Below are 72,089 nucleotides of genomic sequence, written 5' to 3'. Positions count from 1 at the left end.
ATTTTATTAGATGAATAACATAATTTGTACCAAAGGTACATTCTGAAGAGATTAAATGTATATCATATGAAATTGAAATAATTCAAAACCATAGCAAGATATTGTACTATTCGAAATGGACATTTAAAATTAACAGCACGTACAATGCACATTAAACAGTTTGATTTAATATAATAAAAGCAAGTTCGACTGCTGGTCGGGAAAATTAACGAAGGGATAGAGTTTAAATCTTCTTCTTCACTGTCTTCAACGATAAGGTTTCCTAAGTTAGTTGCAAAATGATATTGAAACAGGTGCAATGCCCTCCTTGTTAATAAATTGTCTGTCAAGTAACAAAGGCACCTTCTCAGAACCACTTCATTGTCCCTGGTAGTCGTCCTAACCCCGAATGAAATGCTAGCTTGTAATCTCCTTTCATATTCATCTGATAAACGGACTGCGTCGTTGTGTAAGATAAACATCCTTGCCCAGCACTTGCATACTACTTCCATGTTAGCTCTGTCAGCCTCATTAAATTTTTCAAAGATTTGTAGCATGTAATGTTCATGCTGTAGTACTGTGTTTTTGGCGTTATTGTCCTGCGCTTCTGTGTTTATCTCATCCTTCTAGTTAAATAACCATCCTAGAATTGTCTTGTTTTGCTCAATATAATGTTCAATAAATTGTTCCTTGTCTTCCTCTTCACAATTTGTTACCCATCCCAAGCAAAATAATGACATGTTTCTGTGTGCATACAGACGAAGAATGGGTTACAATAGAACACACAACTACAATCATTTCTTCAACATTCATACCATAGACTCCAAACAGCATATCAAAACATACAATTATAATCAGTAATTTACAATTGTAAGTAGCATGTATTTATTTTAATCCGACCACATAAACAAATTCACTCCAAATGTTTAGTCAACTTCAAATGAACATACTATTAAATTGAAAACGAAGAAAAACAGAAAAAATAAAGGCGAAGGAATTTAACCTAATTTTGGCATTCAATTAGATTAATAAAATATAAAAACCAAACAACAACTCCAAAATAATGGACAAAATTCAATACAACTTACTAAATGAACGTGATTAGCGAAAAATGTTGTGAGATGGAAGTCGAGAATAATCGAGGTTTCCCCAACAAATTATTGAGCGTGAAAGATAAAAACTAAACAAAAATTCCAAAATAATGGACAAATTTGAGTACAACTTACTAAATGAACGCGATTAGCAGAAAATGTTGTGAGATGGAAGTGGAGAATAATCGAGATTTCCCAGAAAATTATAGAGCGTGAAAGAGATGGTTGAAAGATGTATTTTAACCGACTGTTTGCTTAGTAAAGTTGGAACGAAAGGAGTATTCCTTTTATCTATTTTAGGTCTAATTGTGTATAATAATTAAACATAAAATATTAAGAAGCACATATGATGGGGCAAGTTAGTGGGATAATTGTGGGGAAAATATGAAATGCTAGTGAAATTAAAAAGATTATATATTTGCATGATTCGAATATTAGTATCTGCTTTCTGCCCTCTTCTCACATAATCAGTTTAAATATTACTGTATATATTTTGCGTCATCCACTTGTCATCCGACCAAACACGATTTATATTAATTGAATCGATTGTCAGAGGCTAAAGGGAGAAATTAAAACAGGATGTACATTTGGATTTCTTGAAATGAACATTGTAAAGCACATCATCAGTTACTTTAAATGTAACTACTGAAGTATTGAAGAATACACCGTTGTATGATTTGTATAACATTGTAGATATGTTTTGCAATTAAACACATCTATTGAATCAATTTAAATGGCATGGACAATTTAGAAATGTATAATGAACATTATACCAACTACGGATTTGCTTTTAGTTAACAAGAACGTGTTTTCAATGTACCTTGAAATGATACTACAAAACTAGGGAATTTTTTTACATAATGAAACCAAAATATTAAAAAAATAGGAACTATTTGTAAGTATAAACAATACACTGATGGATGTTTAACAATGCTATTACGATGTTTGTTGTGCTTGAATATTATTAGTGCGCATAGGTACTTAAATCTCAGCATAGACAACGGTCTCATCTGTAAAAAAAGAATAAAAAATTTAACCAGAAAGTCGAGACTAAATTGGTTGGTCTTAATAATTTACAAGTGAAATTTAGAACTCACATCAATATTGGACAGACCACATTCCCAACTGAGTATTCCCTTAAATGTTTCCATGTGCCTCATGGTGTAAACACCACAGTCATAAATGTTTTTGTTAGTTCTCCATGGAAGATTTGCAATTGAAGGATCCATGTCCATGAATATATTACTTTTCTCCATGGTTGATTGGTTTTCACCTAAGAACCATGCAAATGCATCGCCCTGTAACACAACCGCATAAACTAGCTGACATGAACCATAAATTTACCAATTAAAATCAAACAAACAAGTCGTATGTGAGGGGCATTTAAGTTTACCACTTCAAGTGGAGTATCACCATACTCTTCTGAGATGCTTCCCATTTTAACACGATTGTCAAGGATCGTGTAATATTTTCTTGACAGGTCGAAAACGTACAAGACGAAATGATTCTCAAGTGCAATTGGGAAGAAAAACTAGCATCAGGCAAAGAAAGAGTTATAAGAACAATGTTAGGTAAAAGTTCATGCCATGTTACATGATAGCACAATTTTCATAATCTGAAGGTACATTGTACAGAATCGAAGTCTAAGCATTCAGTGACTTCCAAAGTTTCAATCATATAGTAATGCTGAATTTAATTTAAATTACAAAAAGAAGTGAGGGACTGACTAGCTGAATGGATGGTAGATCAATCCACTCAAAGTCATTTAATTCTACTTCCATGCGACGCTTGAAAGATTTGTATGATCTTCATCAGTACAAGCTCATGTTTTCTTTATTAATACCATCTGTACGGTGACAATAAAATATTAGTAAAATAAAATCTTCTCAACATAAATGTCAAATACATGAAACAATGGACAAACTTACATATGTAAGTGTACTGAAGAAAAATCCTGTGAGGTTGTTTGTATTCCCATCCTTTTCTTTGTAGTTTAGATATGTTGACCAAGAATCTATGATAAAGCTTGAGATATAATCTGCTTTAACGACAACAGATGATTCTAGCCTAGAATGTGATTCTTGTACTCAAATAGCGTATTGCTAGACACAACCATTAATGAAATTTAATTAGTACCACATATGTTAAGATAAACTATGAAAATTAATGTAAAATATTCAAACTTTGGTATGTAATTACCAAGCCTTATTGACAGAGCCCCGGTCAGTGAAAACATAATTTAAAATCTGATAATGCATTGATGTCAAAGGCGTCAAGGGATTTGTGTCATCAATGGCAACAAGGAAAGCTGGACAGAAAGTCTCCCACTAAAATTAGATTGATTCCCTATTTTCGGATATACAGGAGGACGATTTCCAAAAGCTGACAATTTCTTTCTTTTGTTAGTCAGTTTTGCTGCTGCATAAAAAGGAGAGTTATCTACTTCATGGGATATACCTAAGTTGTATGACACAGGAGCGTTTGTAGATGCAGCCTTATTCCTCTAAGCCATCAATTTTCTTACTTTACGAAAAGCTTCTATATGTTTGGAAGAACGCGGTCGTCCTTTGTTTAACACCTGGAATGTTTGATATGAAGTTTGATTAGTCCCTTCAGTTGAAAGATCAACAATCCCCTCTACTATAGGGATGTCAGAGACATCAATTATCACACCATAAGAAGATTCCTCGGTGACCCTATGCGGAGTCTGACAAACACTAGGATGATTAACAATCCCCTCTTCTGTAGGGCTAACAGAAACATCAATTAATACAGCATAAGAAGAGTCTTTGTTGAGTCGATGCAAAGTTGGACAAATTATAGGACTATAACCAATTGCCTCTATTGTAGAGCTATCAGAAACATCAATTATCATAGCAGAAGAAGAGACTTTGTCGAATCTCGATGGAGGCGAACAAATAATAGGAGCATCCGAGTTGATTTGGATAACTGTAATGGCATCTGCTATCTACATTTTTCAGGGTAAAAATAACCATATAAGATAGAAAGATAAAGTCATAGAAAGTATAGATAACCGAACATACACGCGGGAGGTCAAATGGGGATGATAGAGCGAGAAAACTACATTAAAATTATTGACCCTAGGTAAATGTATATCTTAAACATGAAGAAAGTACATTAAAATTATGAAGTAGCCATATGAAAAAATTCCGACATATTAATACACCTGAGAACTAATAGAATTGGATCAAGAATTAGTTGTTCTTAATATTTATAACGCACGAAGTACAATATACATCATCAAACATTAATAGTTAAGGAAACTATGTTAAATTCGAATCAGATAAAAATAAAAATAATTGTTGACGGAATAATTGAAACAGAAGAATATTACCTTCATGACGATAGTGAGAGATAAAGTGCAACTGAAGGATGATAGAGCGACAAAAGGTGCAGCGATAACCTAAGTAGTAAGTAGAATCCACAGTAGTAAGATCTTAGAGAGAGAGAGAGAGAGAGAGAGAGAGAGAGAGAGAGAGAGAGAGAGAAAGTACAAAACACGAATGAAGAAAGAGCCGTAAAGTGCTTAAAAGACAAGATAAAATAAAACAGAAAGGGAGGAGGGGGTGGCCGTTTTATATCAGATTTCACATTATAATTTATTTTATTTTGTAATTAGTCTCCGAAAAGACGGAAATAAGACAGATGTAACTGTCTTAAGGTTAAAAATGGGACAACTATCATCCCACCTACAGGTGCATTATATTTTTGCTTATTCAAACGACATAACCTGTCTTAAGCTTAAGTAAGATATATCCGTCTTAAATGAGAATTTGTTATAAAATGACATACGTATTCTCTTTTTTGATTTGTAATTTTTTGACTGCCTTAAGATGATAGTAGAATGTACTTTATCAAGGAAAGTGATATACATTAGATTAATTAAATTGGGTAGTTAGGAGAAGTAATTTTAATAGCAGTTGAAACGTGTTTTTGAAAAGATGGGTTGTCATCTTGTAATACTTCTTATCTAGAATACAATAATTAAACCAGTTCCTTATGTAAATGGACATCGTGGTAACAAAGAACGTACATTAAAATGCCAAATTTTTGACACAAATTCGAATGTACTACATAAATAACATTGATGGACATTAAACGTTATCACTAGCTTTAAAAAAATGACCCTTTTTGCATGGTCAGCAACTGTTTGGCGGTAAATGTTGTGCTTGAACATCAGTAATGTGCATAGATATTTGTATCTCAACACTTTAAGCACACTCTGCTGCAAAACAGAAGCCATCAATTAACAAAATATAAAAAATACAAATATGTGTTTGTAAAAATAAGACCCAACACTCACATCATTTTTCATGAAGCCACATTTCCAAGAGATTAATCCCATAAATGTTTCCATGTGTCCATTGTGTAGATACCACAATCATCAACATTGTATTTATTTCTCCAAGAAAGCTTTGCAACGATGAGATCCATTTCAAGCACAAGATTCCTTAGGTGGGAAGTTCTTCGATTCTCACTCGAAAACATAGCAAAAGCACCAGCCTATGACAGAACAATTTACAGCAGTGTTAAGTCCAACTAATACTGCCAATAAAACAGGACAATAATAATGTGAGAAATACAAGCATACCATAGACAGTGGACATGAGCCATATAGGTCGCCTATCTTTTCATCTGACAGTGAGTTGTCGAGAATAACAAAACGCTTCCTCTCCACGTCAAACACAAATAAGCAGAAGTGTTTTTCGCGTAAAATTGGGAAAAAAACTGGTATAACAAAACAAAGGATTTGTTAGCATAATTACAATCAAACTTTTCAAACCGTATATTTATTCTAATCTGTAGGCACATTTTGTAAATGAAGAAGGTACATTTCAATACAAAGTTACCTCATCTAATAAAAAAGAAAGGAGATTGCTCAAATAATATATAATATATACAAGGGACATTCCATTCAGTTGCCTGATAAAGTTGAGGTGAATGTAAATTATTACAAGCGAACACAAAAAAACTTACAAGCTGGATTGAAGTTATGTCAGTCCCCGGGAAAAGCTACAACTCCATTTCTACGCAACGCATGAACGAACTGTTACGATTTTCATCAGTTCAACTTGGCCTGGTCATCATCAATCCACTCTGCATGGGAAAGCAGCGAAAGAGGAAAGTGCAATATTTCAAAATACATGCTATAAACAAGGTTTAGGATCATATTAAAACACCCTCTTATATACATATACTTATATGGACAAGCGTGGTAAAAAAAGAATCGCTTTGGAGTGTCAGCATTTTTTTCTTCCTCTTTGGAATTCAAATATGATGACCAACAATCAATGACAGTACTTGAAATATGTTGAGAAGGCTTTAACGACCACAAATGTAGTAGCGTTGCTAAATAGGTCTTGTAGGAGTAGAAGTACTCACTAGATAAGAAAATAATATGAAATTACTCTCGGATACAAAATAACATTGACAAAATGTTAATTTTATAAATTTACATTTTCAATTACCTGGACCGACGATTCCTAGTGCCCTGGTCACTAAAAATATATTCAGACACTTGAAGGTGCAACGCAGTAAGAGGTGTTACTGGACTGGTGTCATCTTCAATAGCAGAAAGCAGTAGATGAGAAATAGATGGCAGTTGCTTGACAGTAGATGGAGGTATGTTGTTAGGTTTTTTCATGGAACGAACCCTTTTTGCATGACTAGGAGGTAAAAAGGGGTGAGCCGATGAAAGTGCAATGTTCTTTCCTTTGCCAGCATCATCTGTAGGCACTGCACATTTTTCAGCACCACGGTTGTTTGATGCACCAACCCCTTTAGCTGCAGCTAAACTTGCGTCGATTTCAGCAAAATCCTTTTCTAACCCTAAATCAAACGAGAAATCACCAACGACACGTACAGATGTATTCCTCCATTTAGAACATTGTTCTCTTTTTTGGCACGTTCAAGTTTCAATCGGTAAGCATTCTCTGCTACTGTTGTGACCGCAATCAATTGTTCCTCCTCCTATGAATCAGATAACCATGGCGGTTCGGACAACATATCCCCAGAACCACCCCCATATGTCATGTATACTTATTTAGTTGTTGAACGAGCCTGTTTTACACATTGTTCATCTGGGAAACACTGCGAACCAGCCGAGTATTTCTCATCTAGTAGAACCATATCTTGTATAACTTTCTCTGATGTAGCAACATAGTCTTCTGCAAACTCTTGGACAAGACACAGTATACTTAACATCAAGGGACATATCTGGTTGTAAAGGAGCACAGTTGTAATAAAAATTACAAATTTGGACAAATAGAAAAGTACATCTCTATTGTTAACAAGGGACATTTGTAATAATCCAAAAGTGCATATGTAAATAAGGATATCTAAGAAACAAAAATATGCCACTAATATTTACGACTAATTTAAGTAGTAAGGTAGAACAGTGAATATTTCAAAGGAACAATGAATATAACTGGCAAATAAATTTTAGATAATAGCAAAGGAAAATGTATATACCTCCGGAGACGAGTACGAAATTGGAGATTTATGATCAGGAAGAACACCACGAGGCACGCTTCGTATCTTTTCAACTACTTTTCTTCTTGTAGAACCAAATGTTTCAAACGGTCGAGCTTTTACAAGACCAAGGCCAAACTGACCAGCTTGCATCTCCTGCTTTTCCCTCAAAAACAATCCAGCAGTTGTCCAACTTGTAAGAGTGTAGTAATATCGTTAGACAAATCGTTTTTCATGGACAACACGATCAACATAAACAAGCTGCAAGGTAAACAGAATTATTACTGGAAAATGGCAAGTGAAAAAACCATAAATAAGAATATATAAGTGACAGTAGATTTGCACCATTAGAAACAGGAGAGGTCCGCCAAAGTGATTTTTCTTCCCCTTGTTTAGCCATTCCTTTTTATTGAACCTTAAACTCTCCATTACAAATTGGTACCAATCTAAATTCCTAATGTCAGAGACATTCTTCAACGATTTAAGGACATGGTGATTGACAAATGACTTCTGGTTATTTCGCATCGACAAAGATACAGCAAGAAGCACAAAATTAATCTTAAACTGGTCACCACTACTAATAATGTGATCTACAAGGGTCTTGACAAGCACTTGACCATCTACATCAAATTGAGCTTTCCATTGCGAATAAAAAGCGTCAAATTCCGAATCCTCTTCACCAAAGCATGAAAGTAAAACCGGTTTTGTTCCACTCGGGAGTCCGACAGCATCATGTATGCATGAAGCTGACACACGAAGGTGTTGCTTATCAGGTACAATAATGAAATTAGAGTATGGGTTGTATTTCTCAATTAACCAATAACCAAGGCGTAAAGGAAGCCTTGTTACCCTTAGCCAGAATAATCCCGAGAAGTTAATATCTTCTAAAGCGCGCCATTGATTATAATCAAGGTGTTCAAGGACTTCAAAAAAGGTTTTAGGTGATATACGGGTGGTAATACGAGGGAACTTTGGAGTAGGATGCTGTGGAGTAGGACTAAGGTTGTTCAACCTTGGAGAAGTATGGCGTATAACAGTTGGAGGATTGTCTTTGCGCTTTAAGTGCATATTAAGAAGAATCATTTCCAAAAACAAGATAAGGACACTATATGACTAATATGAGAACTATTTAAAGTGAATTAAATAAGCTTGTATTGAAAGAAGTTCACATGCATCAGGTGTGGACATACTTGAGGGAAAAAGTAATCACATATAATTCAGGATATATGGGCATTCAATACAATGTTAATGTTCAATAACACATAATACAGAGCTAATGACATTAATACAGCAATTGAAGTCAGTACAACCTAAACACATACAGCTTGAGATGAATGAACACCCTATACAGTTTCAATGTACATACTTAACAGATCAAACGTATATTATAAGTAGAGCAAAAGTAATAGACATCAAGTGTTGCTAAATAAGTGATTAGCAGCATGAATTCGACAAAAAAGGACGTAATGCACTTAATCGACAAATTACGTCAAAGTATATGCTGTAGTTAGGAACAAATGAAAAAACGTAATACTACTACAAATTCAACTAAAAATACCAAAAGAATAACAAATTAGGTCAAACTAAACAATTAACGAATGAAAATGCTTAATAAGTTACATAATCAACGAAAAATGCAACAGATACAAATTCTGATAAAATGTAAATGAAAACATTTCGATATAATGCAACAGATACATTAATTTAGGGAAAATCAGAATAAACTAAAACGAATTGGACAAATTTCGGACGAAATCGGGAAAAAAAAGCTAAAGAATATGTATACCTTCATGCTAAAATTAGAGAGATAAAGTGCAAATAGTAACTGCGAGAGTTTAGAGAAACAGAGAGAGACATGAAAAGAAAGTTGTAATCATAAAAAATAGAGAAAGAACGAAAAAAAAAGACATGAAAAGAAAGAGAGAAGCGTATGATCTGTTAGGTTCATATACCTATTATTAGACTCTTCTAATAGTGAACTAATTAACATATTAATATGAGTTCTTTAGATCTAGTGCATGCATAACTAAATAAGAGATAAAATAAGAAAAACAATGTTCCTTACATTCTTATATGGCTCGAAATAATGGACACAAATAAGGTCACCCTCCTTATTTGTTCTTGAGCTTAAATGTAATGGATGATCCTCCAACCTTGGTCTCAAAGTAGAAACCCTCCTCAAGAGATGCACCCAAGACTAGCCTTTATCACTACTAAATTATATTATCTAGATATTTATTTAGTAGTCTACCTTAAAAATGATTACTAATGCTCATATATTACATTAATAATATTAGTAGTGTTCTTGAACAATTTAGATTGAAACTTCTCAAGTTTTTAGAAAGAAAACTATGAATGAGAGAGGTTTTTGCATGTGTTGAAGATGTGAGCATCTTTTTAGAAAAACAAGTAAGTAGAAAAATAAGAACAACAAAGTGTCCTCTTATGCTCAAGTGATCCAGCCACTTTGCTCTTTTAAGAGCATTTTTTGTCTTCTCAAAATCACATGCAAAATAGTGTAGGTAGTAGGCTTTAGTGAAGAATTATCATAAGTTGTTGGAGCATCTTACCAACAACGCTCCAACAACTAAATGACAAAACCAAAACTCTAGCATACTCATATTTTAGAACGGTACATATTGGTGTATATGGGTCCATTTTTGTCTTATAATATTTGTCCCACAAATGTTTATAAGTCTTATGTTTAATTATCTTACATAATTAAATATTAATTTGATCATACAACAATTATGTGACAAATTAATAAACATATATTCACTCAACTTATTGACTAATATTTTACCATTATATCAACATATAATGGGTCCCATAATAGCTAGTTAGTTAAATTTACAACCTCTTGTAAATGTAAATAACTAATTACCTCTACCTCGAAATATTTATAAAACCTCGACATAATTTAGTAAATTAATATATTAATATATTAATCCACTAAATCGAATCTTATTTAATCGAATTACAATAAGATACTTATTTCCTTTCAAAAATATAAATTGTTCTTATTTAAGGAATTAATTAACTTGTATCAAAATACAACTAATTAACTTTACTGATAAGGTCATCATCCTATAGGTGTGACCTTAAGAGATCAACTGACCACCACCGTCCTACGACAGTAACGTCAAACTCTAGCAAGCCAATCATTACCGATTAAAGTTGATCGGTTGACTATTTAATTTATCATCCCTTTCGTATTCTTATAATGAGATTTAATTATGATTTTAAATCATGTGATCGCACTATTGTTGAGGACACATACTCCAACAATCTCCCACTTGTCCGAGACAAGTGTGCGTCACCAATTCTCTTGTCCTATTACAATCTCCCACTCAATGCAAGGTGTCTTGCAGGTCGTACTTGCATTTGATCATATCTTGAGTGGTTTTCTCGATCTGGAGAGTAACTGTCTAACCAGATTTATCTACCGTAGATACCTTCCGAGTGTGGCCACGTATTTTCAGTTCACTACTCCTCGAGTGGCCCTGATATTTCAAACAACCCTGACAAGGGGGTGGACAATTCATATCGCACTATTCCCTTCGTATAGCCACAGATCATCATGACCCAAAATATACTCATTTGACTTCAGTTACGACAGTCGTAGAGTATTAATCAAAGCTAATCAGAAACTTGTGCCAACTTGGACGAATAGTCTCTAGTCAAAAGAATCGACTCATAAGAATACTATAGTAGCTCTCGCCACGACCAGGCTTTATAAAAATTACCAGAACTCTATAAGCGGTCCTTGCCTGACAGAGTGTCTTATACAGTCTGTCTATATGATCGACTAGTCATCCCATATGACCCTATGGCACTTGAACTTGCCATCAATCGCATCACACTCTAGTCACTTCAAGACGTCACCTCCTATAAGTGACCAGTGGCACATACTATGTTAATCCAGTTCACTTCAATAGGGTTCAATATTGTCTCAACAACCCATTTTGATATAACAAAGTAATGAATGGGTTTTAAAGAAACTCAAACGATAAATGCGATTATCATATATGAATAGTCAATACTCTATCACTACTTCATATCTTATAATCTATAGTGTGCCTTTTACACTAGTTAAAATGCAATAAAAGCTTGGTAAGTGGATATACTAGTATCCATACATTCCAACCTTATGAATTGCTATTTCCTTCTATTCAATGTAGTTTCTAACAACATGAATTTATCTAAGTCTATGTCTAGTCTCCTAACTAGACTTGGGCTCTTATACTTGGAATATGCTCCCACTGTTATCATATAACTTGTGATAAAGTCTATGGTAGAGGGATCTAATCTCAATCCCTATGTTTACCATCTTATCACAATGTACTTAGATTCTCTTTGTAGAACTTGCAATGGTAGAAACTAAAACATTTCTCTAGTCTCTTACTCCTAAGTCAATAAAATCGGCCTAGGATTTCGATAAATCCTTATAGGTTTGAAAACTAGAGTTTGTATAACCCTTCAACACACAAGTTAGTTTATCATCCAAACATAAGAACGAATCCCCAATTCTGTTCAAGAATCTCAAAGGATGTTCTTTAAGGCTTTCAAAAGACCATCATTCGAATTAACTTGTTATTGACTTATTATGCTCCAAGCATATGATTCATCACGGCATGTGCATATTATGGAACACATGATCGTTCTAATGGCGGAAACATTAGCAATCGATTTCATGTGATCAACAACTTATTTAGGTTCAGTGAATGACTATGACTCTATCATAGTAATTCCACTTTCATTAATATGAATAACCTACTCAACCTTGTTGATGTAAAACAGATATGAAAGAACTTATCATCATAAGACTCTCAACTCTATGCCAATATTCTCTCAATTTTAACACATAGATTCGGAAATCTAGAATACATTACACCCTTTCCCAGTCTCCCAATCACTCTTTCACAGAGGAGAGCATTGGTATATTATTCTCAATAAGTAATATGTTATCAACATATAAGACATGGAAAAATAATTCTGGCTCCCACTTAACTTCATGTATAAATATGATTCTTCAATAATGTGAATGAAACCATTCTCAATTATCACATGAACGAAAAGTATAATCCTTTGATGCTTGCTTAAGCCTATTCTAGGATTGCTTAAGTAAGTTTTGCATAATATGTTAGGATTCTTATATCTTTATCTAAGGTTTTGTGTTCCATACACATCCTTCTCTAAATTCCCATTTTAGAAAAGCGAATTTTGAATATCATTTGCCATTCTTCATCAAAATGAAATTTGGCAATTCCTAACATGATTTATCTTGATCAACATCTTCATGTCAATCTATGCATTTAGGTACTCTAAAGCTCTATTTACTTTAAAGAGACCATCGCCTTAAAGTAAATCTACTCTTGAGATTGTAATGTTATGGCTATTATGCAACTAAGTCGATTTGGGACTACTCACAATTGATCATTCAATAGGTTATAATTCCATTACTTTCGAAAATTAACAAATTGACAATAAGACATGTGTACTTTACTCCCACTCTATCTTAATAGATTATAGTTCCTTTACTTTCAAAAGTAACACATTAACTATAAAACATGTTTATGATGATCTACTCCCACTCTATCTCTTAGAAATACTTCTATCTTCTTAAGTGATAGCTTTGTGAGTCACAAACATATGTGGTGAAGTAATATAAGTTCGTCTAGAATAACATGTTAGCTCATAAATATACCGGCTCTATTATGGCAGCTTGATTCATGTAATATGCGAGTCTGATCCATGTAATTTGTTAAATAGACTCTCTATTTTAGGTATCTCCAGGTTGACCCTCCAAATTAAAATAACATCCCCAAAAGTGAGTTCAACAACTCAAACCGACTCATATTAGTTTGATCTTATGGGTAGTGACACAAGGTCATAATCCATATTTAATAAATCAAATTCATTACTTAGATCTTTGCCACTACGATCGGATCGTAGTGCTTTAGTACTTTGTTCAATTGGTTCTCTACGTCATTCAGAATTTTTTTAAATTTCTCAAATGATTCACTTTATATTTGATTAAGTAAACATACCCATATCTACTTAAATCATCAGTAAAAGTGATGAAGTAGTCATAATTTTCCCTTGCGGTGATGCTCATTGGAACACATACATCGGCATGTATTAGTTCTAACAAATCACTTGCTTATGTCCCTTTACCACTAAAGGGGATATGAATCAAATTTGAGAATGAGATAAGATTCGCATATTCCATATGATTGAAAATCAAATGGTCCAATAAATCTAATCGACACTAGTCCTTTAATGCGTTTCTCATTTATGTGACCTAATCGAAAAAGGCAAATGTACAAATCATTTGAATCACTTGTTATGAGTCTTTTGGATTGTAGGTTATATATATCTTTAGTTGAGTTGGAAGTGTCTAAAACATGAATACCATTAATATAAGTGGCTTGGCTCATGGCCAAGTCATATTAAACAAAATACAACGATTGTTTTTTATGGCCAAAGGAAAAAATCCTTCCATGTCTAACATAGAAATGGAAATAATGTTTTTAGACAAAGTGGGTACATAACGACAATTATGTAAGTACAACTCAAAGCTATTAGCTTAAACAAGTTCATAATTCCCTTTTGAAGTGGCGGCTACTCTAGCTCCATTTCCTAGTCGGAGATCTACATCACACTTGTTTAGCTTTTCCACATTCCCAAACCCCTGTAAATGATTACAAAGGTGAGAACCACAACCGGTATCCAATACCCACGTTGAGGTGGAATTATAATTTATATCAATAACAAAGAGTTCGGAAGAAATATTAGTAAGTGGAGTGACAAGTCCAACATTGATATCTTCCAAATACTTAGGGCAATTACGCTTCCAATGGCCTATGACATTACAATAATCACATTCATCGTAGGATTGAGCACCTTTCTTGGTTTTGGTTGTGGTAGTCTCACTATCTACTTCCAATTTACTATCGGGTTTGGGTTTCTTACCCTTCTTTGCCTTTCCTTTAATAATACCATTACTCCTTTCAGTTGCAAAGACATTCTTGCTAGAAGTCTCACTCAATTTGATATTTCTCTTTACTTCTACAAACAAGGATGCCTTGGAACTTATGAGATTCTCCTCACAAGATTCTCTTTCTAAGGAGGTGGGCATGAATATGGAAGTCGGAGGTGTGGAAGTGGTAAGGTAGCAAAGATTTCCATCCTCACCTATGCCAAAGCGTAGTTCTCTAATCGGGTCATTGTCATACAAGGAGCATTTTTCACTGAATGATTGGAGCCACGAATTAATAGTGATCAGTGCAAGATTATTAGATGAATCCATTGCGAATAAATAACTACAAAAACTGAGATGAAGGAAACAATTAGCATTTATCGTTATAATACTTGTAAATTTTAATAATACAAGTATTGCATTCATATAGTGACCTTTACCCAACTATAATAAATGATTTCGAGATCCAAATCCATATTAGCTCAATTGTGGGACAACGGTCCCTCTACAACTTTTACTAATACAACTTGGTGGGTTAACCCTCTTAACCGATTCTACAATTAGAACTCTCGGTCGATGAATTTACGTTAAGTTCATCTTTAGCCCGAACCTTTTGCGGCTACGGTCGCAAAATACCTTCGTTGAGATCAACGAAACTTTTGAAGTGTAATAACTATTTATTACCCCACTCACCCAACGTCAAAGCAAGCACCCCGGTATAATATTTCAATACCGTATTGTACCTATATGAAATTTAAATTCATGGGCTCCTACTATTTGGTAAGGCTAAGTCTCAATCTTTTAAAAGTAAAGGTCTTGTCAATTTATTATCTATCAATTTTAAGTGAACTAAAAGTCAAATTATTGATAATTATAATTGACACGGTCGAAGACTCGATGTGATATGCATGTGTTGTTATGGCGATTTGGCAATGCATGCAACATATTAAAAGAAATGCAAAACAAATAATAAATTCCTAGTATGGCCTTCCTAAAATAGAAAATCAAATAATCTATTACATATTCAGAAACCAACTCCTTTGGTCCCTTGAATCTTCAAGTGGCACGCCTCCTAAGAACACCGTCTTTGTCGGAATGCCTTTCCGAATGACATCGTCTTGAAGAAACTCCGAAATTACAAATGATAATAAAATACATAGCTATTCCTATTATACATTTGTAAAATGAAAAACTAGTAAAAATAAAAGTGATACGAGATCACATTAAATTACAACCGAATCAATATTCCCTTTCATTACGGGTAATTTCGATTAAAACTAAGGCCATACTAAAATAAATTACATAATTCAAAATTATATAAATAAAATATGACATTCAACAATGAAATATGAAGCATTATTATGTGTCTATCATGCCAAATTATGTGCCAAATCACCCTATTTAACTTATATCATTATATAACCCGGTTTTATGGAAATGAGTGATAATAACTTATTAAAATCACAAATCAATACTTAAATCAAATTTAAGCTCAAGTTAATTATCCTAACACTCTTAGGTCTCAAAAATTAGCCATCACTCAATTTTTGACGATAATTCAACTTGATTTAATTTTATGCTCATTTTTTACCCTAAAATCATAAAATTTATGAAATAAATCTAAATTAAATTACAATAATTTCAAAACTTGAATTTTAAATTTTTGAAAATTATGGAATATATCCACGACCCTCATAATGTCAAAAAATATGGTTAAAATTTTCGAATTTATTTCGAGAAAAAATATAGTTGCGATTTATCGGTTTTATCAAATAAAATATCTAAAGTATACAAAACTTAATCAAATCAATTTTAAAACTTTAGCTCTGATAAGTGGGATATAAATGCAACTTAAAATAATTTTCTCATGCCATGTAATTTGTTTTAGCTATTTATGCTAAAATAGTCATTATTTATGCCATTTTTACACTAAAAATTCATAAATCATGAAAAATGAATCAACTTCATCTTAAATTTTACACACAGTGAGTAAAATATTCATGTAACAACATATTAAAATTTTATGGCCTATTTCGAAGTTTAACTATATTTAACCATTTTACCTTCATTTAGTTCATTTTTATCTCATAAAAATCATAAATCATGCAATATTAATCACATTAATACGAAATTTTACATATAATAAGTAAAATATGCATGTGAGGTCATATAAAAAATTTAAGGTTAGAGACTTAGTTTAACTATTTTTAGCATTTTAATTTCCATTTTAGTCATAAAAATGTAATAAAATAACTAAAAATCATTAAAATGAGCAATAAAATACCATAAATCATAAAAATGACCTAAAAATATTTTAGGACCAGAATGTATAACATGCATCAATATTTTATGGCTTTATCTAATAAATCACAAATTTTTAGTTTTAATTAAGTTATTAATAACTCGAAAAAACTATAAATCGATTATGCATGCAATATCCTATGGTCTGATACCAATTGTTAGGTTCATATACCTATTATTAGACTCTTCTAATATCAAACTAATTAACATATTAATATGAGTTCTTTAGATCTAGTGCATGCATAACTAAATAAGAGATAAAATAAGAAAAACAATGTTCCTTACATTCTTATATGGCTCGAAATAATGGGCACAAATAAGGTCACCCTCCTTATTTGTTCTTGAGCTTAAAGGTAATGGATGATCCTCCAACCTTGGTCTCAAAGTAGAAACCCTCCTCAAGAGATGCACCCAAGACTAGCCCTTATCACTACTAAATAATATTAGCTAGATATTTATTTAGTAGTCTACCTTAAAAATGACTACTAATACTCATATATTACATTAATAATATTAGTAGTGTTCTTGAACAATTTAGATTGAAACTTCTCAAATTTTTAGAAAGAAAACTATGAATGAGAGAGGTTTTTTCATGTGTTGAAGATCTGAGCATCTTTTTAGAAAAACAAGTAGAAAAATAAGAACAACAAAGTGTCCTCTTATGCTCAAGTGATCCGGCCACTTTGCTCTTTTAAGAGCATTTTTGGTGGGGGGGCTAAGCATCTCTCTTATGCTGGTAGACTTACCCTAGTCACCTCTGTTTTTCATACTTTGCACTCTTATTGGGCCTCCATTTTCCTTATTCCCAATTGCTTCATGAACAGAATAGATAGTATCTGCAGAAACTATCTATGGGGGGGGGGGGTACTGACTCGTATATGCATCCTCCTACTGTCAATTGGGACAAGTGTTGTACTCCTAAAGAAGAGGGTGGCTTAGGCCTTAAAAATGCTAAAAGTTGGAACACTGCTATGCTTGGAAAATATGTCTGGTGGGTTGCTTCTAAGAAAGATCACTTCTGGGTGCGATGGATAAATCATGTCTACTTGAAGGGATCTCACTGGACCAACTACACTCCTCCACAAGACTGCCGTTGGTCTTGGAAAAAAATTGCCCATGTTATGGCTAAGTTTAGGACTGCTTACAACTCTGATATGTGGTTGGGCATTTCTGCAGAGTATACTATCAAGGCAGGGTATAACTGGTTGAGACAGAGACTTCCTTCCATTTCCTGGTGGGGGATCTGTTGGAATTCTATGAATGTGCCTAGGACCTCTTTCATTTTCTGGGCAGCACAGCTTGGCAGATTGCTTACTAGGGACAGATTAGCCCGCATGGGTGGAGGTCCTGATATGGTCTGCTACCTTTGTCACAATGCGACTGAAACTCACAAGCACTTATTTTTTGAATGTTCTCTTAGCAGCAGATGTGTCTCTTTGTTGCAGGCAAAATTTCAGGTGAACTTTAATCCCAATAACATTATGCAATGGAATAGCAGAGGGAGAAGGAGTAGCATTCTCAGACGAAGAATTGTTTGTGCCTTCCATGTTCATTTGTTCTATCTGATCTGGCAAGTACGTAATAAAGCTAGACTTACGTAGCAGGTGGCTCACCCTAAGGTGATTGTCCATCGGGATATTCAAGGAATTTTAACCAGATTTTGGGCAAGGAATACGTCAGCCATCACTACATCTGATGAAACATGGATTAGGAATTTGCACTGAGTTATTTGTCCTTATTCCTAGATAGTGCTATGGATCTGTTTTTATACTTCTTTTGTACTGAACTTGGATGATGTATAATTTTTTTTTATATAATATACTTACACTTTCCCAAAAAAAAAGAGCATTTTTTATCTTCTCAAAATCACATGCAAAATAGTGTAGGTAGTGGCCTTTAGTAAAGTATTGTCATAAGTTGTTGGAGCATCTTTCCAACAACTAAATGACAAAACAAAAACTCTAGCATGCTCATGTTTTTGAACGGTACACTTGGTGTATATGGATCAATTTTTGTCTTATAATATTTGTCCCACAAATGTTTATAAGTCTTATGTTTAATTATCTTACATAATTAAATATTAATTTGATCATACAATAATTATGTGACAAATTAATAAACATATATTCACTCAACTTATTGAGTAATATTATATCATTATATCAACATATAATGGGTTCCATAATAGCTAGTTAGTTACATTTACAACCTCTTGTAAATGTAAATAACTAATTACCTCTACCTCAAAATATTTATAAAACCTCGACATAATTTAGTAAATTAATATATTAATATATTAATCCACTAAATCGAATCTTAATTAATCGAATTACAATAAGATACATATTTCCTTTCAAAAATATAAATTGTTATTATTTCAGAAATTAATTAACTTGTATCAAAATACAACTAATTAACTTTACTGATAAGGGAATAATCCTATAGGTGTGACCTTAAGGGATCAACTGATCACCACCGTCCTACGACAGTAACGTCAAACTCTAGCAAGCCAATCGTTACCGATTAATGTTAATCAGTTGACTATTTAATTTATCATCCCTTTCGTATTCTTATAATGAGATTTAATTATGATTTTAAATCATGTGATCGCACTATTGTTGAGGACACATACTCCAACATGATCTAGGCCGTTAGATTAGAATCCGTCAAACTAGATCGAACGGTTGACAGCCGTTCTCACGCTTATGCCATTCTCATATGATCCAAATTCTTTTTCTTTTTCTTCTTCTTCTTCTTCTTCTTCTTCGAAAAGTATCTCCATTTTATTCTTCCATAAAGGGAATATAAAAAGGAGTAATCTTGCAAGATCTATCCTCTAATAGCCTTTAAGAAGGCTAAAACAACTCAACTATTCATATTCTCTAGTACATCATTAGAATCTATGCCTTTACTGTGAGCAATGAGACGAATGCCAACAATATACTTGATGTGCCGAATTAAGAGATCAGCTTGCCTTTCCCGCCCCTTAAAAATTCGAAGTTTTCTCTCCTGCCATATGTGATTAATAGCAACTGTCAGACTGGATAGGAACCAAGCATGCTTTCAATGCCTACAATGCTTTCGACTTTGCCCCCATCTAAACTCCCTTATCAGATTCATACTTGGACGATGAATCTTCATCCAGCTAAGTAAGCTCTACCAAATCAGCTTAGTGTAAGAATAGTTAAAAAATAAATAATGATGATGAGATTCAGCACTTGCCTTACACAGATTACATCTATTAACCAAGATGATCCCTTTCCTGGTAATATTATCAGTAGTGGCCAATTTCTGATCAGCAGCGAGAGCAGCAGTCACTCTATGTGCAGGAATTATAATTGAATTTGCTAGAGCTTTAGACCAGACTGTAACATTACCAATGGGTCTAAGAGCTCTATAAGCTGTCACAATATGGAAATCCTCTCCCTTAATACATATCTGTAAAAAGAGCTGAACTGCATCAATGGTGCCAAACCTCTGAATGCAATGATCTCGAACAGTTATGATGCCTTTAAAACTATCAGAGAACCTGTCTGCAGTTTGAACAGTCTAAAAACTGCTACCATTTAAAGCATAAGTCTTATGCCAGCAAGCCCAGAGACCAGTAGAATGCTCAATCCTCCAAAGCCATTTCATTAACATGGTTCTATTACAAGACAGCATTTCTTTTACCCCAAAACCTCCCTCCAACCAGAGAAGGCAAATGGCTTTCCAACTCTTGAGAGTAAGGTGTCTCTTACCAGTATCAGTTTGCCAAAAGAAGTCCTTTGCAAGTTTGTTTAGAAGCTTAATAACTCCTTTTGGTAGCAGGATACTTGCACACCAATAAGTTTGTAAGCCAAAAAGAACAGATGTAATAAGCTGCAATCTCCTTGCATAGCTCAAAAACTTGGAGGACCAGTGATGAATAGCTCCTTGCATTTTTGCAATAAGGGCTCCAAAATGCTCAAGACAAAGCCTGGAAACATTCAGGGGGAATCCTAAGTACCTAAATGGGAAAGTACTGGGAGTGAATTTAGTAAAATGCACAATTTCAGCTTGAACAGCTGGGCTAACACCTCCAAAGTAAATGGAAGTTTTATCAGGATTAGCTTTGAGACCTGAGAGCCTACCAAACTTATCCAAGACTTGCACAACTGCAGCAATAGAAGGTAAATCTCCTCTAGTAAAAACCATTAAATCATCAGCAAATATAAGGTGAGTGAGATTAAGCCTTGTGCATTTGGGATGGTAAGAAACATGAGGTTGCTTGCAGATAACTCTTAGATACCTTGAAAGCACCTCCATACTGAGGACAAAAAGATATGGTGAGAGGGGATCCCCCTGCCTCACACCACTTCTCCCCTTAAAAAAACCATGACTTGAACCATTGACTTTAACAGAAAACCAGGACCCAGTCACACAGCTCATAATCCAGTTGACAAAACCAGGAGGGAATTTAAAAGTAAGGAGCATGCTCTCAATAAAATTCCATTGCAAAGTGTCAAATGCTTTTCGAATATCTATTTTCATCAAACATCTAGGGTTTATGTATTTCCTACCATAGCCCTTAACCAAGGCTTGAGAAAGCATTACATTCTCAAAAATGTCTCTGCCCTTAATGAAAGCAGCCTGTTCTCCACCAATAATATCAGGCAAGATGCTTTGCATTCTGCTTGCCAAAATTTTGCTGATAACCTTATAAACAGTTGAGCAGCAAGAAATTGGCATGTAATCAAGCACACTCTCAGTTACACTCTTCTTAGGAGTCAGAGAAAATATAGTGGAATTGGCTTGTTTAGCAAGCTTCCCAGTCCTAAAAAAGTGATCAATAGCATGACAGAAATCCTTTTCAATAATAGACCAAGAGTGTTTAAAGAATTCAGAGGAAAATCCATCTGGACCAGGGCTTTTGTCTGAACCAATACTAAATAGGGCAATTTTAATTTCAGACTGAGACACTGCACTTTGCAATTTATTCCAATCCTCCAAGTTAACAGTACTCCCTCTGGCAATATAGGCATTATCCAGTACCTCAATAGGAGTGGCCTCACCTAGAAGACTAGCATAGTAGCCTACAAAAGCAGATGCCACCCCATCCAAACCAGCCCTTAAAATACCATCTTTGTCTTTAATTGCTCCTATCATTTGTTGGGCTTTCATTTCAGCGATTCTGGCAAAGAAGAATTTAGAACTGCAGTGATCATTATTAACAGACTGAACCTTTGATTTCTGTTTAAGCATGCTTAATTCTGCTCGCTTCAAATTACTAAAGTTTTCCAAAAGAGCTTGCTCAGTCAGGAGATGGGATTCAGATAATGGAGCAGCTTGAAGAGCAGTCTGACGTTGAGTAAGTTCAGTTCTAGCATCCTTAACCTTCTGAGAAAGATGGGAAAAGTGCTCCTTATGCAGAGTTAGAAAAGCAGGCTTTAGACTTTTCAGTTTACTAAAAAGAATGTGCATAGGAGTACCATAGAAGGTTTTCTTCCAATTACTGCAAAGAATACTATCAAAAAGAGGAGATTCAGTCCAACAGTTAAGAAAACAAAACCTCTTAACAAAGACAGCATGGAAAGCAATAATAACTACTAGAGAATGATCAGAGATCCATGCAAGAGGGAAATAAGCAGTAGAAGTAGGATAGTGGGATTGCCAAATATGATTAGCTAAAGCTCTGTCCAGTTTGGACCAGACTCTGGTAGCAGAACCTTGCTTGTTGGTCCAGGTAAACTCACACCCAAAGCCTACAATATCATCTAGCCCAGCCTGCAAAAGACTCTAATTGAAATCCAGAATATCATTCATATCAGGAGATGTATTGCTAATTCGTTCAGCAGTGTTTCTGACCACATTAAAATCACCTAATAAAATCCAATCCCCATTCAGTTTAGAAGCTGCAACCAAATGAGCCCATAAATCCTTCTTCATATCCCCATCATTAAATCCATACACCAGGGTCAACAAAAAAGAATTACCAGAAGCATAGTGGTGTACTTTACAGTGAATATATTGGGCCTCAATAACAAAGTGATCAAGGTGAGTGGTCCTGGGATCCCAAAGACACCAAATTCGACCATTATAGTGAGCACTATAGTTGGTAACACTTCTATAATCAGAAAAACTAGCATTGATGATCCTGTTAGCATAACTTTCCTTAACTCTAGTTTCCAGAATACCCATGATATCTAACCCATTGCTATGGATAAATTCTTTAACCTCTTCCTGCTTAAGTGGGTCATTGAAACCTCTAATATTCCAAGTAGCAATCTTCATTGATGAGATTTATCAGGTGGGTCAACTTCCTCTATTGCTACTCCTGAGCTACTCAAAGTATCAGTGTTGCTCAGGTTTTCATATCTATTTGAGATAACAGTCTAGGTTAGAGTTTGATTAACTCTGATTATCTGAGACCTTGAACCAAGGGGTCCATAGTGCATTACAACCTTCTCCACCATGCTACTTCTCCCTTTCCTGAAAGGAGTCAAGCCTAGCCTATGGCATCCTGAGCACTTCCTATGAGGTAAGGAATTAGTCAGCACAGTGGGAGAAAGTGAGGTACCACCTATCCCTTGTCCTCCTGACAGCCCAACAGCTGGGCTCAGGGCAGTCCTCTGCAGAAGAGAAACAGTATGAGAGCAAAGAGAGTTCTAGCCTAGTATTAGGGGTCCACAATGCCTTACAGAAGAAGGAATAGAGACTGCCAATTGCCTCAAGGGAGTGAGGATGGTAGTGCTCTAGCCTTATCTGAGATACCACCTCTCCCTATGCATTCAGAGCCAGTAGTCTTTGCACCATCTGTAACCTTAACAGCAGGAGGATTGACAGGTCTGTAAACTTTGGTCTTGGCAACCACAGTCTTCTTGTGAGGAGCAGAGGCAGGAGCCCTTTGGCCCTTGCAGGTTTTAATCTCATGCCCAAGCTTCCCACATCCTTTACAGTAAAAAGGCAACCATTCATAAGTCACCCTTTGATTGGAAGAACCATAGGGGGTCTTGACATCAATGACATTAGGTAAGGACTTAGCAATGTCCACTTCTATCAAAACTCTTGCAAAGAAGAGTCTTGTCTTCTTGGTAGTGGGATCATCAGCAAAGAGAGGCTTCCCAATTTTACTAGCCATCTTACTCAACATCCCATCAGTCCAAAGAAAAGGGTCTAAATCTGGAAATAGAACCCATACAGGGAGACAGGAAACCCTTTCCATTTCCTGGGAGAAACCTGGACTCCATTGTTTCAAGATTAAAGATTTGTTACCAATGGTCCAGGGACCCTCTCTGAGAATATGGTTCATGTCCTCCTCTGAAGCAAACTTAAAACTGAACCACCCTTTCTTAAAATACTGAACATTTGGAAGGGTGACATGATTCAAAGATTTCTTAACAAAATCCTGAATATTCTTCAATGATGGCCTTGCTCCAAGAAGGTTACCCAAGAGAGTATTGTCCCAGAATGCTAATTCCTCTTTAATTTTATCTAATTCTATCTCAATTGCATCAGAATTAGCACTAGCAGCACAATAATACAAGGGCATACCTAATTTCTTCTGATCAGACACAATATTACTCCAATTCTTTGGATTTGAGGTCACTTTTGGGGGAATTGGGGGATCATCAGAAATTGCAGAAATAACAGCAGGAGTATATGTAGAAGAATCAAGACTAGAAGTCAAAACTGGATTCTCAACATTTTTCGCCGTTAAAACAGAGGTTTCAACATGATCATAAGTAACCCCGGAATTAACCCCAATAGCTGTATGACTCTTGACTATAGAGTGAGAAACTTTAGATGCAGATTTATCTAGAGCTTGAATTATCAACTCTCGACCGTAGGAGGTTTTTCTAGAGTTTAAATTACCTGGATTTCGTCTATTAAAGGCAATTCTACATCAGAATTCAAGATTCCTATACCATTAGCTTCCCCATCATCAGCTGGCTGCAATGGTGGTCAAACTTTGGGTGGTCGTCCTCTTCCTCTTGCCATAGCGTGAAAAAATGGCAAAGCAATTCGTCGTTCTTCGAGAGAATTTTATCTTTCTAGGACAAGAGAGAGAATTTGTTGTTATTATTATTATTATTATTGTTGTTGTTGTTGTTGTTGTTGTTGTTGTTGTTGCTGTTGTTATTATTATTATTATTAGTTGTATTAGTAGTATTATTAAGCTAGTATATTAGGACACACTCTCATTATTATTAGACTAGCTTAGTTTATATTATTCTCCTCTCTTATTTTTGTAGGGGAAGAATCCTAGCTAGAACGTTTCTCTCTCTAATTTTCCTTCAATAAAAGTTGTAATCTCTCTCATTTAATAGTTTAATTCTCCTCTAGTTTAGTTTAGATCTACAATTTCTCATTAGTTTACATTTAGTATTGGGTTGTAATTGGAAGACAAGAAGCGATTCATCTTTCTTATTTCAACCCAAGTTTACTCCTTTAATTATTGTTGTTATAATCCTTCTCCTAATTTCATCTTACTTTCATTTATTTACATGTTTAGTTGTTGAATTTACTTGCTTTCATATTATGTTTCCTCTTACTATTTTCATGTTGAGTTGTTCATCCTTTCTCCCATTATTATAGTCATGCTTGAGTAGTGTTCTACTAGGGTGAAGGAGACCCTTGTGTGGATAATAAGGGTAGATTATTGGCTTAAAACTACAAGTAATCTATGGGTAGTTTCTCTTTTAATTGTCATGCATATAAAGTTTTTGTGGAATTGCTTGAATGAGAATTTGAGTCCTTCTACTATCTTATTGCTTGTTGGGTGAGAGTTTAACTCGTGTTTAGATATTGCATGACAATTAGTGGGTTTTGGGTAATTTAAGTAAGGGCTTAATTATGCTTAACCTTGGGTTAGTCTCACATCAAGGGGTGGGGATTTACCTTTGAATTTGCCTTAATTACTTGTTAATCTATGCCAAGATTCGATCTTCTATCAACACAAGTGAACCCGACCACTCTAGTCTCTTTAATTGATATTTTAATCGTTTTAGCATCATCTAGTTCATTTACTTGCTCTTAGTTGTAGTCTTATTACCAACTAGTTTATCAATCTTTCAAAGCTCTTGGTAGAACTAAACTAAAAATTAAATTAACAAGTAATTTAAGAGCCATAATCTCGTCCTTTGGGTTCGACCCTCACATATACAACGATCACTCGTTATACTTGCGAGGTTACAAATATAAAGCATATCAACCACCACCACCACCTTTGACACCTCTGCCCCTACCCTTATGTCCTGTCTAGTGTCCATCGCTGACCACCAAGGCCCACCCAAGCCACCACCGGTCACCCAAGCCCACCGTCGAACTCTAACACCTCCTTGCCCTTTGCTCACCCTCCCTCATGCCTCTCCCTTCTCACCCCCCCCCCCATTTTACCGCCATTTTAGCTCTTAGCAAATGCAACATTCAGTTCTTCACTCCATTCCATACATTTTTAACCAAAATATCAGGCCTAGTTATATAATCATCCATTTTGCTCTGATTTCTGGTATGCCAAATGATATAGACAAATGCAGTAATACAAGCTCTAGGGGATTTTTTTCCTCTAAACTGCCTCTAAATTTGGTAATTTGTCACCAAATCTAATTAAGATTATACACTATTTACAGGAGTGTTGGTTTGTGTGATTGGGGTTTTATCTACGGTCTTATAGTTTTTATGTGTTTAATTTACATGCGTGAGCCGTAATTAATCATCTTAGCAAGAACTAGTTGTAGTCTCACTTGAATAACAATTAAGTAATCGAATCCTTATTTGTAAGCTTGTCAAACTAGTAGTTAGCAATGATATGAACCCTAAACCTTTTTTTATGAGTTCGTCTTTAAAGTTTTATTATTGTTTTAGTTAGCATAGTTTGTTTAGTTTAATTAACTACATCCCGTTAATTGATCAACGTAGCTAACTCATATTTTGAGACTGGCTGGTACTTAGTCCTTGACCTCCATGAAATTGACCCGTAAGCACTACAACTAACTCGTTTGGTTGCGGTAAATTTTAATAGGACAAACCTAAGTATGAAATGAATAGCATAATTTATTCTAATTATATAGCTAGTGTAAGTCTGTGTTAAATGGAAACGAATATTATCACAATTTACGTAAGTAGGTAAACGTTTCGATGATTGCATCACTAGTTGACTAGCGAAGACAAATATGTAAGCAGCAAGAAAGAAAGAATTGGGCTTTGGTTCACCGCTTTATCAACATGCTCTTTACGGTCAATTAATAGAAAAGATGCACAATGGTAATTAGTTAGATGATGTGTAATCTCAGATCAATATCTACTGTAAGACCATTAACGGCTCTCGCAACCTTTTAGCTATTCTAGTGGATCACATGTAAGTCGAATCTATATACTTAGACCATGTTCTTTTGGACTGATATTGTCTGAATTGAACTGAACTAAATTTAATGGAGCTAAACTGAACTTAATTTAACTTAATAGAGTTGAACTGAACTGATCTGAACTGAACTGAATTGAACTGAACTGAAACAAAAATAAAAAGATAATAATAATAATAATAATAATAATAATAATAATAATAATAATAATAATAATAACAATAACAATAATACCAATAATAATAAATATTATAATAATATTATTCATTATTATTATTAATAATATTTTAATATAATATGATAATAGTCTAATAAGTAATATAAAAAATAAAATAATAATATAATAATAAATATAGTAATAATAATAATATATTAGTAATATAAATGATAATATTAATAGTAATATTATAATATATTAAATAATATAATATATTAATAATAATAATAATAACTAAAAAACAAATAGGATAAGTATAATATAAATATTATAAATATTAATAATTAATAATAATAATAATAACTTATTAATATAATAATAATAATAATAATAATAATAATAATAATAATGTAATTAATAAAATGAATATAATAATAATAATAATAATAATAATAATAATAGTAATAGTAATATTAATATTAATAATAATAATAATATTAATATTAATATTAATAATAATAAATAAATAATAAATAAATATAACTAAAATAATAATAATAATAATATAATAAATATTAAAAATAAATTTTAATGTAATAATAAAAATAGTAAATAAATTAATATAATAATAATGATAACAATAAGTATATATTATAAAATAAGAATAATAATATTAATGTTGAAATAAACTAATCTGAACTGAATGAAGCTAAACTTAACTGAACTGAACTTAATAGAGCTGAACTTAACTGAACTGAACTTATTAGAACTGAAATTAAGTCCAAAAGAACAGGACCTTAGACAAAAGTAGAGTTGAAATAATAATTTCAAGATGAGAACCCCAAATCATTATCATTCGAGACCAAATTAACTATATAAGGAGATTATCTACTCATTAGGTAGTATCCCGCGCTTCGCGCGGCCTGTTTTAATATTTTATGATTATAATTGAAGAAAAATTATATAATTCATATATGACCTTCAATATTTTCGCTTATAAATAATTTTTTCTTAAATTTAATATTTTCAGGTTTAACTTCAATGTTTTAAAATAAAATACATAAGAGTTTTAATTAATACAAAATAAGTGATAATTAATTATGCATGATCAACGTTTTATAAATAAATTCGTGACTGGTGAAATATCATATTAATCAAAATAAAATTTATTCGAATAATACAACAATCAACAATAAGTTCTCAAATTATTCCATTTCACGATACTTTATGTCTCAAATCATCAATTAATATTTATTCAAAATAATGTGAACATAATTTTATGTAATTTTTAATTTTGTATGTATAACATGTGACATTTATCTATCAAACATATGGGGTTCAAACTCAACTTATTCAAATATTTTGATTGTGTCTTGCATGTGATGTGTCAAACATATCTATGAGAAATTTTCACCTTTTATTTTTTAAAACAATTATATATAATGATGTTTAAGAGTTTATTACCTGTAAATATAATAGGTTGAACTTTCTCAAATATTATTTTTTGATGTTTAACTTCAAAGTATTTAAAAGATAACATAAAATATTTAACTAAAAGTAATACGGAGTATTTGGTTAGTCATAATTAATATTTTATATTTAACTTATACATATTTAATTAAAGATATTAAAGAAAAATGTAACGTATTTTCTACTTTTTCATGTCGTTTATAATACTATATTACTTAATAATCATTACTTTTGTTTTGGTTATTCAAATGCACTCGCGATCACTATTTACATATACACACTCGTATACATGTTATCACGCTATTGAAACCTATCAAAATCTCATATGTATTCAATTTGTCCAATATAATTTTTTTCATTCCCAGACTATAAAAACTTATCTCGTAGTAGTTTTTTTTTTTTGTTTTTTTTGGGAGGAAATGTAAACTTATCTCTTATTAGTTTTTTTAAAGTTGTGTTTTTAATATATATAATGACTCTTCCAAATATATTTTTCTTAATGGATTTAATAGTCTAAGTTTTATAACTTTCTCAAAATATTTTTTTACGTAAATGTAAAACACTATGAGACACTCACTTTAATCATCTCTACATATCAAAATAAATATTTCAATAAATATCATAAATATTATACTCAATTGAAAGTCTTTTTCACAATGAACGTAATTATTTACATTTTAGAATTTTTATCAAAATAACATTTTTAGTAAATTTAGAATCAAATTATCGCAATTATTTAATATAATTTTATAATAAAATTTATTAAACTATAATTAATATTTTTCTGAGATTTATACAGCATTTGTTATGTTTTTATTTAATTTCAGTTGTAATTAATACGTGTATGTAAAGCTGAGTTGACACGTGGCGCATCCACAGCGTTTCAACCCATATATATATATATATATATATATATATATATATATATATATATATATATATAGGGTCGGGGTCAGGTGCGAACTAAAGTACGGTGCGAACCGTACGAACTACCAAATTAAAGTCACGCTCAAATCTCAAACGCGCTTTCCTATTTCTCCGCCCAACTAAAAACAATTCAATACCCTCCCACCACAAATCCACCACAAACACTCTAATGCCTCTCACACTTCCACCGTGGCCACCATTTCCACCGCCGATTCTACCACCCGTCCCAAGAACCGATTTCAGTCTATTATAGAAGAAAGGTTAGCTTCAATTCTTATTTTAATCTCTGAAGATTTGTTTCGTATTTTGAATCTATTCCATTGTAAAGTTTGAGTATGAGAAAACATAAGATTATGATTAAAAAAATTAATCTTTAGGTATGAATTCTAATTAAAAATTTGGGTTTATAAAAATTAGTGATTACAAATTTCATTTTTTTAATTTTTTTTGGGTTATAATATGGTGTAGTCTTACACCAAATTATTCTAGCAAGCCAATCAATAGTACCATCTAATAATAACGGGGACGGGGCTGGTTTTGGGGTTAGTTCAGGGGTGGTGGTGGTGATGTAGGTGTGGTGGTGGCAGTGTTGGTTGTGGTGGTGGCAGTGTTGGTTGTGGTGGTGGCCAGTTTGGTGGTCGTAGTTTATTTTTAGATCGTGGATACACGAAATACCAGTCCGGATACACATGGTATTACTACTGGATACACAAATCGATTTGTGTATCTGGTAGTAATACCATATGTATCTATTGTATTTGGTATTTTAGTACCTTTTTTTCCACTTCATATTGTGAAATGGTACAAGGGATTACTTTGAACTATCCGATTTATTGGGGTTTGATCTGGTTAGTGCAACAATATTGGTAAGGTTCTCCCTAAGTAATTTATAACTGTATTTTCATGGCTCAAACTCAGAGACATATGGTTAAGCGAGATTAATTCGGTACTAAATACTCCATATTTATTTTTCAAAGGTAAAGCCAATACAACGTGAAGAGGCTAATATTTAGCGTACACAATATTTCCTTAACCACTACATTAAAATTTCCTTGGCGTAGTACAGAACCCATAGATTTTTCCCTGACTGCATTTCTTTGTCAGTAGCTTATGTAATCTTGTTGGATTTTACTTGGCTAAGGCAGAGGCCTCTGGAAGTTGTTTGGAGGGGTTAAAGGGAATGTTGGTATATTAATATAAGCATATATAACTATACGGGTACTCTGGAATGATTCGGAAATAAAAACAGATTCTTTTACGCTTCATAAAACTGTGCATTTTAGGTAGAAAGGCATGCAAGTGGCTTATAAACTAGAGCAAGGATCAATTTAGCAAGATGGATTATGTTGTTTTGCTATGATTTGGTACATCTTTATGTTTTTGTTTCTTTCTTATTCAGCTTTTCTGGGGTAGGATTTGTCTTCCTGTAGGCGAAAGAGAACACGAGTTGCAGACTCAAAGCATCTGTAAGAAACTCGAAATTTGCTGAATGCGCATATAATATAATTGAAGATTATAAAAAATATGTTGGATGCTCTGTTAAGTTTTAGATTTGTAGGTTGAAATTCTAGTCGGGTTTCTGGGTAAAGCCATAATAGACTCTTGAAGTAGGTTCAGGCTGAGGAATTTAGGTCATAGGTGGTCCTTCTAGCCGGCGGATTTATTCTTGTTTATTGCATCTGTATCTACAAAACCTGCAGTGACTTTTTGTGTGAGTTATATAATGAAATATGCTGCAAGTTACACATTTGCCTTTTCAGTTACATGTTATGATACTGGAAAAATAGCGAGACATTAATAATCTTAATCTGTTGTCTGTACTCCCTCCATCTTAATTATTTGTTTACATTTTTATTCTTTTTGAGGGGTATTTTAATTAAAGATAAAACAAATGATTGGTACGGAGGGAGTCTGTCTTAACAACTAATATTAAGGCTATTTCATTGGGTACTAATATACTATGTTTTTTGGAGTCTAAGTGCTGAATTACTTAAACGTAGATAAAACTTGTCCCATAGAAGTCCAACAGTAGAATAACATATGTTGTTTGGGTACCTATCAGATGACTCCAATTGAAACTTTAGCCTATTTTTAAGTATTTTGGATGGTGAATAGCTTTTTGGAGTTGTTGATCATCCTTTGATCAGAAGTTTGTTGCCTAAGATGGTCTCATTGTGCAGCAAAGATAAGAGAGCAGTAAACTAGTAACAGAGAGGTATCGGCGTGTGTGGTGTAGGAGGTTAGCCAACCTAGCAGATCATGAGAACTAAATAATACCTTCTTCATGAAACATCTAGTGTAATTAACAGTCGTCCAACCTTCCCGTGATATTGAACTTAGTCGCGCTGTGCACTTTTTGAGGCTGTATCATTTGCTTTTTTTGTTGTTTGATTAAGATTGAAACTGAAATGCCTTGATCTGTTCTTTGTAGTGGCGATGTAGGATTCAGATTCTGAAATTTAAGATGTTTAATATGATCAGGTTGGTTGAAAATGCGACACATGTTTGATCTCCTGTGATAACTGAATTCCTCTAGGTTTAACTAATTTGGCGTGTATAGATAGTGGCATATTACTTCTCAATCGTATATTCCTTTATCATTAAATTGGAAATAAAATGAAAGTTGTTAATTTCACTTTAATATATACGCTTTCATTTAAAGTAGTGTATCTAGCTAGCTAAAGCTATGTATCTAGAAACTTAAAAGAGTGTATCTAGCTAGCTAGAGGTATGTATCTAGCAATTTAAACGAGTGTATCTAGCTAGTTAGAGGTATGTATCTAGCAACTTAAACGAGTGTATCTAGCTAACTAAACGTATGTATTTATAAACTTAAAGAAGTGTATCTAGCTAGCTAGAGGTATGAATCTAGCAACTTAAACAAGTATATCTAGCTAGCACTGCCTTTTAGATGAACAAATATCGCACCCATTATAGCTGCAAGGTCATTAGGCGTGATATCAAATATCATGACTTGAATTCAAACCCGTCAAGTAGATTTAGCTCGTGGATCTCCACGCCATAAAAACTGCTAAATGCTAAAAATATGTTGCATTGTGTAACCTTGTTTTGCACATTGTATCAATTCTAGTTTGGCATAACCTCAAGCTGCTGACTGCACTGTCGTGACTACTGTAGAACATTGAGTAATAATTTCTGACCTTTTGGTTCTGTGGCAGATGAAACCCCGGAAGCGGCTGCGTAGACAAGCAGGCTGAAAGATTTTTGGCTTTGCATTCCCTTGTTAACTGTAAGGAGATGACCAAGACCTCACGTACTGATCATACTACCACGACCTCACTTACTAATGCTGCCATCTTTTTTGTACACCATTGTAATCTATGTCTTCTTGAGTAGGATTTTTTCACATGACTTCATATCCATCAAACAAAAACTTACATTTATGTATATCTTTTCCTCTGAAGGATTACTCAATTTGTGGAGCCACCTGCAGAAGAGAAGTTGACTGCTATGGAGCGAGCAATAAAGATTCAGGCAAATCTTTCAGCAGCATATCCTAGCTTCGTTAAGATGATGATTCCATCAAATGTATCAGGATTTTTTTGGATGGTTAGAAAACAGCTCGTTTCTATCACTATATAAACTTGTCAAACACTGTATGGTTTATATCATACTGTATAGTAATGCGACGTCCTGAATCCTGTCCCCTCTTGGTTTCTTCTTGTGTAGCATCCACCCAGAAAATTCTGTAATGCTAATCTACCAAAAGAGTACTGTACTATCGTGTTGGTCGATGAAGCTGGAAAAGAAGTCAATACGAAGTATTTAGCTCGCAAGTATGGTCTAAGTGCTGGTTGGAGGGGGTTCGCCATTCAATATGCCTTACAGAGGGGAGATGTGTTGGTCTTTCATTTGATTGGCCTTACAACATTTAAGGCAAGTAATATTTGCTCCATATTTTGCTAACAAACTATACCTTATCAGCATATTTGAATTTTGAAAATACATGACCACTTGATGCAGCATACTAGCATTCATGTATGAGATTCGGAAAGAAAGACAGATTTGTTTCGAGGATGTTGGTAGATTTGCATTTAAAAATAAGACTCCAGATACACGCAAGAAACAAATTATTACATAGCTTACAGATACGATTAAGAAAACATTAAATTTTGGTTTTTAGAGATCTCACATTCCCAACTACTAGTCTGTAGACTAAGCCCTGATCATATACTATATATATATTTTTTTTATCAAATGTTTGTCTGGTTTTGTTCATACAGGTTTGGTGTTGAACTGAAGTAGGAAAGTTGGAGGCGATATCTCATAGCCAACCAAGCTATGAAGTTATAGGAGATGAGTAGGGAAATAATGGCAGAGATTACTCTGTACAGGATGGTTACAGATGGTTGCTTCCTATTCAGGAAAAGGTTGAATGAAGGGCATTGGTCTTGTAGTGAATGGGGGGTTGGCTAAGTATAACTTCGTAGCTTGGCTGGTTGTTCAAGGCAGATTGATGACTCGTGATAGGCTGCTTAGATGGGGTATGTGAGCTAAGTCTGATTTGTTTGCTGTGTGGTAAGGCTGATGAGACACACCAACATATATTTTTTGAATGCGAGTACAATAGAGTCTGTTTGCAGCTGCTGGCCACATGGATGGGTGCTGCTATTCCATGGTTTAATACAGTCCAGTGGTGGCAGAATAGCAGGATCAAGCCGTTATTGAAGAATCACATTGTAAGGGCCGAGTTATCAACTCTGGCAAAGCAAGGAATCATAGTCTTCATGAATTATGCTTGCCTATGCCTAAAGCTGTTGTAATGGGTATTAGAATGAGTCTCTGTAATAGAATCAGTAGGGTGATGAGCAAGGAGATGAGTAGAAAGCACAATACATTGCTTAGGGGTTTTATGTCGTAATTGATGTACTGTGTTAAATGATGTAATTTGGTTGCGTGGATTAATTTTACTTGCACATTCAACAAAAAAAATGTTGGAGACAACATACACATTGAGAGGAATGTACGTCACTTTCACGCAACTTCTTTGTAGTGACTTTCTTGTGATCAATAATAATGTCACAAAAATGTTACTCCGGAATGTTATACTTAGCGGATTTTGGGTTGAGTTGGTTAATAGCTCTTTTTTGACAATTATTGTGTTGATGTTCAAAAATTAAACCCTAAATGAATGTATCTAACATGCTAGAGATGTGTATCTAGCAATTATAAATAAAGGTATCTAGTGAGGTAAAAGAGTGTATATAGCAACTTAAAGAGTGTATCTAGCTAAGTAGAGGTATGTATCTAACAGTTTAAAGCAGTGTATTTAGCAGCTTAAAAGAGTGTATCTATCTAACTAGAGCTTAAAGAAGTGCATCTAGCTAGTTAGAGGTATGTATCTAACAGCATAAAAGAGTGTATCTAGCTAGTTATAGATATGTATCTAGCTAGGTATGAATACATAAATATACTACTATGTACTCCCTCCGTCCTATTCATTTGTTTATCTTTTATATTTTTAAGGTAAATAGATTATTGAGACGAAGTGAATATATATTAAATTAACCAAATAATATTTCAAATACACAAATATATGAGAGGTATAGTCTTGTTTTTCAATTGTAATTACACAATACTAAAGCGCTCTATTAAATCCACGATTAAATATATCACCAAGGCATATAACTAATGCTCATACTCCGCTCGTAGATACTACACGCGCAAAATTGAGTGTAGACACACAAAAACCAAGTGCCAGATACACATCTTCACCATAGAAGATACACGAACATATACGGCCATATACAAACATAAATATAGATGAAAGATAGCTTCCTTAATCCAAAACAAAAATACGAATGTATAGATAATTGATGGAGTATGAAAAAGCAACATCAGTCGCCACGAAAAACTACCATTTAGAGCATGTAACTAATCCACTGGCGAACTTTCGCAAGCCTCGTCGGAGCACCACATGACAGAACATGTTTAATGACGATGTGTAACCGCGCGGCCTACTCAATGACTGGCACAAACACAACCTACGACACCACCTGACCAATCATCCCCACGGCCAGTACCTAAACCAGACGACCAAAATAGTTGAATAATAGATGAGTCAAAATAGCCATTTCTCTTGCAAGGTTGGTGATGGAGAAAACGCCTCATATATATCTTGGGTTCGATGGGGCTGAGGCATTTGCTAAGAAACAGGTGAGCAGTCTCCTTTTGTATGTAAACTTTTCTTGTGCTTTTGCAAAACCCAAGCATGATGTGGTCTATTTTCTTCCGGGATGGCGGAATTCAATGATTTGAAAAAAAAACTTGGCATACTAGCAAATAGCAATTGACTGCACTGATGTGGGTTATATTCTGCAGGGCGTTGAGACATTAGAGCCGAGTTATTTTATCACTCCAGAGAACATTGAAAGGTTGAAACTAGCAAAAGAAGCAGACAGGGTGCAGGCATGAATTACAGCAGCCTGTGATCAGTCGTTAAATAAACTGAACATACGAAAGTATTGTTAAAATGACGGCTTTTATGGGTCATTGTAAGCTGCCTCTCTGTGTTGCCGACTTCCTTACTGCTTTACCCGACTCCCTTACTTCCTTACCCCGCTATTCAGGAGAACCCTTAAGGCTCGAGGAATTGGGTTACTGTTGTATTTCAAATAAAAAGCTTCTTATTGAAGTTTTATTTTCAGTATTTAATCATATTGTCTACCTCCTAGATTATTATATACTCATCTAGTTTGATGTTTTGATAAACCCATTGACAGTCAATAATCCAACTTGTAAGGATAAACAAGGCGGTAAATAGAGAAATTTATGGAAATACCCTTATTAGTTATTATTAATTCAGATACACATGGTATTGATAACGGATACACATTGTATTACTACCAGATACACAAATCGATTTGTGTATTCAGTAATAGTACCATGTGTACCTGGACTGACACTTTGGATATCCATTGCCACAACCTACGACGCCATCTTACCAATGATCCCCACAACCATCATGAGTCGTCGGCAATCACCTCTACACACGTCAGTAACCTCGTCGGCAACCAGAAGTCGCCGCGCCGGTGTGTCACCTAACCTGCCCCCATGTCAGAATAGATTTTTGATTTGTATTTAACCCCCAATAGATTGAAATTTGCAGCTGGCAGCTAAAGATCGAAAACAGTAGATCGATAACGTTCCTCATTGTAAAATAGATACTTTATATTGAACTGTTAAGAAAATGGTATGGTCTTATTGTAGAGCAACAAAGTATTGAACCGGAAAGAGTGAATGATAATCTTGTTCCAATCCAAATAATTTTTTTATACATCTTCAGTTTCTCAATCTTGGGACAAATTCAGAATCAGTTATATATACTCATACAAACAGAAAGAATATCTCATGATATCATGAATTTGGTATTAAATACTCAGTAGTTATCGACCAATTTGCGTTTAGCTTCATCTGAAATATGCTTGAATTTCCTTATGAGTTCTTCTTTTTGTCTCAGGAAGCCATATACTGCTACAAATATGGCACTAAAAGCACAAAATACTGTAAATGGCGAAGATCCCTGCAATTGACATCAAAACCAGTTCAGACTGGGTTAATGCCGAGTATTTAACCTTAGTGATAATACTCCGTCTATATCTATCTTAGTTATTTAGATTTTAGAAGAACTATCAATATAATGTTACTGAAATTTTATGTTGTATTTAGTTTTCTGAATTCGGATGGGGACAAACTTTTGAAAAATAGGCGAGTGCTAATGTCACGGGGCTATTAGCTTGGTCCATGAGTCATCTTAGGTGCGTGTATCAGCCCTGAGAGGATGAGCATAGGACTCATGGACAAGCTAATAATCCCGCGGATTTATATCCATCCAAGAAATATTACCTCCGCTGCTCCGACTGAGCATCTGGTTAGCACTCATAGTGATCCCCCAGAATGTCAGAAAATTTGCCAATGTCGCTACACGTCCTTCTAGCCCTTTTATACTCACTGGGAGAATCTAGCCGAAAACAAACAAATCGAAAATTCAGAGAATATTGCAGTAGATTACAGCACTAGGAAACTCAGCAACTCACATCAGATAAACTTCAGTAAATATACACAAGTGCATTGACATACCTCAGACATAATAAGCCATGGAATTGGTCCAACTACTAAAGAAAAGGAAACAACCATGGTCTGCCAATAACAGTGAACAAGTCTTAGAATCGCTTTAGTTATCGATTTCACCTAGATACACTCATTCAGATTAGTACCGAATACACATGGTATTACAACCGGATACCCTTATTACTACTTCAGATACCCCCAACACCAAAATACCTTATTACAACTTCAGATACACATTGTATTAGTACCGGATACACATGGAATTACTATCGGATACACAAATCGACTTGTGTATCCGGTAGTAATACCATGTGCACCTGGGCTAGTATTTAGTGTATCCACAGCCACAACCTGCGACACCACCTGACCAATAATCCCCACGACCAGTACCTCACCCAAATGACCACCACAAGCACATTCACCGTCAATCAACCCACGAGAACCTGCGCAATTACTGCTGTGACACCCTCATTTTTAGCGTAAAATAAACACGTAAAATTTTACAGAAAAACTGACAGGATATGTTTGTAATTGGTTCAACCAGATAAAACCTGTAATTTTAAAAACTTTTCTAACCAACCACAAACACTTTCAAATGAAGAGTGCCAAAACCTACAAATACTAACACCCTAATTTACATAACATGCTAAAGTCGCGAGAATAAAGTGATACAAACCAAAGTAAGAGAGGGAGACATATGTCCCTTCAAAATATAAACACAATCAAATGTTTAAAGGTTTACTACAAAATAACCAAACTAAGTCCAAGGTTCTTTTGCTCACTAGCTCGTCTGTGACCCCATCTAATCATCATCAACCTGTCAATCGCATTTTATACAAACACGAAAGCCACAATTCAGTGGGGAGTAACTTCGAGTCCTCCCAGCCACGAAATGTCATATTTAATGTAACATGTAACGTAACATGTAAACCACATCACAAATAATCTAGATATCAAATATTCTAACAAGTGAACTCTAAACTGACCAAATTAAACTATCATGTGAAACATATAACAAGCAGTAATCCAAACTTTATCAATTGTAACCGGCTTGCATCTCACCTATTACAATTCATAAAATCACCATACAAGAAAGGACAATATATCAAAGACAGGCATAAGTTCTTAGTACGGTCAATAGTCACTCAGAACTCGAGTCTATACCACGAGGTAAGGAAGGTAATCGAACCGGTATCATGGCTCAGAGGTTCTATCAAAACATGGCCAAGACACAACACAACCCTAGCCTAAAATCTGCGCAGACCTACACATGCGGATACACACTACCGCACCCAAGACTCACAATTTTTCTAAAACAAAGTGAGTACCCTAAGGAGTCCACCAAAGGGTTGGCTAGTACTTAAGCTGACCACTTACCATCAAAATAAGTAACGAGGTCATGCCCCAACTTGGATATAATCCCACCAAGTAGGAACACAAAGGCTATTAAGCGGTGAACATATACTCGTCAAAGACTATAAAGGCCTATCTATGACAAACACAACAACCTGCGCAAGAAGTATTCAATACCAATTCCATTTCCAAAGAATATTAACAATATTAAAGGTTTCGGGGAATCTAAGGCCGTTTCTACAACATAAGAACCCATTCAAATCAACCAACAACATATGTGAAATAAAAACATATTAAATGGCCTAGAACAAGAATAAGGTCGATTACCAATTTACACAATAAATTCATCCAACCGAATTTTTACCCGCAACCCCAAATCTGCGGCAGTGCGGGTTAAATCACGGTGACCAATCAATCACACAATTGACCGACATCGATTGATCAAAGGGACCAAGGGCTCGATTTTAAGCATAATCATCCAAACATTACAATTATCGCTACAAAATTCATTTTAAGCCTATTCATTACAATTTCATATTATAACCTATCCTAACATGTGCAACTACCAATATAAACATAATTTTACCATCAACCATATATTTACTACTAACATGATTCATTTCAAATGATTACCCATATGTTACTTATACTAAATATAACATTAATAAACCCGAAACGACGAACAACGCATGAAAAACCGCGAAACAAGCAACGGGCCGACCGGGCTGCTGGGCTCATTGGGCACTGTGCCGCCACCCCAAACCCTCCATTTTTCCATTTTTGTTCAGTTTAATATCGTCTGAAGCATCAATTAATCATTCCTATTTCATTTCCATACTAATATGTGAACTTAAACTAACAAAAGACATGAATTAGACATGAATTTAACCCATATTATCATGTGAAATAAACCACTCAATTAACAATCACAAAATCATACAAAAAGGAAAGAATGTGACATTTAATCGTCGAGTAACTCGAAATATGTTACCTTTAGCAACAAAATGAGCAACTAGCACCTTGCACACCAAACCCTAATATACAACTAGCCACTATCTTCAACAATATACGAGTCCCCAAACTCGTCTTCCAAATCTTCACCTAAATAAACAATAAAAACACAATTATAAGCACTAATAAACAAAACCCTAAAAATGGTGGACAAAATAAATTTAGGGCAAATTAATTTAATATATACTAGGACGTTGGAAATGAAGAGAGGATTCCAAATATGTAATCCTTATGAAATTTGGAGTAGAAACGAGTAAATTACGATGAAAACTAGCTTAGAAAAGCTTAGGTTTTCATATAAAAATGGTGTTTTTAGTTGGATTAGTTTAGAACATTCAAGTATGATGAAGTTGGTAAAGAAAAATCAAAAGGAAAGGAGGAAGGGGAGGTGTGGCGGGAGAAAGGGAGAGGAAGAGCGGGAATTTGGCGGGATTTTATGAGTCGGTTTTGGCTTTTAGCGTTTAACAATAATTAAAACCGTCACAAATGCAAATTCGACGATGCCAAAGTTCTTAAACCCGAGATTACAAGAAGATTGAGTACTCATATGACCCATTTCCAAAATCGTTTGCCCAATTTTCAAAAGAATTGCCATTTTTCCCGATATGCCCTTATTTCGAAATAAAAAGGTTTTTACACGGTTTAAACTATTTTTAAACATTTCGAAACTATCAAATTAAATAATTTACTTCAAAATATAATAGAATTACATTTCGTTGAATTATTATTACTTCAAATACATTAATATTAAATTCAACTTGATTAATAAATTACTTTCGCAAAATAATAACGGCCCGAAATTACGGGGTGTTACAACTGCACCTCCCAATTACTACACAGAAACCGACAAACCAACATAACATTATCAACATTGCTATAATTGTCCAAATCACCGACACCCACTTTGCTCCCAGTTGAACACCACACAACCAATCACCAAAAACGTTACGAACAACATTTTCGGATTTTACGAGTGAAAGATGCAATTCAATAAGCTCTTGAATCTATTAGTTGATAATTTCCTGATAATCTTTTTTTGCATCAGAAACACCAGTTTCTACAAGTTTCTCAATGTTCTTTGTTCCGGGTGTAATTCCAGAGCAGTTACTTGTTACCACCCGTGCTTGTTGAATGACGTCTTTGATTGAATCCTCCTTTCGGTCTCCTGAAACAGTGAACAAACTGAGGGCTCGGCTTTGTACCGAACGAACTCACTCTGATGCTCAAGTCAGTAAACTTAAAAGGATTAAGTTATGTGTTACTTGGCGAAGTATATTTTGTAGAGAGATAAGGAAGATATTACCAGATGAATAGTGATTCTTAGGTTAAATTGTGGATCCTTTCCTCAATGAGAGTTGAGGAGTATTTATAGACTTTCACCTTTTGTCACGTAGTGGCCAAGTGGCCAAGTGGCTAGCAGGTGGAAAGACTGATCTATCCTCGGCCGAGGGACCCATGACAGGCCGGCGGGCCCTGTTGACTCGCCGCCGAGGGGTCTAGGATATGAGTACGCGGATATGTGCCCCGGCTGGCTAGTCACCGTGGCCGGGACATAGGTGACAGGCCGACAAGTTGCGTCGGTTAGGCTGTCTAAGTCGTTGACTTGCTGTGAATATCTTTGACCTTGCTCAATATGTTGACTTGGTCAGCGGGTGCAGAATATGCCCCATCAATTTGCCCCCAGCGTAGTCTATGCCGTGGTATGGACCTTCGATGAGTGTTGAGCGTATTCTGCGTAAGTAAAAATTTTTCTGCCCCGGCCCCGCCGGCCTGCCATGGGTCCCTCGGCCGAGGGTAGATCAGTCTTTCCACCTGCTAGCCACTTGGCCACTTGGCCACTACGTGACAAAAGGTGAAAGTCTATAAATACTCCTCAACTCTCATTGAGGAAAGGATCCACAATTTAACCTAAGAATCACTATTCATCTGGTAATATCTTCCTTATCTCTCTACAAAATATACTTCGCCAAGTAACACATAACTTAATCCTTTTAAGTTTACTGACTTGAGCGTCGGAGTGAGTTCGCTCGGTACAAAGCCGAGCCCTCAGTTTGTTCACTGTTTCAGGAGACCGAAAGGAGGATTCAATCAAAGACGTCATTCAACAAGCACGGGTGGTAACAAGTAACTGCTCTGGAATTACACCCGGAACATTCTTAAAATATGCAGAAAGTGAAATTACTTTTCTTCCATGATTGCAAATGCTAATTGACAGCAATATTGAGAATAATAACTTAGAATTCGACGAATTCCCGTCTTTTGGATCAAGCAACTGAAGAACAATACCAATGTTATAATCATTATTGGAGAATTTTTTCCTGTTTTTCGGCACCATAACCATGCTAGACAATGCCTCAGTTGCCATTTATCGTATTTCATATGATCTCGCCTCTAAAAATTTTACGAATTCCGCCATGAATCCTACATCTCCCATTGATTTTCTTGCTTCTTCTGATGTCCCACATAGTCTAACCGCGGATTTGAAGGCTAATTCTTGAGTTGAAATGTCCCCTTTTCGAAGAAAGTATAATAAATGATACATAAACCCATAATTTATCGCAAATTCACACATTTAACCGAACAATAACACAAATTCTCGATTGCCCTTAACGCGGTTTCCCTCAATTTGAAGGAAAAACTCGATCCAAAAGGGGACATTTCGACTAATTATCCAATAAACTCGATCCACAAAACTCAATTTAAAGGAAAAACACGAACAGGTATCAAAGTTTTCGAAAATGCTTCTATTTTGTCGTTTTTTAATTATCCAAATCTACTAACCTGAAATCTAAGTATGGAACACATATCCCCTCGATGTCACCCTTATGTCTCCAGAAATGGGTCCATCATGTCAGGTCGATGTCGCCTTCAGATTAGGTTCGACGACAAAAGAATCAGTCGCTGGTGGTGGTGTTCGACGAAAGATTTATGTGAGTATTGTCTCGATTTGGTTTGAGTGTTCTTCATAGTAGTCGACCAGATTTATGACGTCGGTGGTCGGAGAAGGCGATGGCGGCGGCTAATAGGTGTGGTCGATGTTTGCGACTTGAAAAATGAGGTGGTGGTGCGGCCAGCAGGCCGACGGAGTGAGTTAGGTGGATAAGAGAAATAAGATGAAAATGAAATGGTCGGCGACAGTGGAGTTATGGTGGTGCACCGGTGAATTTTATGGCGGAGCTCCGACGACAATGGCGGCCAACGGTGACGACGAGTGGTGGTGGATAAGTGTGAGGGGGGCTAGGGGTCGGGGACTCGGGGCATTAGTTTAGGAGAGAGTGAGGAGAGTAGAAGTGGGCGTTGTTTTTAACCTTTGATCTAATTTGATCAAGGGCCGAGATGGAGTTAAATAAGTTAAATGCACCGAACTATAGGTTCGCACGAGATCCTATTTCTATATATATATATATATATATATATATATATATATATATATATATATATATATATATATATATATATATATATATATATATATATATATATATATATATATATATATATAGAGAGAGAGAGAGAGAGAGAGAGAAGAGATCAACTAAGGCCATGTATATATATTGAGTCCATAAGTTCTATTAAAGGTCATTGGATGGTGAAAATGGATGGCCAAGATCAACCCCAAAAAAGTGTGTTTAATAGTTAATCTCACCATCTCTCTCCTCCTTCAGTAATCCACTCTAATTAATCACTAATTTACTATATATTTGTTTTCCACTCATCCATTTCTCTTTCATCTTACACATTTCACTTCTCTCTTCTCTCAAACTCTTAAACTCTAAAAAAAAACCCAAATAAATAAAAAAAACCCCAAAAATCCAAATAAATAAAAAACCCAAAAATCCAAATAAATAAAAAAAACCCAAAACACCCAAAAAAATCAAAAAAATCAAAAACCCAAAAAATCAAAAATCCAAACAAATAAAAAAGTTCTCTTCCTCTACACCACCACCCCACCCGACACCACCCACCGCCACGATCCACCGTCTCACAACCACCGCCGCCGGAACGTTTTTTTTTTTTTGGGTGTTATTTTTTATGTTTTGAGTTGTTTTTTTCATTCGTTATTTTTGTTGTCTTTTATTTTGTTTATTCTTGTCTTTTTATCTATTTTCTCATTTCTCACTTTTTTTTACATTTTTTTCTTAAGATTTTGGGTAAAATAAATCTCATATAATAAGTTAATTTTAATATTTTGAAAAAATAACTTTATTATCTCGTTTTGTGGTGGTAGTTTGGTGGATTAAAGTTATACAAAAATGGACTAAAGTTATACAAAAATGGACTAAAGTTATATAAAAATCGACTAAAGTTATACAAATATGGACTAAAGTTATACAAATATGGACTAAAGTTATACAAAAATGGACTAAAGTTATACAAAAATGGACTAAAGTTATACAAATATGGACTAAACGTATAACTTCACTCAGTAAATGTATAACTTATACTCAGTAAATGTATAACTCTAGTAACGATATGAGTAACTTCTACTCAATGAATGTATAACTCCAGTAGGAATGTGTGAAATTTCAATGAAAGTATAACTTTTGTTTTTTCATTTCTCTTTGTTGACAAAAAAAATATATAAGTATATCAACAAAAAATAACAAATAAAAATCAACACTATAAATTTGAATTTACATAAGTACTGTTTGTACAACTTCAGTCATTTTTTGTATAACTTTAGTCCATATTTGTATAACTTTAGTCAATTTTTGTATAACTTTAGTTCATTTTTGTATAACTTTAGTCCATATTTTTATAACTTTGGTCAATTTTTGTATAACTTTAGTTCATTTTTGTATAACTTTAGTCCATTTTTGTATAACTTTAGTCAATTTTTGTATAACTTTAGTTCATTTTTGTATAACTTTAGTCAATTTTTGTATAACTTTAGTCAATTTTTGTATAACTTTAGTTCATTTTTGTATAACTTTAGTCCATATTTGTATAACTTTAGTCAGTTTTTGTATAACTTTAGTCAATTTTTGTATAACTTTAGTTCATTTTTGTATAACTTTAGTCCATATTTGTATAACTTTAGTCAATTTTTGTATAACTTTAGTCCATATTTGTATAACTTTAGTCAATTTTTGTATAACTTTAGTTCATTTTTGTATAACTTTAGTCCAGTTTTGTATAACTTTAGTCCATTTTTTGTATAACTTTAGTCTTTCATATGTATAACTTTAGTCTATATTTGTATAACTTTAGTCCAAAATTGTGTAACTTTACTACAAAATCGCATAACTTTAGTCCAAAATCGTATAACTTTAGTTCAATATATAACCGAAATCCTAAAACCATCAATACTAACTTTAAACCAACAAAAAAAAAGCCATTATCTAAATATCAAAATGTAATATAAGACATAATTGAAATAAAAAAAATTATAAAATAAGTAAATAACAACATAATAAGTAAATAACAACACACAACAAAATAGTATAAATTGTATAACTTTAATTTTTGAAGAATATAACTTTAGTCATAAATAGTATAACTTTAATGTTTTAAGGGTATAACTTTAGTCGTAAATAGTATAACTTTAGTTGTATTTACATATAGTTTTGAAAATTCAAAATAAAAAAAGTGATGAAAGTTGAGAAGAAGAAAACTAGATATGAAAACTAATAATAAAAAAAAACAAATAACAATAACAATAACAAAAAAAAACCCATAATAACAAAAACCAAAAAAACTCGTTAATCTATCAAAAAACCCGTTAATCTAACAAAAAAAAACCAAATATAAACAAAAAACCAAATAATAATAACAAAAAAAAACCCCTATAAGTAAATCATGATTCATCAATAAAAATTAATGAAATACAATACAATAACAATAATGGAAATAAAAAACGTCAGATATAAACATTTAAATATTTAAATTTGAAAGATTTTTATATCGTGTGTATAACTTTAATGCACACAGTGTATAACTTTAATAGACAAGATGTATAACTTTAGTCCAAAATTTGTGTAACTTTCACCTCAAAAAAAAAGGGGTATTCTCTCGTGTACCCCTGAACTTTTTCGTTTTCTATGGTGTACCCCTCGTTTTTCACAAAAAAACTTTGACCGAAAATAATTCTCTGTTACGAGCTCAGAAAATGGTAATTTTTTTTTCAAACCAATTATCTCGTCAAGGCCTTCAATTTGAAAAAAAAATCACCGCTTTTTAAACACGTAGCCGGTAGTTATGGTTGGTCAAACATTTTTTAACGAATAAACTTTGACCGACCATAATTCCCGACTACGAGTTGAAACATCGGTGAATTTTTTTTTTAAACGGAAGACCTTTTAAAGAAGGTCAATTTGAAAAAAAAAGTTTAACATATTCTGAACTTGTAGCCAAGAGTTATTGACGGTCAAAGTTTGTTTGCATGAAAAGAAGGGTATATCATAGAAAATGAAAAAGTTCAGGGGTACACGAGAGAATATCCCAAAAAAAAAATTGTGTAACTTCAATTTATACAATGTATAACTTTAGAGGTTAATAGTATGAATGACCCATGACAATAACAAATTATATACATAAATAAAAAAATTAAATCTGAAAAAAAAATTAAATAACAATAACAACCAAATAACAAAAACCGAAAAACAATAGCAAAACCAAATACGTAATAATAACAACCAAATAACAAAAAAAAAAAAAACAAACAAACAAACAAACAAACAAAGAACTGGGAGGCTGAATACAAAACACACGAAAAGGGAGGCATGCATCAAATCTAAAAATCTAAAAATTTGTTTTTAAAAAAAAAAGGAAAAAGGAGAAAGGAAGAGGAAGATGGGACATTCATTGAACACCAACGACAACGACAACGACATCAACAACACAACCACCAACGACAACGACAACGACAACGACAACACCAACGACATCAACAAATAAAAACACTCGAAAAACAAATCAAAACCCGAAAACAATCCCGTTTTTTTTCAGATCTGAAAAAAAAGGTGAAGCGGCAGGGGTTGTGGGTGGTGGCGTCGGGTCTGGTGGTGTTGGCGCAGGGGTTGTGGGTTGATGTCGGTGTTGTTGTTGGTTGTTGTTGATGCTGCTGTTGTTGGCGGGTTGTTGTTGTTGTTGTTGGTTGTTGTTGCTGATGTCGGTGGTGTTGGCGGGTTTTAGGTCGAGTGTGGTGTGTGGTGGGGTGGTGGTGGGCAGCAGGTGTGTCGGGTGTGGTGCTTGGAGGAGGGGTTATTTTGGGTTTTTTTTTGTTGTTTTAGTTTGGTTTTTTTTTGTATCAGTTTGGTTTTTTTTTTGTTTAGTGAGGGTGGGAGGAAAATGAGAGAGAAAGAGTGAATGGGAGAAGTGAGAGAGGATGAGTGAATGAGGAAATGAGTTGGGAGATTAGAATGGGAAAGGAGTTATACAGATTAGGAGGAGTTATACAGGATTAGGGAGGGAGATTAGGGAGGTTCATTTGTGACCCTTGAATGAGATGTAATCTCACCCTTCCATTCCTTCCATCCTAAGGTCCTTATAAGGACTTAGGGACTCATAAGATGTAAGGGCCTTATGAGAACCCTTGAATGAGATGTAATTTCACCCTTCCATTTGTTGATGCTGCTGTTGTTGGCGGGTTGTTGTTGTTGTTGTTGGTTGTTGTTGCTGATGTCGGTGGTGTTGGCGGGTCTGGTGGTGTTGGCGGGTTTTAGGTCGAGTGTGGTGTGTGGTGGGGTGGTGGTGGGCAGCAGGTGTGTCGGGTGTGGTGCTTGGAGGAGGGGTTTTTTTGGGTTTTTTTTTGTTGTTTTAGTTTGTTTTTTTTTTTGTATCAGTTTGTTTTTTTTTTTTGTTTAGTGAGGGTGGGAGGAAAATGAGAGAGAAAGAGTAAATGGGAGAAGTGAGAGAGGATGAGTGAATGAGGAAATGAGTTGGGAGATTAGAATGGGAAAGGAGTTATACAGATTAGGAGGAGTTATACAGGATTAGGGAGGGAGATTAGGGAGGTTCATTTGTGACCCTTGAATGAGATGTAATCTCACCCTTCCATTCCTTCCATCCTAAGGTCCTTATAAGGACTTAGGGACTCATAAGATGTAAGGGCCTTATGAGAACCCTTCTCTGTCTCTCTCTCTCTCTCTCTCTCTCTCTCTCTCTCTCTCTCTCTCTCTCTCTCTCTCTCTCTCTCTCTCTCTCTCTCTCTCTCTCTCTCTCTCTCTCTCTCTCTCTCTCTCTCTCTCTCTCTCTCTCTCTCTCTCTCTCTCTCTCTCTCTCTATATATATATATATATATATATATATATATATATATATATATAAGATAATAAAAACAACTAACAATAAGACAATAATAAGTATGCATGATTGAAACAAATGGAGTAAAAATAAGTACCAAAAGAACAATTCTATTAATTGCACGGAGGAAATAAGTAAACACCATTTGAAAACTAATACTATAAGGAAAATGAGATGGCGTCACCCGGTGACGCTCAATTTGGGTGTCACCGGGGTTATTATTGTAAATTCATTAGTTGATTTGCTTTCCCTCCATCAAAATTTGAAATTCAAACTAAATAGTCTTAAAGGGTAGTTTAGGAATTTAACATTATTAATTAATAATTGTAACAATAATGATAATTATAGATATTAAAAAAAAAATGTCACCGAAATAGGCGTTTTTAGTGGAACTACTAATATTCTTAGCATTAACCAAGACTGATTATGGTATAAATAAAGCCAAATTCCAATAGGAACTAACTCAAGGCTTTGGTAGGATATGAAGATATTGACGGTAACCATGTTGGATTGAACATTAACAGTGTGTACTCGAACAAATCTGTTTCGTTGAACTCGTCTAATATCCTTATTGTAAGTGGTGACGATATTACTGGAATGATTTTGTATAATGGTCGACATATATGATGAATGTCTATGTCGTCAAGGGAAATACAATAGCGCGTAATTTACCTAAATAAATCATTTCTATTTCTATATATGTTAATCTTACGCAATTTCTTCCTAATGATGTCTATATCGGGTTTTCTGCATCATTCATCAATCGGATTAAGTACTGAGCTCAATTGCGTAAAAGAATGGTTTTTTAGTTGGTCCGACGTGGATGAAAGGCCGACTTTGTCGTTAAGATAACGGTTTCTGTATCTCTTAGCGTTGTTCTAATATTAAGTCTTGCTGGTGTGTTCTTGTACTGGAGAAGGAAACTAAAATGGAAAGACCGGTCTTGACGGGAACACTATTACGGGGTATAGAGACAGGGTTAGGTCCGAAAAAGATCAAGCTCAAGGATATCAAGGAAGGTACCGGGAATTTTAACATCAAAAATAAGCTTGGAAGTGGCGGGTTTGGTGTCGTTTATTTGGGAATTTTGGACAGAATTGAGGTCGCGGTTAAAAGGATTAACAATACACCGGCACGGAAGCAAAATCTAATAGCAGAAGTCACAACAATCGGAAGTGTTCATCATAAGAATCTGGTGAAATTAATCGGGTGGTGTCACGAGAATAACGAGCTCATATTGGTCTATGAGTATATGCCTAATCGAAGCCTCGACTACTACATACATATCGAAAGTGAAAACCAACATAAGAACAAAACAAAGCTATTATCTTGGGAAATCAGGCACAACATTGTGTGTGGTGTGGCTCAGGCTGAGGCTCTCGACTACCTTTATAACGAATGTTCAAGACGAGTCCTACACCGTGACATAAAGGCTAGTAACATTATGCTTGATTCAGAATTTAATGCCTGTTTGGGAGATTTTGGCCTTGCAAGAATGTTCAGCCTAAGCAAAACGGCACAATGAAGCAGATGAACACAATGATGAAGAACGGTATTGTATTATAGATAATTTAATGTAATTTTGGTGTAAATATTATTCTAATTTGATTTTGTTAAGAGTTTAATTGTAGTTGAATATTTATTAGATAAGGCAAAATTACATATCTATCCTCCAACATTTGGCGCAAAAACGAAAACCAACAATTTATCTTTTATTTTTTAATTAAGGTGGCGCCGAGATTCAGCGCCACCGGGTGGCGCCCTATCGCCATCCATACTATAAAGCACAAATTCTCATTATAGACGGGAGATATCCGTCTATAGTTATAGAAGGACCAAATATCCACTCACTTTAAGCATAAGACAAGCAACAAGTTGCATGGTGGGCCCAAAAATATTACCACTTTAAGCATATTTGATCCGTCTTTCACTTTAGACGGATATATCCGTCCATAGTAAGACTAATCGAATATAAAGTGCTAAAGAAGGTTTTTGAGTGCATAAACTAAAAGGTTGTGATATCTTTGATAAAACATTTATAACTTACTAGTTGTTGCTCCGCGCCCTACCGGGCGCGGTGCCCCAATTCGGTTAATCCTTTATACAAAACCATAGTAAATGGCACCAAAATATTGGGTCTTGCGATGTACTCGTATGACGTTACGCTACTCCTATTTAACCCTCTATTTGTAGATAGTTTGAGACGACCTGTATTTAGGATCTAATGAGCTTAATTCCTGAGCCAATTTGGATTCTAACATGTGCCATAATGCAGGGATTAAAATGCATATAACACATCAAGGGTGGTAGGCCATTAAATTTTCTCTACGGAGCCAAAGTATAGGTTGCAGCATACAGCGTAAAACAGGCATACAAAAGGGGATCAAATGATTAATAATAGATAGAGAAAGCGGTGGGTGAAATTAGGAGCGATTGTCGTAGTTAAAGTAATGTCTGGCAGCGTAGCTAGTTATATATACATATAATAGAAATTGTTACAGATTGAATATGCGGACTAAAACATTTCTATGCGGGCGTTCCACTGATATTGTTTTTACGTACTGATGTTTTGAAGCAACACAACTTTATGTTCCTTGACTGGTTTGGGGTTGTATGAACCTGCCCTAAAAGCGCATGCCTAAAAATGCAGGCTAGGATTGTTTGTTTGACCATGGCATATAAGAGGCCAACAGGTCATTGTGCTTTGAATGGCAAGTTCATCCCGAACAAAGATCTACAAGGGGTACTACGACATTATAGTGTAGCGTTAATTTTCAATGTACTTATTATAGGTTTGTGAATCCATTAGTCTCAAAGGGAAAGTTTAAAACTCGTAGGAATACGACCATGTAAATTAAGATTCCGTGGAACTTACGCATAGCTAATGGTGTACTTGGGACTTTAGACATTCGAATACGTTACGCCAACTTTCCACCGCATACTATTTACTAAATATAATCCAAAAGAGAACAACATTGGACTTCTAAATTCAAAAGCAATCACATGATGCTTTTGAATGGAACACGTGGCCGGAAATGCGCTAGTGTTCCCAAAATACTGTTGGCGTCCTATAGCCATTATATGACCACATCATGTTTCAGAAGTGGTTAGGAGGCACGCCCTAACGGATAGTTCAAAGGGGCAAGTTAAAGTAGATAATATTTACATACATGCTGTTTTTGGATAGTGGCTCTTTGCATGGGAGATGAGCTAATAAAGTCGCAGACAGTGGTAGCGGCTTTCTTTTTTTTTTTTTTTTTGAAGGCGATCCAAAGAAATGTTTTTGCGGTGTTGCGTTTTGGAGTAGTCCGAGCAGGGTTTTGGAGTGGACGCAGCAATTTTCTCGACTTTTGGCGTCTTAAGCACAAAGTGGTTGGCACAGACTTGTGGTTGGCACATGAATCACTGTCGGTGCCACACCATCAAGTGGCTTACAAGTAGGCGTGATATCTGCATGTGGTATGTTTGAGGTAGTGGTTTGGGTGGCGGCCACCGCTTCTTTGGTGATTACACCTTGCAGCTGAATCGCTAAAGGAGATGCAGTGATCGTTGTAGGAAGCTTTCGAAGCGATGTGTAATCAGAACTAACGGCAACTTCAACAAGTGCTAAGTTTTCAGGCTGTTTCAGTGCGCTTCCAAAATCCAGTTGCCTAGCTACTGGGGGGGCACTTTGTTCTGCATTACCCACCGTTGTATCTCGTTCTTTGCCCTCAGGCGGTAGCAATGCAGACATGTTTGCAAGTCGTTCCTGGGAAGGTATAACTTGTCGCAGTGCCCACTGCAAAATATTGTTTTTTGAAAGCTCTGTTTTGGGTGCTACTTCAATTGTGAACGTTACATTCTTTAATGAAGATTGAACCTTCCCAAATGTTGTTTTGTCCCCCTGAAGTTTTTGCAATACAAAGTTTAAGTACATCTGTAATATGAGGAGAACAATATTGCAAAGTTTTGGATTAGGGGCATTTTAGAAGTCGTAGAAGGGGATAGGTTTATCATAAAACTTCTCATAAAGCATAGCTATATGAGTCATCACTTTCGCAGGCGATTTAACGCAGAGCACACAGATCTACAGTGTTTGTTATTTGTTATTAATGTTATGAATGCTTTATTGGAGACTGTTACGTAATAAAGAATAGTTGGGATAGACAATTTCTGATTCTTTCATGTGGAATATTTAAGTGCCGACATGCGAAACAGTTTAACGGTGTCTTCTCAAATACGGTGATCTCGAGCTGGTCGGTGCCATCAGAAACTTTGCAATTGAATGTAACTCTGCAATGTAGATGAGAATTAAAATAGGGTTTGGACAAGAATAGTGATCCTTTTTTTCGTGCGTGTTGTAGAGTAGGGGTGTTAACTTACCTTGGTTCGGAAACAACTCCTTCCCTAGTACAATTTCAGCATTTAAACACCTCACCTGCTGCATAGTCTGACCGCTTTCCGCATCCGAGCAGCCTAAATATGCGTTGATCCCGTGGAATTCGGAGCCAACGCGGTCACGTTCGATCTGTGCCCGTTCACCCTGGAGTGTGTTTGTTGCCTGGATTTAGTTCACATTAGTATGGGCCAATAGTTTATTGTTTATATGGCTTTCAAATAGGCATAATATTTATTGTGAGGAATATACCGACACTCACCTACTGCTAAAAATCTACTATATGATAACTTGTAAAACTTGAAGAAACACAACACGCTTATTTCGAATGGGCCTGATGGTCGTACCTTTTTGCCCTTGAGAGCACTCAAACTTAGGACGGGAATGACCGCATTGGGATCCCTTACATTGTAAATTCGTGCTTGTAATTCGGATAGGACTTCTTTGTTCTTACTTACCCTGTATTAGTTGTTAGTGATTATAGAGAACATATAACAAAATTCATGGAACAAAGCGAATGTGCAAATAAATAGTTGTAATAGTTGTTTGTGAACATGTATAGGTGAAATACCATTCAAGAAGGGAAACCGCCTTGGCCCCGTAGGATTTGGATCAATTGATGTGGACATGGTGCCTCACAATGAGAAACCTATATAATATAGAAAGGAGGATTAATATTTTATTCGGATTGGATTATATACAATTGCCCCACTGGTCTGGTCTTAAATACCTCTATGGGTAGAAACACTCAACGCTGTGAAGCCAATTACTGGTAACGATCCCACCAAGGCTACGAGCTTACCACGTCTTCCTCACCAGATTCATTCCATGCTGAGACCACAATTGGTTGTACAGTACTGTGACATAGAAGTCTGTATCAGTAACAGTCCGGGCTAGCAAGTATATGAATGCAGGGAGCTATGATAAATTTTTTCTACCTGTGGTCAGTGAGGACAACCTCTCTAACAGTGTTTTTTCGGCCTTGTCGTGTAGTGACTTCGCGTGAAGCTGGTTCTGCATACAGTAGAATACCAACAACATCTGTTGGTGGTAAAGATAATTAGTGTATTAATAACATGGAACAAGTGTGTAGTATCGCTCGCTAAATTTTGGAAAATACCAAATATGTCATATGGAGTGGCTGTCTTTGGTATTTCAGATACACATTGGTATTCTGGCAGAACCGGACCAGGCGTAGATGCTAGTGGACGTTTCAGTGTCTGACGACCAAACCCCATTGTGTGGGGAAGTTCTGTAGGGTTCCTTCTGTACTGGTCTTGTGGTGCCCTGATTGGAGCGTTTGCAATCTCGTATACCCCATTATACACGAGCGCATCTGCGTGACCTGCAATTTGATCTCCGAACAATGTACCTCGCATTTTATTTCCCTGCACGTCGATAACTAAGAGTCAGGAAGCGTCAATGTTGAGCATATATAGATTTCTGATTGACAATATACTCTAAAGGTTTACAGGTAGTGAAGTTAGTGAATTTTGCTAGCTGCAATGGTCACAACACATGATTATGAGTGCATACATAACGTGTTTCAGAAAACCCTAACCCCTTTTTTTTGGGGAGAATATGACAATAAGGGATGTTGAAGACACTTGTGATTTTACAATTTTAAACAATTACCCGGAAGAATATAGCGTTAGACAAGGGCAAATCGAAAGTTGTTTTGGAGAATTGGTTAAACACAGAAGTTAATGACCAAAATATCTTTGCACCTAAAATGAAAGTCTATATATTGTTAACCTTATCATCTTGTAGGACCATCGATTGGTAAAGCACATCTGTAGCAGATCTTTGGGGCTTCCCTTTTTGCAAGATTTTAACCTTAACCTTGTAATTAAGGGTATTAGTGTTCAACTCATCCAAATACACCCGACCGTCTGCCATCAGAAACGTCTGCATGAAAGGTGACATAAGCAGTTGTAAGTTATTCTAGTCAAACTGCCACTATACTTTTTTGGCATATAACTACACATTATAGAGTAGATCTATTTACCACATATGCTTATAATAGCCAGATGTTAACCCTCATATTTCTTTTTCTTTATAGAGAAAATGTGTAACCTTCTACGTAATTGATGGGAGAGCTAACGGCACTATTATGAGAGCATAGCGAAACTTACACCTGACCACTTATCTCAAAGGCCGTCGTTTGACTCCAAAGATACTACTCTAATGAGCTTCATAAAACATTTACGAGATGTTGATCTCTTATGACATTTCGACACTCCATATCATTAGCCTAAAGTACGGTGGACAAGTGATTTTAAACACTATATTGCAAAGTTCTTTATTTAGATCTAATTGTAAGCCTAGCCCAAAAAACACCAAGACACGGACCTGATATTCATTTGTTAACAGCATTAGTCTGTAAAATTTCTCATTTAGTCCGAACAATTTCTCATTTGGTGTTACAACAAATCTACATATAATACCATAAGAACCCAAAACTCCTGAAAATCTATAAAGGCTTGCAGCTCTGACCAACATCAGAGCCGCTATGACTAAGCTAGGCGTCTAATCAGTCATACCATAAGAGATACTAATTCACAATACTCTGCATATTAAGTAAGACAAAAGTATACATGGAATAAGTGCAAAGTGAATGTTCAGGAATAGCGGATGTTATTATAAATTTACATGGTTAATTACAGAATAAATATGAATTTGCATATAGTTAAAACAAAGTTTGCGGTTATGAAGCTCTTACTTTGAATACAAAGCTGTGGAAGGAAGAGCGTAATAACACAGGCCTTCTTCAAAGATTTCCAATATGCTTTACAAGTTAAGGGGTATAAGCATGTTTTATGGGGATAACAGATGCAAAGTGGGTAGTTGTACGTACATAATTATTTATTTGTCACAAAGGCTATGCTCCTATGCTTCTAACTGTAGAAATGAACAGTTAGGTTGCTTGTGGAAGTAACCATGAGTTGGAGTAAAAGATTTTGCTTGGATTATCTTATAACTGTGGTAGTAAGGGGTTTGGTACCTTTATTATATATATATATATATATATATTATTGTTGATAATTTGGCAAGTGTGTTTTTGGTCAAGTTGACCATTAATATAAGGATTCTTGTGGGTCTTACAATCCCCTCTTTTTTCTTTCCTTTATTTGGGTTTTATTTATCACAAAATCTCATTGAAGACGGCACGTATCCGTCACTTTGGAGTGACGGATACCATTTCCTCTCACAAATGACCCAAATAGAGGAGAGAGGGAAGCACATGGGGTGCCCCTACCTTGTCCCCCTATCCGTTTTGTGAGTGACATTATCCGTCACTTGCTCCGCCCCGTCTTCAGCAAGACTAACTGTTTATTTATTGGGTATCTGAATGTTAAACTTGTAATTAATAACACTTTACAAATTACGTAGTCTATAACATCTACGCAATTAAAATTTGAATGCCGAACTCTTGGGTAGTTTAATCAGTAAATTTCACGAATTATTGTTTCCTCCCCTTTTTGTTTTTTGTTTTGTTTTTTTTTAAATTTAGTGTGCTGTGATATAATTCTTGTCAACAGGACCACGACGATAATTTTGCTATACTTGTGATTCATGTGTCAATAACTAACACTTAGGGCGTTCTAAATGTTGTTATATGTGTTATTTTTTACGGTTCGACGTCCTTAAACTGTTTGTTTTTCTAAAACATCTAAAGTATATTTTTTACGCCTGTTAAGTGTGTATAATTATTAGTGTGAAATCCATGTACGTGTTGGTACAGGTTGGCTAACATTTTTTTGGGTGATAAAATGAAAAAAATTGTAGCTATACGTGCTTCTTAGGCAGACACGACAAATTTACACGAAGACGTACGTGCAATATAAGTCATTAGTTTGGTTGGTGTTCTGGTATTTTTTTCAACTAATCATAATTTGCGGGGGACGCTTTCCGTATTGTTTAAATATCCAAAAAAGCGCAAAAAAAAAGAGAGAGAGATAGATCAACTACATTCCCACAGGGCAATCTGGAACCGGCAGTTGGTTGTGGCTACTTTAGCAGGTCGCGGTGATGCCATAAGGACTGTTAAAAAAGGAAGTTCAATTCTTGCTGCCATGATCTGCAGCTATATAACGTCCACCATGCATGCCTGAATCCAAAAGATAACGATCCGTTCACCATCGCCTCATTTACACCTATGAGAGTAAAAACAGCAAACACATATCAGTGGTGCTCGCACATGTAGTTTAGGGAATGTGGAATATTTTGTAACAACTGCGCATAAAAGGGCTTGTTTGCAATATACCTTGACATTATAGTCGACCCTAAATGATGCCGGCAAGAGTAAGTGCATCGTATGATACAACATTCTTGACAAAGTTGCTAGGCACCCCTTCGGGAGCAAAATGCTATTATAATTACTTGACTTGCCTTACGAGCTCTAGAGATCGCGACATACAGCTGCCCAGGAGCGAAACATGGTCGCGGTAGGTATATAGCAACTTGGCTTAGAGTTTGACCTTGGCATTTGTTAATGGTCATTGCAAAGCTCAGCTTTAAAGGGAACTGATTCCTTTGGAATTGGAAAGGGTAGTTATCTGATGGAGCTGGCCGCAGCTTGATTCGTGGAATGAATACATGCTCTCCTTTGTGATGGCCTGCCATTATTTCACATTCAATTGAGTTTGGCAAGAATCTCTTGCAAATAAGGCGTGTGCCATTGCAAAGGCCAAATGATGGCTGCAAGTTTCGCAGCAGTATTACTGGGCAATTTTCTTTCAGAATGAGGTCGTGTGGGCTCATTCCACCTGGACTTAGTTTGTTGATGAATTATGCAGGGTAGACTGTGCAGTTGTCATCCAACATTGAATCATGGCTTTTGTAGCTGACAGGGTTGCCTGGGAATTTGGCAATTAACTCGTTGTTTATGGCATCCACATCGTCGTTCAACGGGGTTATTATTGCTCTTGACTTAAAGATGTCGGAATTAAACGTATCATGACCCATCTCTGGAAACGCGATTGAAGACAGATCCCGATAGGGTATGGCACCGTCTACTGCGGTCACTGACAAGTCCATCTGGCATCTTGATATATTCAGATTCTTTAGTTTGTAATGCTCCGTTTCCAAGTGAAAGCAGGAACTCTGCAAACTCAGGGTCGGTATGTGCTCGGATGTTTTCGGTCAGCCTAAATTTGACTAACTTTGGCCACAGAGGTGATCTCACCAAGCTAGCTTCAACAACTTCCCGCTGGGATTTCCGTGGTAGTATTGGCAGTGTTTGTCGGAAATCGCCGCCAAAAACTACAACTTTGCCCCCAAAAAGATGGTCTGCATCACACAAATCCCTAAGGAGTAGGTCCAGAGATTCAGCATTCTGCCGCTTTGCCATTGACGCTTCATCCCATATTATTAAGCTCGTTGCCTGAATCAATGCCGCCAAGCTACTCTGCTTAGGGATGTCACAAGCTAGAGAGATATCGCAGTCTAGTGGAATCTTGAAACGGGAATGTGTTGTTCGCCCAGAAGGTATGTTAGATGCAGCAATGCCTGATGTTGCTGTCAGTAAGACAATTTTACCCATTAATCGTACCTCAAAGATAAAGAGCATTGTATAGGAAAGTTTTTCCATCCCGCCGGTCCATCGACAAAGAAAGCACCGGGTTGACCTGTAGTTACATGGTCCATAATTGTGACAAACGCCTCTTTTTGTCTTTGTATTTAGAAGTGCCTTACATCGTGTGCATTCGTCGGGTATCGGTGCATCAAGCGCATCAATTATATCTCGGGTACGCCTCAATTCATTGTCGGTACATGTATCTAGATGGTCGAGCCCGAAAGCTAATAGTGACTTGCCCATTGCTTCCAAATACTTTGTTCAACCGAACGGGCCGTGAGTTGTCGAACTTTTTGTGGTTGGCCTTATACTTATAGCGGTAGTCTTCTGATAATGACTCGTAGTGAGTGTCCCATAACAAGGACGGATCTTTTGGTTCGGCGAAAATGAGCAAAGTCGAAAAAAGACGACGTAATGCCACCGCATCCAGACAAAGACATGCTTCACCATACATAATTCGAAGAAATTATTGTCATGTTCGAACAGCCCGTGTCGTAGTCTTTGCTTCTGGAATGTTGCACATTTGTATCCGTTCACTGTTTTTAGGTCCTCAAATGACGTTGGGCCTCGGATGTGTAACAGAAGCAACCTTAGAAAGTACCTTTCTCCTTCAGCAGGCGCTACAAAAACCAGTCTACCGATGACAATTACCTTGTTCCTTCTTTCGATCCAGGACTTGGTCCCCGTGTCCCAACGGTAGTGCTCTGTAAATTCCCCATACAAACGTTTGGGGCAGCCTTCGGTAGAACTTTTTTTGAAAAACTCGGTTAAGGGTGTGCGGCTTCTTTTGTCATCGGCAAGAACATCTGCTAGGTTATCGGTTGGCCTAAGGCGGATTAACTGCATATTGGGCAGGTGCACCTGTAGGGCCATTACCGCTGGGTGGGTTTCAAAAAGATCAAAACCAAATATTCGCCAAGCCGCTTCACAGGGGGATACCCAACGCCCTGACTGGAATTGTGAAATTTCATCAACTGCTTTTGGTCCGTCATTTTCCGTAACACTGAAAGAGATTATGTCGTGTCCCTTATAAATATATTTATACAGATATTTCACAGCATGCATTGTGGAGCAAACTTCTACGTTTAGGTGGCAGTCGAATAGTGTTAATAGATATGGATTATAAGGTATGACCCATCTATTGTCAAGCCGGTGTTTTCTTATTACCGCTGTTTCGCCCGAGTTTCGCCTTCTATACTCAGGATAGCCTGCGACATTAGTTGTAGTGCCAGGCGTGAAGGTTTTAGGATATTCATATTTGCACTTCCCAGGCGTTTTTGAATGCTTCATGCATCCACAATCAGGATTAAGGTTGCCACAAGGCCCGTGCATCATGTGCTGCAGAACAGTTTTCCGGAGGGAGGGGTTATCCATTGTCGGAATTTCAGCAGACACAAATTTATCATAATCAGCTGGGCATTTAAGCTTGTAGCCATCTTTCAGAATGATTAGGAAGTGTACATGAGGGAGCCCTCTTTTTTGGAATTCAACTACGTATACATAGGCAGCCACCTCTCCAAAAATGCATTTGTTCACTATCTGTTTTTTAAGGTCCAAGAGCTTAGCCCGAAAAACCCGCGCCACTAAGTCCGGACGATTATGTGCCTCTTCTCAGGGGCTAGCTTTGTGCCTTTATTTCAGGCCAGCTAGCATTACACGTCATAGTTACGAAGTGTCGGCTTCCCGTACCTCTGTACAAGTGCCATTGAATTGAGATATCTCTTTTTCATATCCCGAGGGCCACCCAAAAAAGTAGGTGGTAGAATTACCCTTGTCCCGACATTCGCTGCACGACATTCACCGGTCCCGATAGTATCAAGTATCCCCTGGTATAATTCAGCTCGTATAGTTTCCTGGTTGTTCCTGAAATAATCAAGCCTTGTGTTCTCTATCTTGACGTACATGTCCACCACGTACTGTTGGAAGCAGCGGCCGGTTCTCAAAAGCATATTTCCAGGGCGGTTTTGTAACTTGTAGCAATAGTATTGCCGACATGATACAATCTTATCCTTTCGATTTGTATCCCCGCTTTTGCACTGTTATAACACGCACGATATGTAACTTCCAATAATTTCATTAATGATAAATTGGTAAAGCAATTACTAAGGATATACATACGGTTCATTTCATCTTCTAATAGGCTCTGAACTGTTTGTGTGGCATCTAAGCTTGCACTGCCCAACGAACTGGCCTCTGCATGGCCCGACTCTGGGTCAAGTTTCTTAAGGCCTTGCACCCACCCACATTCCCCAGATGGGAAAAGTAATGGGTATTGTAAAGGATCATAGCACCCATAATAGTGCATAATCCGGTGGGATTCATTATTCTTGGCAGTGACAGTTATGTGAGGTGTATTAGATTCGCTAGAAGATGAACTTTCAGTCCATATTACTGCGACTTCGTCAGATGGTGCGTTATACTCACGCTGGTCTAAGACAGTGTCCCTGTTGAGCAATATCTGGGTATTTTCATTTACGGGCAATTCTCTAAGAGACCGAAAAAAACGAGCATATGGGTTGGTCTAGGTTATTTGCATAAGGGTATTAACTATATCGGCCCTTACTTCTGGAAAACAACCTGTTCGGTTAAGCGCTTCATGTTGCCCATCGTAAAAATAGAGTTGGAGATATTTCGGTTTACCATCATTTGGAAGCAAATTAGGTACATTATGATAGATTTGACCATGTAGCTTAAAGACGTATATACCTTTGTGTGTTGATGCATTGGTATTCCCACCAATAGAGCTGAATGCAAAGAGATTATTGTACATTCTTGCAAACGTTCTAAAATGAACAAAGATCATCTTGAAAGAGAGGTATACTGATCTTGTCGGCGCAGAGGGTACGCATTAGTAGGTAATTGAATTGCACCATCAGCAGAGAAAAAAAGGGGTTTCATATGCAAACTTTCTCGGCGTGGCACTTGGGCAACCCCCCCCCCCTGTGGTAGCCTGAGTTGACCCGTAGGTAATGGTTGATCTCTGTGGGCGCGGGTAACCCCGTTGATGGAGCGGTTAATAACATGTAACATGTAATTACAGTGCAAATGTTGTTACTTATTACCCAAAGAATAACATTGTATTCACTTCTGTAAGTAAACTCACTTTGTTGTTGTCTTATCAGGGCCCTTCTCTGTTTCTTCGCTCTCGGTTGCGGTGGTGTTTCAGAACATTGCTTTGCATAAGTAGTGTACCATAGGGTACCATGAGAGCATGTTTGACAAACAAACACCAAAAGGATTATGAGTTGAGTAGCATACCTGGTTTCACAGTAGTTAGCTTGGGCAAAGGTTGCTCTGGACCGCTTGCCACGCCTTAGTGGGGCTGGTGGGGGAGCGTAAGAGATGTTACCCGTCTCGGTGGCTGTTCCATTTGGAAATGCAAACCCGAAAACCTTCTAAATGGTTAACACTTGCATATACACATTTGTTTTTTTTTTTTTTTTGGGGGGGGGAGAATGCATGACCAAAGAGGTAAGGTTGTTGAACTCAAAACACCTCATGTACCAGGTAGCGTAGTCAAAAGTGTAGAGGAGGCAGCGTATATTATTGAAATGGGCTTAGTTAGGTCTCATTTTTTTATTTTGGCAGCTTATGTGTCATGGTATTAGTAGGGGTGAAAAAGATGAAACGTTTAAGCACATTATTGTCGGATTTTTTACAACCACGGGGACTTTATGGTTATTTGGGGTGGGTTTTCTATATGTCAAGGGACCATCAGGTCAAACGGTAATTGTACATAATGTATATAATCGCAGTAGCTAATGCACTTGCTAGAAAATAAATAACATAACTCCATAAGCACACATTTGTCAGTGGTGACTACTATATCTAATTGGTAATATTTTTTTCAATTTGCATAGCCGGCGTAAATTCTATTCCTGGTGTAGTACGTCACACTCATCCAAACATTAACGGAAGGCCAATGATTTCAAGAGCTCTGAACAACTCGACGTTTGTGATTGTAAGAGGGGTTGGGAGTGTTTTATGTAAGTCTAGGTGTACCTGAAAAGCACAAGTACTCCGTATTACAATTCTTGTTGGCTGCCGACCAGTTTATGAAGGCTTATGAAGGGGGACAACTGATAAATGTATAATAAGTGCTTGTGATGTATCTGCAACGACGAATGGCATCCGCAAGTCCTACGATCTAACCACCGCGACAAAAGAAACATTTACGAGAGATAATAGAATGGGGTAACTATTCAAGTCGTAATATATTAGATGCATGTTGTTAGGGTTTACGAAGGGCCGTAACACTAATTATTTGCACATGGCTGGAAAGAATAAGAACCCAAGGCAATAAATAGATAGAACATATCCACAAACAATCTGAGCATGTGCGCTTTTTTAATTCAACCAAAATATGTCCTTACAACCGAGTAGCAAGCCTTGCTCGCATTCATTCAAATTCAAAATACATCTGAGACCGACCTAAGCGTACATGCGCAAAACAAGCGTCTAGGCTAATACACTGCCTTAAAGATTACAATACTACATCAAGCTATTACAACAAGGAGAAACCATCAAAATAGAGCACAAACAAACCACCGTATAAGTGGATCGATATCCAAACAAAGTAAAAAACACATTACTTACTACATCTTTTATACATACCCAACAGACTACTCCTAGAATACCCCAAAGATAGCCTCCATCTACGCCTTTTTCAAACGGTCAAACATTGCTTCCACGCTTCCAAATACTTTTAAGTATCGGGGTGGCCTTGCTTTTGCAGGTCTCACATGTGCCTTGTGTTCGCATGTTGCACACAACTTCAGTTTTTAGGGGCGGGGTGGGCCATCAAGCTTAGGAATTTGAAAAGCCAAGGCACGTGGAGTTGTGGCTCCTTCCTCAAGGAGAAGGCATGTCGGGTCGAAGTCTTCCTTTATGCCCAAGACACGTTCCTTTGCAGCAAGGAAGCTCTCCCGCTCAAGGCCATAATCCATGGTGATGCGGTTAGTTGTAGGAGTATCATAGTTTGCATCTATGATCTCAATGTTGAGGATTGGAATGACATACTCAACGACCTTTTAGCCAGTCACTTCTAGCGATTAAAATTCAAGCATTCACTAACAAATTCCTTTTTCGAAGCAATAACCCTAGGGAGGAATACGGTAATCCATGCCGAAAACCGTTTAGGGCCATGACGGATGGTGTCTAGGGTGGTACAGTAAATTCTAAACTTTTGTTGTAGGCAAACTAAGACTGAGAAATAATCTAGAGTGACAACTTTTAGTGGGTTCAAAGACGGAACTGTATGTTCTTCATTCAGTGGTATGTTAGTACGACCTTTCACAAGCTCTTCCAACTCTAAGCGCTTTAAGCTATAAAGGCCAGCACACCTCCTCAATACCTCCCTTTTAGTGTAGGTAAAGTCTCTCACAGTGACACGATATTTAGTCATAATATCGCGCACAGCTTGCATAGCTGCATTCTCACAGGATTCGGGAGGGTTTTGGGCTGGGCCGCCAACATATATGTAGGAAAATGATTCGCCTTCCGGGCGCACTGAAACATACACATTGTTAGTGGCCTCATCTACGAAACGATAGGCAGGACTTGAGAAGCGCAAGCACTCTGAGATCTGCTCTAGCAAGGGTTGGAAAGGAATAACTACTTGTGTAGGTTGAGGAGCTATCACATGTGTTTCATCCTTTTTATAGTAAATCACAGTATTAAAGAGGGAAAAATGTTAATACTTTGTGAATAAGGGATTATATAAGGAATATCGTAAAACTACACATCTGATTCACACAATCCACATGGTTTACGTAAATGCAACTGTGTAAAAAAAAAGGCGTCCACATGTATTTTTTTTTTTTCGAGTTTATAGTAAGGGTGTCTACGAGAAAGTAGCGGTTTATCAACACAAAATGTGCGCAACCTGCATAGTGTCCCGTTGCTACAACATACCTATTAGGTCTGCTAGAAAACCACACGTTTCTCCTTATTATTTTCCTGAGAGTGATTTATGTTTAGTTCATAAAAAGTAGAATTTCAATACTACATATGAAGATAAACTCTCCTACGAATATAAAACTTAATAGTAGAATTTCAATACTGCATATGAACACCGTATGAACAGTGATTTTCCTACGGATAAAAAATTCCCACATATAACATTTAGACACACAGCAAGATAATATGAACAGTAATTTCTTTATGTGATATGTACTTCCCAAAGAATAATAAAGTTAAATCTGCATATGAACACTAATTTTCTTATGATTAAAAAGCTTCACACATATAACATTTAGACTCACAGCAAGATAATATATTTCAGGGAGCCAAATATTAAAGTAAAATCTTGTGAATTACATGTTAAGCATACAACACACACAACAATACATCATGCTATGCTTAACCTACAAATGCACTTAGATGATTCATGTTATAAACAACTGTACAAGCGTATATCCAACAAAGCGTACATTCCAATCATATATTAGGTCATATTAGGCCATAATACTGACGACTTGTCATATGCTATGCAATATAACAAATATCAGACTACATGTAAAACTCACTATTAGTAAGGTAGCTAATATATTCCTTTTTCTTTTTTTCTTTCAAGGATAAGCGAAAATGTAATATACCGCGTGTCCTATTTGATATATTTGTGATCGTGATACACATAATGATACATGCTATGTAATTTAGCAAATTAAATTGAATATGGAACAGATACCTGTGGTAAGGCAGAAGAAGAAGTTGGTGTATGCTGAACCAAATTACCACCGTCCTGCATTGTGTTTATTGTATCTTTATTATTTTAGGCAGTGAGAACATAAAAATAGAACAAGGTCACGCACATATATATAATATACAATGATATATGTGAATTTTTTAATGTAAATAATATAATATAATATATCATCTAGACAAGTACATGTTAAAAAAACCCCTTTAATCTAATGACATCATTCCTCTTAATTTTTGGGAAAAGCATGGTCAATTTGCTATGGGTATTGGTTGTTAGACTGTAGAGAAATATGACCTCTAATGTCTAATCTGTTGTATTTTCTTTCCCCTAGTTTGTGGCAAAGAAAGACTCCTTGTTAGTACTTCCATTGCTTTTGCATATTTTAGGGGGTTGTGTTATTTAGGTGTAATAATGTATGATATGGTGGAGTGGTGTTGTGCAATGACTATGGCACATTGTTTGTACATGCCACTGTTGGCTTGTGGTATTTTGGAGTTTTTCCCAGGTTTAGTCATTGGGTAATAGAGCACAAAAGCACATGATCATGTTGGTGCGGTATTAACGTTTCTAATTGTGTTCTGCGTAGGTAAAAAATTGAACTAACAGCACTGGCATGCGATGAAATTACCGCCTAAAAGTAATAGCCGAACAGAATGACGACCGTGTAGGTCTGTAGTCTGTTAATATTGGCCACCTTTTTTCTCCCCAATCAGCCCAACAATTTTCGGGCGCTGATATGTTCAAATCCCTAATCACGTTGGATTGAACTAAACAAGGTAATACCGACCGCAAACAAGTACGCCGTTATCAGAACGTATAAAGAGACATTACACCCAATTTAATTATTTTTGAGTCATACATAAAAACATAAGGCTTGTACGACAATGCTAGTTCACATTGACAGACAATTTAATCCAAGGCTGTGTGTTTAGCTAGTCCGGACGGAATACATGTCCGGGAAAATTAACAAAGCAATGAATAGCCTTACACCTAATGAAGACAGTCCAAGCTGCTTGCAATATGACAGAAGAAGCTAGAATATAAAACTACCACACACATGTTTTAAAATAATTAATTTTTTTTTAAAAAGTTATCAACCGGTAATATATTTCTCAAAAAAGATTAGTTTGATACCATGGCCTAGAGAAATTCTAAATTATGTTGGAATGTATTAGGACACGGGATGCTTGTGTCCTGAAGGTTAAGAACATTTTTTGTAACAGCTTGATAGAAATTGTAATTGTAGGAACCTTTTATTATTTTAAATTAGTATTTCCCTACAATAATTATGCTAATTCAAAGTTGTCTAAAGATATGACCTTTACCACATCGGAACCCATGCAACATGACACCAGTTTAAATAAGACAACATAAATAGATCAGAAATAGATCAGCACACATAGTAAGGCACGAAAAAGATTTATTAACAATGTCTACCAAATTTCAAAGGCTCCAATAGGGAATGCAAATATAGGTATGCATATAGGTTTATTGAGGCAAACAGAATATAGTCAAAATAGACATCTTGAAGGAAACACCAATACATTCAGCACTTATATATTTGAAGTAACAGTTCTCTAAGGATATCCCGGCATTTGCATATATGAATAATATGGCACATAAAAGATTCAAACATAGGAGAGGGCAGAAGAGACTGTAACTACAGCGGTGGTGTCACACAGGAGGCACAAATATTAAGTGACAATGTGTTGTTTAACAGTAGCGCAAAAATTTAAAAAGGAAGGCTTACGTCATTAGTTATCACAAAGTGATGTATAAGTACAACTATCAGGCTGAATTGTCCCTTTATGTTGCGGTTAAGACCGTATCACGTTTACGAGGGTGTGTTCCACGGATATTTGGGGTAATGCAAAGTTTCAGATACGTTTAGGACACTACTCGCGGTGGGATCAGAGTTATGACCAACAAAGAATGAAAATCGATGATCAGAAAATCTTAAAAATGGTAGCTGCATTATTATTGGGCTAATAAACACACCTGAATCATGCAAGGCACAACCTCCAACAAGTTCACACCAATACACAATTAGGATGTAAGCGCGCATTTGTGTGCCGCACCTGGCCACCTAACGCGGGATGTCTGCCGCCCTTCGAGCACCACAACTGTTAATGCGCATATGTGGCGCAGAAACATAGGTGTTCATGAATAGGAGGAGAAATGGCCAGATCTTCATAGAAGAAAAAAACAGGAAAAAAAAGACTGTCAGGGCTAAGTATAGTCGTAAGCGATCGAAAGTCAACAATAATGCAGGTTAATAGTAAAAAGCAATGGAAGATCACAAAATGCAAACAGGTTAACATATTATCCATACCATTCCAGCGGAAAATACCAAAAAGTGAAAACTAAACATAGATTAAGTCGGCAATATGATAGCTTGCAGACATACATATATACAACATAGAGTTATAATTTACAAGAGCCATAGACAGACCTAAAACGTTAGGCAACTAACATATTAGCCATACCATTCCAAATGAAAATACCAAAAAAAAAACAACCAAACAAACAGAAGTCTCGCAACTCTTTAGTCTAGAGACATACATACATACATACATATAACATAGGGTTCTAATTTACAAGAGCCATAGAAAGACCTAAAACGTAAGACTACGACAAGCCACTGTCCCAACATAGGAGGACTATGTAGATATTAGTAGGATCGCATTGTCAACAACCTAGCATCTTAACAATCAGAATCATAATACCCCTCGCTGCCAGAGTCGTCGCAAGGGTACTCAATATATTCCTCCTGGTCTGCAAGTTCCTTCTCCAGTCGGCGATGAAACTCATATATCTCTCTTTCACTGACATAAGCTCTGCATAGGCAGTACATTCGGACCAACTTTTGCCCCCTACGTGCTGTTATCATACCCTGATTGTTTTCTGTTACCAATTGCTTATTATAATCAATAAACACTTTGGATGTTTTGGTTCCCACAGCGAACCATGCAGCCCAAGTCTTACAAACCACAAATGATTCTTCTTATCGGGCTTTGATAGTCTATTAAAGATATTAGAGACCACATCCTCTAATTCGAGAACGGATGGTGTTCAATACCACCAACTCGTGTGTTCTTTTCTACACCGTGTGAGAAATGCCCCTTTACAATTAAACTGCCCTTTCTTCCAGGCCACATATCCATCTAAAAAAATTCCCTGATCACTTTCGTCTACAAAAAACGGTCGTGTGCATGTATACTCATACATGTTAGAGAGGAAATGTTAACTTGTTTTTTTTTTGGGATGCAGGAATTGTGATTAAGAGAAGTAGATGGTGGGGGGTTTTTTTGTATCATATTAGTGAGTTTATATAGTAGTGGAGGACTGGAGGAGACAGGAGCATTTATTAACAATCATGCACAGTGGAGGCCATTCCTCATGACATAGGTAGAACAGTTAACATGTACAATAAACAGTGCAATCTTGTCATTAAATGTAATATATTGGTGTTTCATTTTTTTTATAGGATTGAACATTTGGAAGGTGATTTGAACGCCTGATTTGAAGAGCCGTTAGCTTATTAGATTATCCTTTAATTAGGGTGGCACAATTAAATGTATGGTAAAAGAAATTTATTGTAACAGTCAATGAGTTATTCCCCATCAATTAAGGCCTAATTTATAAAAGTTGTGTAATTAGCAGTATTTAAAACTGCAGGTTAGAATTACTCCCGTTCTGTTTAGCAAGTAGTGTGGAAACCGTCAGAAAACATTAATCTCTTGAATCAAGTGACGCATTTAAGACGTAACATTGCAACCCATATTCCGACAACTGTTGCTTGCTTGAACGTCGTTATTTATCATGTCCGTTTGAGGCCGGCACACATAATACGGTAATTGAAATTCCGTATCAGTAATATATAGTAGTAGTTAGACGCAAGTGAGTTTAATCATAAACATTAAGTTGTCATAGGTAAGAAGTAATCTTGGGAAATTTCTGTATTTGTCACAAATTACATAGCGCGGCAAGGTTAGGCCCTTTTTTTTCGGGGATTTTTTGTGTCTCTCACAAATTACATAGCACAGCACTCAGGGACCCTTTTTTAGTGCTGGACGCCTCTCGCGAATAGAATGCATAACTACCGGTTTCGGAAACTGTAGAAGCCTCTCCCATCGCACTCTCTAAGACTTTATTGGCAAGCTGGCGACGGCAAACTTTAATTTCAGGTACATCTACATAAGTGGAGAGGCCGAAAATAAAATAAAAAGACACGTAGATTTCCAAGTGAAAAGTAATCAAACACGACATATAGACGCACTTTAATCACGTTATTAGAAACACACCAGGTTGTCAGGCTACAATTGAAGACTATAGCTCGTGAATCAACTATTAAGACCGTTAATTTCCTGAAGTACAAATGTACTTACCGGGATAGGCGCACACGTACATGTACATAGGCCATCCTGTGATGCTTCCAAAACTCATGTTTGTTAGGTCGTGAACTTGAGCGCGATGAAATGAGGAACGGCTCATTTTGACCACACCAGGCGTTGCACCACCGCATTTAAACAAAGGCGGATAAGTTAAGCTAATCCCTAAAGATTTGGGATAAGTGGCAACTTATGTTAATCATTAAGTGTCACAGGCGCGACATGCCTAGGAATAATAGAAGCCAAAACCGTAACGGGGGGCCATTCCTTAATTCATCGTACGGCTAACGACGAGCTCTACGATGTTGTCAGGCCACAATTGAAGACTATAGCTCGTTAATTAACTATTAAGACCGTTAATTTCCTGAAGTACAAATGTACTTACCGGTATAGGGGCACACGTACATGTGTATAGGCCGTCCTGTGATGCTTCCAAAGCTCATGTTTGTTAGGTCGTGAACTTGAGCACGCGACAGAAATGAGGACCGCCTCATTTTGACCACACCAGACGTTGCAGCAGCTGCATTTGAACAAAGTCAGCATAAGTTAAGCTAATCCCTAAAGATTTGGGATAAGTGGCAACTTATGTTAATCATTAAATGTCACAGGCGCGACATGCCTAGGAATAATAGAAGCCAAAACCGTAACGGCAGGCCATTCCTTAATTCATCGTACGGCTAACGACGAGCTCTACGATGTTCCCTTTTATTTGGCTTTTTTTTGTGTGTTCGCCTGTGTTTTTTTGTTACTGTGTAGCCGATGTACAATTAATTATAAATGTCAAACAAAGAAGGCAGTTATACGGCTAACTGTATTGAAATCCGTCAAGCTGAAATATACATGTGGTCAAGCAAAGTCGTTCGACTGGGTCGGCCTGAAAGGTTGAAGTATTATCTAAAAATCTTTCTGTGTGTCTGCTGCAATACAGGTGCACGATACAGCCGATGAATCAAAAACCTGCACTGCAAGAAACCCTAAGTAAGTATAAGAAGTAAGTATAAGTATGTTAAGAGGGGGAGGGGAGGTCGCTAATAATTATAGATGATAAGCAAGCGATAGTTCTAAACATTATTCCAAAGACACCTAAATCAAAGAAGGCAAGGAGTTAAAATCGTTTTAGCTTGTGTAAAAAGAACACTCAAATCAACTCATCTTTATCCATTAAATATAATCTTCTAACAAAAGACTACTCTATTGAATTTCTTTTATTAAAATAAAAAAAAAAAAAAAAAAAAAAAGGATCAACCTTAAAGCTACAATACCACACCACAGCAAATTCAATGCTTTAAACCCGCTAACCAAATAAAGAACACGAATATGATAGAAAAAATGTATTATTAACTCCCTTACACTATATGTGAAGCAATGTTGGCACACATCTTATAAAGAAAGGATAAAAATAAGAATGTGGGGTGAGAAACGACATTGGTACACATATTATATGTAGACTATTTATGTAGACCTACACCAAATGCTCGAGTTGTGGTGTTTCGCAAGATATAATACTACTCCGTACGATCCAAACACAATCCGTAATTGAATTACCCAATACACCAAACATTAGGGAAGTTCATTGAAAGACACGTTGGGGTTAACAACGGTATTAAGGATGAACAAAAGAAGAAATGAAATAGTTAATTTCTACTCAGTTTTAAGATACGTCTTGAGGACAATTAAAATCATGTGGAAAGGTAATTCGCCTGGCATTCGATAGCCCTCGTATAACAAGCAAGCCATATAAAATATCCAAATTAAATCTCTCCAACCAGCAATTACTTCACCACAGACATTCAAGAGGGGGTATAATTTCAAAGAAAAGTAGTAATCTTGCTCTCTGTACACAAGAACCCGAGATTTTTGCAACAAACAGGGCAACATCCGATTTTTTTGGTTTTCTTATCGCCGTAGCAGGCTGGTTTGTGTATATGCGGTTGTTTTTAATAGCGGCGGTGACCGATGAGAGTCCTTGGGGTAGGGAATAAGAATCGCACTTTTACAACCTCTCCCGAAGCAATGGAAAGCTCGGCATGCGGAAAAATGTCCAAAGACAAGCATGGGGGTCAGTACAATTGAACCCCTTTAAAACGTACATGATGTTGGTTGTTCATTCATGAGAAGGCCATCTCCGGTCTAATGCGAACACCTGGGTAGACACACGTTAGACCATTAAAACGCGTATAAGAATATAAAACAAGGCAGGAGATTATAAACAAACTAAAGACAAAAAACAAGTGGTATACGATAAAACGAATGGAGGTGCTAAAGTACAGAAAAGAAAAGGAGATATGTACCGTGTATAAGGATATTGGGTCCTAACTCAGGTGTGGTTGGCACAGTTGCAAGTCTATGAGATGATGCGAAGGCAAGGATCAACTAAAGCCTGCACGTGAGATCCAGTTGTGCTAACCCCAACTACACTGAGGAACTACACTGAGGACCGACTGCTTCCCATTTTAAGAGACCAAAACGAAAGATATTAATCGCTATATCGGGATCAATTTCGGTATTAGTATTTATTCAGTACTACGAAATGGTAGTATAAAGATTAAGGACTAATTGTTTACCACATATCCACACCGCCGTACTTTAAGTGTGACCGCCAATGCTTGAAGACACAAGAGG

At 35.9% G+C, this 72,089-nt stretch overlaps 2 protein-coding genes and 1 long non-coding RNA gene across 3 annotated transcripts; 2 read left to right on the top strand and 1 right to left on the bottom strand.

The window, feature by feature from the left end:
• The first annotated feature begins 32,824 nt into the window (after positions 1–32,824).
• Positions 32,825–33,722, top strand: LOC141627434 (uncharacterized). The gene is made up of 3 exons (XR_012537000.1): positions 32,825–32,995; positions 33,147–33,291; positions 33,412–33,722. It is a non-coding gene; the product is annotated as an uncharacterized LOC141627434 (long non-coding RNA).
• A 15,626-nt stretch (positions 33,723–49,348) lies between these two features.
• LOC141630010 (putative L-type lectin-domain containing receptor kinase S.5) lies at positions 49,349–49,945 on the top strand. Its single transcript, XM_074442906.1, has one exon. It carries the CDS (start codon positions 49,349–49,351, stop codon positions 49,943–49,945), a length of 597 nt encoding a protein of 198 aa, XP_074299007.1.
• A 7,807-nt stretch (positions 49,946–57,752) lies between these two features.
• Positions 57,753–61,143, bottom strand: LOC141630009 (uncharacterized). The gene is made up of 5 exons (XM_074442905.1): positions 60,937–61,143; positions 60,523–60,831; positions 60,143–60,409; positions 58,826–59,912; positions 57,753–58,315 (listed from the first exon to the last, which is right to left on the bottom strand). Exons 1-5 carry the CDS (start codon positions 61,141–61,143, stop codon positions 57,753–57,755), a joined length of 2,433 nt encoding a protein of 810 aa, XP_074299006.1.
• Between the last annotated feature and the right edge of the window lie 10,946 nt (positions 61,144–72,089).

The sequence above is a fragment of the Silene latifolia genome, chromosome Y (assembly GCF_048544455.1).
Source record: "Silene latifolia isolate original U9 population chromosome Y, ASM4854445v1, whole genome shotgun sequence".
NCBI lineage: Eukaryota > Viridiplantae > Streptophyta > Magnoliopsida > Caryophyllales > Caryophyllaceae > Silene > Silene latifolia.
The sequence above is the reverse complement of the archived record's forward strand: the minus strand, read 5'-3'. Positions and strand labels throughout refer to the sequence as shown.

What these genes read in the sequence shown, in the direction of transcription:
- LOC141630010 (XM_074442906.1), top strand. Translation starts at nt 49,349, where the DNA reads ATGGAAAGACCGGTCTTGACGGGAACACTATTACGGGGTATAGAGACA.
- LOC141630009 (XM_074442905.1), bottom strand. Translation starts at nt 61,143, where the DNA reads ATGTACAATAATCTCTTTGCATTCAGCTCTATTGGTGGGAATACCAAT. An exon ending in GAACAGGTTGTTTTCCAGAA is followed by an intron (nt 60,832 to 60,936) that starts GTAAGGGCCGAT and finishes GAAAATACCCAG; the next exon opens with ATATTGCTCAACAGGGACAC. An exon ending in GCTTAGATGCCACACAAACA is followed by an intron (nt 60,410 to 60,522) that starts GTTCAGAGCCTA and finishes GTGTTATAACAG; the next exon opens with TGCAAAAGCGGGGATACAAA.